At 37.3% G+C, this 72,089-nt stretch overlaps 1 protein-coding gene and 1 long non-coding RNA gene across 6 annotated transcripts; one reads left to right on the top strand and one right to left on the bottom strand.

Annotated features, from left to right (window-relative positions):
- Positions 1 to 41,019: 41,019 nt before the first annotated feature.
- LOC110683666 lies at positions 41,020 to 45,856 on the bottom strand. Of its 2 annotated transcripts, none has more exons than XR_002503650.1 (3): positions 43,729 to 45,856; positions 43,037 to 43,602; positions 41,020 to 41,473 (listed from the first exon to the last, which is right to left on the bottom strand). It is a non-coding gene; the product is annotated as an uncharacterized LOC110683666 (long non-coding RNA). The 2 variants fall into 2 exon arrangements; XR_002503649.1 differs by having other exon boundaries at positions 41,023 to 41,473; positions 43,037 to 43,328; positions 43,479 to 45,854.
- Positions 45,857 to 52,834: 6,978 nt separating this feature from the next.
- On the top strand, positions 52,835 to 68,110 carry LOC110683665 (probable E3 ubiquitin-protein ligase ZFP1). 4 transcript variants are annotated; one of them, XM_021860062.1, is made up of 9 exons: positions 52,835 to 53,199; positions 54,812 to 55,013; positions 55,114 to 57,002; positions 63,141 to 63,290; positions 63,864 to 64,990; positions 66,628 to 66,726; positions 66,807 to 66,906; positions 66,993 to 67,030; positions 67,724 to 68,110. In XM_021860062.1, exons 4-9 carry the CDS (start codon positions 63,197 to 63,199, stop codon positions 67,871 to 67,873), a joined length of 1,608 nt encoding a protein of 535 aa, XP_021715754.1. In that variant the 5' UTR covers positions 52,835 to 53,199; positions 54,812 to 55,013; positions 55,114 to 57,002; positions 63,141 to 63,196; the 3' UTR covers positions 67,874 to 68,110. The 4 variants fall into 4 exon arrangements, with proteins under 4 accessions (XP_021715754.1, XP_021715755.1, XP_021715752.1 ...); XM_021860063.1 differs by lacking the exons at positions 54,812 to 55,013; positions 55,114 to 57,002 and adding an exon at positions 59,726 to 59,807; XM_021860060.1 differs by lacking the exon at positions 66,993 to 67,030 and having other exon boundaries at positions 54,812 to 57,002; positions 66,807 to 66,944.
- Positions 68,111 to 72,089: the final 3,979 nt, after the last annotated feature.

The following is a 72,089-nucleotide window of genomic DNA, read 5'->3' as shown; positions in this document are numbered from 1 at the left end:
ATTTTCCCAAAGTGGATTGTAGGTCGACTCTTTTTTTTTGCAAATGTTCCAAGAAGCAGATTGTCAATTGTGGCAATATTTTCCTAAAAGGATTGTCGCATAGCGTTGGCAAATTTCCAAGATGGATTGGTTTCAAGAGTTATATTCCAAGATGTGGATTATCTATTGTAGCAAAATTTTTATGAAAGATTGTTACGAAGCATTGACAACTTTCCCTAAATCGGATTGTCATACATCATACAAGAGTTGTGTTGGCAACTATTCCCAAAGAAAAAAGGATTGTCATCACAGCAAAAGCACCGACATACTGGTTTACAAGCAATAAAGCGCCGACGTACTGGCATAACAGCATTAAGGATCAACAAGAAGTTATCTTTTCGAAGACTATCACAGCGGAAATTGGAGGCAATTATAGGCGTAGCAGTCTTCAGGCGACATTCTCTAGCTTGCGAAAGATCGTCACAAAAAATTGGTTACCTTCAGAGACGTATACTCGACGGTGTAACTCGTTTCTTAACTCTTTTATCTGTTTAATTAATGCTAGTTTTGCAGGTATCGACGTTACAAAAATGGTTTAGGATCGCAGAACGTTCTGAATCATTCTCCGTCCCTATCGATACTTTGACTTTTGTTTTTGAAACTTGCGTTTCTCTAAACTCAGTCTAAGTGGGGGCATCTGTAGACACCCAAATGTGTCTCCCCAAAACCAAACCCAGTGATGAATACCTTTCATGTCATTTGATTATCGAACAAAGCAAAAGTGTGAAAATTCTAGTGATGAGAATGTTTTTATTAAAATATCTTTTCTTTCTGTTTTTGAAAATATTTCTTTTCTTACCCTCTTTATGAAAACATGCATTACAGTTTATTTTGGTCCATGATATGGGTCCAATAAGGGTGTAGTTGGATGGGGCTTGAAAAGACCTTTCCAACGATATATTATAAGTCCAATTCCGATGAATAATGAGGAAGTTACGGCCAAAATACTAAACTGGGCCCAAACCGAATTTTACCTACGACCTAATGATCATGTGGAGGGTCCAAAGGTTTAATCCTATTTCTAAACAAATTAGGATTAATTAGAAGCTACTATAATTTTCTAAAAGATCTTAATTATCCTTTTTGAAAAGATAAGAATAAAGAATTTGAGTTAAATAAAAACTTTCCTTTTATAAAAACTATTCTTTTTTTTATATCCTAACCCTATTAGAATTTAATGATGTTCAAAGAAAGTTAGATATTATTTTCGTGCCTCATAATATTTATTCAAATTTTATATGGATGGATAGATCTTGAAATTATCTTTCCAATGATATATGATAATATTAAATCCGAGCTATAACGAGAAAGATATTAATGAGATATGAAACTCTATCCAAAACTAACACCCTTCAAGAATTGTAATCTGATCCTAATTGAATTGGAAAGTAGACTTCAAGAGCTTTCCAATGACATATTATATTCCTTATTTGGATTTCTGGATCAAAAGATATGAAAAAAACAAAAAACGCGTGAAACTAATTATAAGCGCCTCACGACAAGCATTAGCTTCTGGCGCTAACCTTCAACGCCTGGCACTAATGACCAGCATCTGGCGCTAATCGTGTTTTATTCTCGTTGAAACTCTGAATCGTTTTTTATCCATCCGACTGATTTTCTCTATAAATAGCCTCCTAAAACCTCCGTTTTCAATCATCATTTTTCGTCAATTATCATCAATTCTTCTCACAACTCTCATCAAGAAATTCTTGATTCTCTCTCTCTTTCTAACCATCCCTCTTTTACAACCAAAATTCCTCATACATTAGCACTAGATACACCTAGCCAAGTTCGAAGTTGCCTTCCCCTAGACGTGAAAGGTTTAATTTCTGAGGGTTTGGTCCCAAATCTCTCTTTCAATTATTTAATTTAATTGTTTTGTTTACTATTTTCCTTGAAGTTACTAACGTGTGTATTTTGTTATTAGAAAGAGATAAGAGGCATCCAAGTAAGTGCTTTTAATTTATTTATTCTTATTATGATATAGAAATCATGTCTAGGGTTCCTATTTTTATTCCTAGTATCATGTTAGGATGCTTGATGTTTTGAATGACAACAATGATTCTTAGTATTATGTTTAGGGAAAAGGTTATAATATCAAATATGACAATTGTGATTCATGTGATGCTTCCTACTTTCTTTCCTAATATCATGTTAGGATCATGTTAGGGCTATATATTTGATATTTATTGGTTAGTGACATGCTAGGGTTTGTTATTAATCTTGTTAGTATCATGCCTAGGATCTTGCTATTATTATGCTTTGACATAAATATTATGATTATAATTGTTATGATGATGATTCATGATTATTTTTATAATTGTCATAATTATCATTATTTTTTATGATTATTAGTTTGTTGCTTGATATTATATTTTTGTTATTGCTTGATCACACCTTTTATGCATGTTTAAAGGGAATTTGTACTTGTAATTATGCTTAATAAGATAATTAATAATCTTGTTTTGGGTTAATTTGATTATAATTCAAGTGATCGCCAATAATAGATTTATTTGTGCATTAATATTCAACCAACATAGATAAATAGGTTTAGGGTTAATTTTATTGATTGCATGTTAGTCAAAAAGCGCACATGAATACAATCAGAAAAAAGTAGAGGCCTATTATTAGGGCAGGTTCAATCTCTTTTAGGTTGGATTTGTACCTTCATCCCCGAACTACCAGTCATGGTTCCAGACCTATTAGATTTGACGATCTCTTGGATTGTTAAGGGGTGTAACCTTACCCTGTGAACGGTTTACAAGTTCCTAAAACTTGCTGGCGACTCTTTTGCTCTGTCTTCTTTCCCTTTCGACGCCACCATACTTTAGTGTATGATCACAGTGGGGTTCAAGCTTGGGGTGATGCTTGAAATATTCCCTACAAGTAGGGTAATAGGTTGAGCATTTGCATTGTCGTTTTGACTTTGCACATTGTCGATTTGACTTTTACCAATTTAAACAGATACTTCTAAGGTACTTTTATTGTCAGTTTGACTAATAGTTAAGAGTTTGGATGCGCTAGCAAGGATATCTCCCTTAGCTTGAGGGTGTATGCCAACAAGCAGTTCCGCGAGTTAATGATGACATCGAACTCAACTCCATGGTTTAGGTTGAATTAAAAATTCGGATTAACTCTTATTGCCATGAGCGTTTTCGAGCTTAAATCCCTCGGGCTAGCCACATACGTAGAAGACATACTATTGTGGCAAAATAGATAAGATAAATGCATATGCATATGTGATAATGCCAATTAAATTGCAGGTTTACAATTCAAGAATCTCTCAAGTCTCATCCTCTCATCTCAATTAAATACCGATCACTCAAATCGTTAAATAACCAAGAATCCTCCCCAGTGGAGTCGCCAAATTGTAGGCATCGTTCGAAGCGCGCCTACGTTAAGAATTTTGTGAATATGATTGGCACACATAGGAAGTGGGAATTGACATAGAACTAGGGACAAAGCAAAGTAGGGAGCTACCAACAAGTTTATAAGGATTTTGTAAACCGTTCTCGGATTATTGTAAAGCAACCACGATCAAGGGACAACGAAAGGCAACAAAGATTAATCCTTGAAGGTTACACCCCATTCATAACCCATGAGATTACTAACTCCATATGGTTCGGAACTACAAAAGGAGGATCGGGGATGATGGTACAAACTGAGTCATGGAGTCACATTCGCCCGTATTAGCTTCAACTCGATTCTTATTGCGAAAAAGTATTCCATGTGATCTCAAAGGCATGCAAAAAAAGATTTAATTTACTCCAATCTATTGTTATGCAAAATTGGTAGAATATTAGTGCAACACATAATTGTAAAATATTGGGGACCACTTTATTAAATAACAAAGATTAAAAAAGGAACCTAAAACGATAGCGCAAATTATCTTATTCCTCGTGAATTTCAATAAAATATTCCCCTTAAACATTGAATATAGTGATTAACAATAAACAATAGAATAAACATCAACATTGGAAGCAATTTAACCATAATATCGTGAGTCAAATCAAATCATAATAATAACCCTAATCAGGATACTAGCAATAAAGAATACAAATAAGAGTAATTAAGTGATTAATTACTCACTTTCCGCGGTTCCTTGAATTGCTACATCATAAATAAATTGTTAGTTACATCAATAAAAATATAAATCAAATTGAAACAATTAAATTAAATAAAAAGTTAAGTTGATTTGGTCTTAATGGAAGTATTATGAGAAAATAGGGAGGATAGTATTTAGGTTAAAGAGGGAGAAGAGAATGATTTTTGGTGTAGGGAATGACGAGGGGAAAATTAGGTCGTTATCTAATCTTCCCTCTGTCAAACTAAATTTATAAACACTTAACAAACCTAAATACGAGTATAGAGGCAAGTTAAGGGTCGAATCCAAAGGAACGGTAATGTTCAACTGCTTTCGATTTAGGTGCCTAAGCTACGTTGAAGCCAAAGATAAAGAGAAAATACTAACAACTAAAAAAACAAGTAACCAAGGAGATAAAACACTAGGAACGGGGATCAACAAGTAATCATGACAATTGCAACAACTTGCGAAGATCATGCCAACCAAAGGTTGTGAAGACTAATGATAAAAGCAATCAATTGGAATCAAAGATCTATCTCCTAATTGTTAAGATAAAATTCACTATGAATAACAAACTAAGAGAATCACAATCCAAACAAATCAATAGTTGCAATTCCTAAATCAATTGGTCGTGTCATTAGCAATTACAATTCAATCTAGCATAATTCTCAAGGCCGAATCGAATTACACACATACAAACCTTCAGTAATCACTTTAATCACAACAATCAATCAACACAATTCCCAAATTAATCACAATGAATCAATCATACAAGTTTCACCCAATTCCTAGCCAAACAACTATTCTAGAATCATCATTTATCAACTAACAACTAAGGAAATCAAGAATCAGAAATATATGTAGAACAATTACACTAATTAAGGGGGTCGGGTAGTCGTGCTATTTCAGCGGTTTTATTTTCAGAGGTGCGGTTAGAGAGTGCCTAACGGTTATTTAATGCTAAAAAATGAAAATAAATAAATTACCTCGTTAATCAACCTCACCTACGCACGTGGCCAATCAACGAAGCTACCTACATCTTGACAAAGCTTTGTTATCTCAACCTCCTCTATCAGTACAGGTAGTGGGATGTCTTCGAACCCATCAACCATCAAAGCGATCCCAACTGAGTAATGATGTGGCCCTGTCGTACCACCGGTCGTCGATTGTGCACTACCATACGCCACGAATTTAATTCTACACTATTTGCAAGCCCCGGGACTAGAAGTGCACACCAGGTGTGTAGACACCCATTTGTGTCTCCCCAAAACCAAACCCGGTGATGAGTACCTTTCACGTCGAATCATAATCGAATGAAGTGAAAGTGTGGAAAGTTTAGTGTTACAGATAGTTTTAATTTCTTTTCTCTTCTCTCTGTTTTTGAAAACTTATTTTAAGAAAACAGCCAATCCTGTTTAGTTGGTCCATGATATGGGTCCAATAATAGTATAGTTGGATGGGGTTTGAAAAGAGCTTTCCAACGATATATTATAAGCCCAATTCCGATGAATATTGAGGAAGTTATGGCCAATTTACTAAACTGGGCCCGGTTTGAGCCTTATATGTGGCCTAATGATCTATGGGAGGGCCTAATATAGATTTATCATTCCTAATGCAATTAGGAATGGTTTTAGTCTTCTAGATTCTTCTAGAAGGTTCTTTTCATTCCTAATTCAATTAGCATTGATAAGTTGACTTTTGTTGACTTTTCAGAGTTTTAATTAAAATCAGAGAACATTTTTTGAGGGAAATACGATTTTATCCTCCTGTACGGTAATTTTTATCTGATTTTAAGAAAACGCGTGAATTTTTGAATCAGCGCCAAACGCCAGCTGTAGCGCTTGGCGCCTGGCGCTAGCATTGGCGCCTGGCGCTAATGTTGGCGTCTGGCGCCAATAGCCAGCATTGGCGCTAATCCAATTTTATTTGCGTCAGAACTCTATTTTGATATTTTAATTTTTGGCTGATTTTCTCTATAAATAACGTCGTAAAAACTCCGTTTTGAATCATCAATTTTCATCAGTTTTTCATCAACAATCATCAATTCTTATTCTTTCTAATTTTTACCAATTCATCCACAATCACCTACAATCACCGATTCTCTCTATTTTCACCAACTCTCATCAAGTTTTCTTGAACACTCTCTCTCTCTCTCTCTCTCTCTCTCTCTCTCTCTCTCCCTCTCTCAAATACAAAATTCGCATACATTAGCACTAGATACACCTAGCCAAATTCGAATTTGCCTTCGCCCTAGACGTGAAAGGTTTAATTTCTGAGGGTTTGGTCCCAAATCTCTCTTTCAATTATTTAATTTAATTGTTGTTTATTATTCTCCTTGAAGTTACTAACGTGTGTATTTTGTTATTAGAAAGAGGTACGAGGCATCAAAGTAAGTATTTTGATGGTTTTTATTGATGTTATGATGTAGAAATCATGTTTAGGTTGTTATTATGATATTCCTAGTATCATGTCTAGGGTAATTTTAATATCAAGTATGATTGTTATGATGCCTTTTATGTTCTTCCTAATACTTATGATTGTTAGTATCATGTTAGGGTTAAATATTTGATTTTTAATGTTTAATGACATGCTAGGGTTTGTTATTAATCTTGTTAGTATCATGCCTAGGATCTTGTTAATATTATGCTTTAACATTATTATGATTATGATTATCATGATTGTTATTATGATTATAATTATTATTTTTATTATTATGTTGCTTGATATTTATTGTTATTGCTTGATTACGCCTTTTATGCATGTTTAAAGGGAATTTGTAATTGTAATCAAGCTTAATAGGATAATTAATAATCTTGTTTAGGGTTAATATGATTATAATTCAAGTGATCGCCAATAATAGATTTATTTGTGCATTAATATTCAACTAACATAGATAAACAGGTTTAGGGTTAATCCTATTGATTGTATGTTAGTCAAAAAGCGCACATGAATACGATCTGAATAAAGTAGAGGCCTATTATTAGGGCAGGTTCAATCTCTTTTAGGTTGGATTTGTACCTTCATCCCCGAACCCTATTTGGTTTAAGACCTTATGGAGTTGACGATCTCCTGGATCGTTAAGGGGTGTAACCTTCACCCTGTGAACGGTTTACAAGTTCCTAAAACTTGTTGGCGACTCTTTTGCTCTATCTTCTTTCCCTTTGGACGCCACCGTACTTTAGTGTATGATCACATTGGGGTTCAAGCTAAGGGATTAACGCTTGAAATATTCCCTACAGTTTTTTAGCGACTTCACTGGGGAAGATTTCTATTTTAATTCCTGAATTTGTTTCGGCAATGATTTAGAATGAGTGGATGAGACTCGAAACGTTCTAAGTATTTCATGTGCGTAATTTTGATTAACAATATTTTCATATGCATAAAAAAGATCTCATTGGAAAGACCATTCGTAATGAGTTAAAAACATAGGATTTTACACGTACTAAATTTGAGAAATATCTTTCACAACTAGGACTGAAATAACACTGCACGAAACTGAAAAATTTTATCGAGCACAGAAAGCTGCTGAGGCATGTAGGAATTAGCGTCAGTGAACAGAAGCTGGCGCCAGACATTTAATCGTAGCACCTGACGACAGCCATGTCGCCAGGCGCTACAGCTAAATCCTGGCACCAACCTCTGTTTGCTTGCGCCAAATTCTTCCAATACCGAGCCAGAAATATGCGTTCTAATTTCGACCAGTTTTTCGTAATGTTTGCTCGATCCTACTTCCTGATTGAGTTTTTCTCACTTTTCTGAAACCCATATGTGTTCTACATATGGACATTATCCTCTGGAAATTCATGCTCCATCTACCTGATTAAACGCTCTGAGCAACAAAGGATACATCCGAGAATGTTGAATTCACCAAACCATGGAAGCGAGTTTTTCTAAAACTCGCGGTGTCCCATCCACTCGCGCCAACCCTTCACGGTTAGGCTTCCGCGCGGTGCATCCGGACAATTAACCATGGACCCTCTATTGACTAAACCATATCCCGAACTTTAGAGAACTAGAGCCATGGTTAGGTTGCAAACTCATTGCATCATATTGTGCCTACTTGACTAATTGTGCATTATTTGTTGTGCATATATATGTTTTCTTAACCGTTTCTTTGACTTGTGTTGAGATTTAATAAATTAATAACTTAAAGAACTTTTCCTAATTAATTAATTAATTTGAGTAAATAAAGTCTAATATTTTAATCAGAATTGACCTAGTACGACTTTAGGCATACCCCTGTTGATTAATAACACCGAAAACAGTTCCAGATTGAAGCTCCAGCAATGGCGCCAAAGTCTAGACTGTAGCACCACTCTGTGGAGTGTGGCGCCTGGTGACATCTCTGTCGTCTGGCACTACACTACAAAGAGAGGCGCCAGTCCTGTCATTTTGACGACAGTTTGGATTATTGATCTAGTCATCACCTAGTGTCTAATTAACCGGTTTACTAATTAATTCGGTTAAATTTTACTGTCACTAATACCTTGTTAAGTCGTTAATTGAGTCTAGTCACATAGTCTTGCCACACGGTCATGACACGAGTCTTATCATGTTACCTACACTTACTAGTCTTAGCACACACTTCGAGTATATGTCACCATGACCATGTCTTAGGTTCATGCATGAGTCGGTTTTTTCCGTCATTTGAGTTGGGGGTACATTCTATTCCTAATTCTTCATATCCCTCCATATACATCATTTTTCTTCACATTCTATTCCAATCTATCTTCACTTCCTTTATCCATTGCATGTTGAATAAAGTTTGAGTCAAATAATTAACAATGAATATCCCCAAATTCCTTTTCCACAGTACTTGGTCGAGGAGAGAAGGGCGATTAATCAAGGACAACACCTTTGTTCAGGTCTCGCTTTTTGATAAACCGATTCGTCAAAATAGGAAGGCTAAAAAGATAATGGCAAGTCAAGAAGAGGTCAATGAACTTAGGAATCAATTGAATGACGTGACTGAGGTGTTAAAGGCTTTAACCCTCAAAATTGATGACCCAGTGAAGCAACAACAAATGAACCTCATGCAAGAAAGTTTGAGAAAGCTATCTAGTGACTATAAATTTTAGGGCATGAGTTCACAAGGGATCTCGCTGGACAAGGAACTTCTTCCGCATAAGTTCAACGCCACTGACATCCCTAAATTCAATGCAACAGATAACCCTTACTTCCATCTAAGAGCTTTTGAAACTATAATGAACATTAAGGGTATCGATAAGAAGGTTTTCCCCTCTCTGTTCTCACGATCTCTTGAGACCGTTTGCAAGCAATGGTTCTTTTCTCTCGAGAAAGAAAAAACCTCTTCTTGGGAGTCCATAGCAAACGCTTTCATAGATAGATATAAGTGCAACATCCAAGACGAAACAGACCACAGACAACTTGAGATGTTAAAACAAAAAGAAAACGAAGGGTTCACTTCTTTCTTCAACAAATGGAGGGAAACTTCTGCTAATATGGTCAAAACTCCCACTGAAAAAGAATCTGTGAGGATGTTTATCAAGAATCTCCAAGGAAGTATTCAAAGCACTTAAAATACCAACACAACTTGAATACTTTCAAGGTTGTCTATTATATAGGCATTGACATTGAAGATGACCTTCTGAAGGATAATAGTGCGAGAGCAAAGAAGAACGACCATCCTTCTTCTTCCTCTCCCATTAATGAGGTACATGCCACGAACGCCTCTAAATCACGAATCCAAAGGTCAAAAAGGGTGTTCACTCCACTTGGTATGAGTTATGAAACATCTTTCAAGAAGCTACACTAAAAAGGACTGGTCATGCCCATAGCGCCTATCAAAGATCCAGTTCCAAAAGCCAGGCCACCCAAGTGGGATCCTAATAAGCACTGCAAATATCACCAAGGGAAGGGTCACGACACTGAGGAATGTTGGAAACTCAAAGAAGCTATTCAAGATTTGATCGATAACAATGAAACTTCTGAAATTGTAGCCATCGAAGAAGATCAAACATCCTTCAATCCATCACTTCTATCACACCTATAGGAGAACCCATGATCAAGACAACTTATATAACCTCTCTTGATGAAGTGTCCATGATTGAGGAGGATGAAATTCTTTTATTAGATAATACCAAGGAAGACTCGTCAAATCTGAAAGAGGACGTTCGAAAACTGCAAGATATCATTGCCATGCTCTTGAATGTGGTAGAAGGACTAGCAAATCAGGTGATGATCATCGAACAAAATTCTCGCCAAGGGTTTAATGAAGAACTCGATGCTCCTAAGCCACAGGCAAAACGGGCCATTGAAGAATACACACCAATAGGAATTACTAACAATGAAGCTTTTGACTGCCTTCGTGATCAAGGTCATATTCACTCCATTGGTCCCAGTCAAGACCCTCCATCTGAAAAACGTTTTCCCAATTGGGATCCAAATTCCTATTGTCGATACCATAGAGGTCGCGGTAACACTACCGAAAAGTGTCTCGCCCACAAGGATCGTGTTCAAGACTTCATTGATTCAAATCTCCTTCATGTTCCTCCGCGCGAGAAGAGGGCCAAGATTAGTAATGATAGTAACAGTGGCTGTAAAGGGAAGAAGAACGACTATCCTTCTTCTTCCGAAAACACCTACTCTAGTAACAGTGTTGGTACTTTCGACCTTAATGAGATCTTAGCCATGGATAACCAAGGATTTTGAAAGCAACAAAAAAGGGATTTTACCCCTATTGGAATTAGCTACGATGATGCTTTCGATCGACTCCATGCCAAGGGAATCATTACTCCTATTGGACCTCTTCAAGATCCCCCACTTGAGAAGAGAGTGCCTAGTTGGAATCCAAATGTGCGCTGCAAGTACCATGAAGGTAGGGGTCATGCTACTGAAAGCTGTTGGAAGCTAAAGGAGGCTATCCAACATTTGATTGATAATAACAAACTTCCCATACCTCCAGTTAACAAGAAGAGCGAGTGATGATAAATCAAACAATACAAGACATAAGGCGAGCTTCAAACGACGAGATTTCATGACATCTTTTTTCTTTTTCTTTATTTATCCTTTCCCCAATAAGTCTAGCATAGGCACCTTTCTTCTCCCTTAGATTAATTTTGTAGATTATTTCTTTTTCCCTTTTTAATAAAATGAGTATTTATTCTCTTACATATGATCATTTCATTATATTGCAAAAAAAAAAAAAACAAAAAAAAAATCCATGTCGAACTAAACACAAGGTATACCAATGATTTGAGGCACCTCTTGTAGCCACATCATATTGCCTTTCACCTTTATAATTTACAATCCTTTCTTCATAAACCACTTTGAGCCTTGTCTAATGATAGACCTTTCATTTTCCAACCCATATCTGCCTATCATTGGGATGGGACAGTGTGCAACTTATGCAATTCTAAAAGCTTGAGTGATTTCAAAAAATCAAAATAAATAGAAAGCAATAGCAAAGAATAAAATAAAATAAAAGTGTACAAAAGGGTAAGTGTTCCAATGTCTTTGACATGAAAATGTCTTCGATATGAACACGTCTCAAATTGCGTCTCTTATCGAGTACTCGGTACCGTGCCTGATAAACATGAATGCCAAGTGAGTGATAGACCGCATGATCGGGATTTCCCACACTCATAAAAATAAAAATAAATGCTAAATAAAAAAAAGAAGAGAGCTAAAAAAGAGAAGCAAGCCTCAAGCATAAAAATATAAAGACTCAAAAGCAAGGTAGCACACCTTGGGGGCTTATCTAGGGTCTTGAGCCTTTATCCCTTTCTTCTATAACCTTTAGCCTAACCACGTTACAACCCTTAAAAAGATCTTTTTAAGGTATACACACACTTGTGCGAGGTTCGGCTAGAGCTACGTTCGGCCTGATTCCTAACAGATACGTAGGCAACCTCACATTGAGGTGCGGCCGTAATAAAAATGCATTCATATTCACATTCACAATTTATCATATCAAGGGATCTCCTATGCTCATCCCTATTTATTTAGAGCTAGACTTGGGGGCTTGATCCCTACATCATTAGCCTACCTAGCCTAAGAGCCACCATCATTTGACTCTTATAAAATTAATATTTTCTCCACACACTTACCTCTTGCGGCCTAACTTTAGTGTCACTTTCACACACATCACAAATACATGACCAAATATACTTCCCTTAGGAACCCTTTGTCATGGAATCTTAACATAAAGTTGAAGTATTCCTTGTCATATCAACATCACTCATCAATCATAATTGTCATTGCATCACGAAGTATGAAGTGCTTAGCCTCCGTGCCTAAGTTGCCCATATACTTTCATCATTGAGTCAACCATTGAGATAGCCTAGGATGGGTTAATCCTTTCACCTTGAGAGATAGTATCAAACAACATTTGGCTAAGCTCATTCAACATGCACCTTCAAAAACTTCGCTTCTTTCTTTTTTGCGTCTTTCTTTTTCGAGGAAAGTCGGTACCCTCCACAAAAATGACGGACAATTTTTGCTTTTTTGCATTTTTGAGTCGCACGATCACATTACGATGCACACACGAGTCATGTACACATTTAGTCATGTCGTGTCATATCACCTTGATTTGAGTCTAACATATGTGTCAAAAACACTTTGAGTAGAGTCAACCTCGAATCAATTGCACTGAATCAAGTTTATACCTTGAGTTGTGTCAAGTCAATGAGTTGAGTCAATTCTAAACCTTAGGTCAACCCTAAGATGATTAAAGAAAATATCAAAGTTCTATAGTCAAAAATAAATACAGGTGCAGCAGAATAGGGAAGACCCTACCCCAGCGCCAGACGAAAACATCTAGCGTCTGGCAACAGTTTTTAGCGTCTGGCGCTAGATCCCAGTGTCTGGCGACAGAGTCAATTCTTGGCGCCAGAGATATTTCAGCAGCGACAGAGCTCGAAGCCTCTCAAAAAGGTGATTTCGACCTCATATAGCAGTTTCGGGTTCCTTGGTACGCCAGTTAGCCCCTATAAGCAATTTGACATGATTTAGTAGTTGTTTGATTACAGTCGCAATAAGTGATCGACCTGATGAAAGATCATCTCACTTAGCTTAAAGCGCCTAAGCGTTGTCTTATCACGGACATAATGGTTCACAAGCAGCAAACCGCCGACGTACTGGCATAGCGGAAGCAAAGTTCAAGCGAGCTTTAGAGATCGGCAAGTGTTGGTCTTCGGAAATTTTCTTCAGAATATTATCGCAACAAACGTTCAAGTATTGAAGCTCTTTTGTTCAGAGACGCGTGGGCATATTATTCGAAGCTCTTTTGTTCAGAGACGCGTGGACATATTATTCGAAGCTCTTTTGTTCAGAGACGCGTGGACATATTATTCGAAGCTCTTTTGTTCAGAGACGCGTGGACATATTATTCAAGATCTTTTGTTTAGAGACGCGTGGACATATTTATCAAGCTCTATCGTCTAGAGACGCGTGGACATATTATCGAAGCTCTTTGCTCCAAAGATACGTGGGCATCCTATTTTCAAGCTCTTTTGTTCAGAGACGCGTGAACATTTCCATCAAGCTCTTTTGCTCTGGAGACGCGTGGGCATATCATCAAAGCTCTTTTGTTCAGAGAAGCGTGGACATTTCTTTCAAGCTCTTTTGCTCAAAGACGCGTGGGCATCCTATTATCAAGCTCTTCAGAAGTTCATATTAAAAAAAATAAAGAAGCTCTATTGTTCAGAGACGCGTGGACATATCCAAAAAAAAAGAAGCTCTTTGTTCAGAGGCGCGTGAACACATCCAAAAGAAGCTCTTTGTTCAGAGATGGGTGAACATCAAAACAGCAGGATGGCGTTCCCTAGATTGTGGAGAATTGTCAAAAAACAACTGAGGATTGTTTCAAGCGAAGAAATCTTCGATAGTATTCCCTGGGACGTGGAATATTATCAAATCGGGAAAGGATTGTTTCGAGCGAAGCAATCTTCGATGGTATTCCCTTGGACGTGGAATATTATCAAAGCGGAGGAGGATCGTTTCAAGCGAAGCAGTCTTCAATATTGGAAGCAGTTACAAGTGTAGCGGTTTTTAAGCGGGATGGCATTCTCTTGGCATGAGGTCATCAAAACAACAGTAAAGCAGCAGCAGCAAATCGGTTACTTTCAGAGACGTGTGCTCGACGGTGCAAGATACACGTTTCTTAACTCTTTTATCTGTTTAACTAACGCTAGTTTGCAGGTATCGGCGTTACAAGAATGATTTAGGATCGCAGAACGTTCTGAATCATTCTCCGTCCCTATCGATACTTTGACTTTTGTTTTCGAAACTTGCGTTTCTCCAAACTCAGTCAAAGTGGGGGCTTCTGTAGACCCATTTGTGTCTCCCCAAAACCAAACCCGGTGATGATTACCTTTCACGTCGAATCATAATCGAATGAAGTGAAAGTGTGGAAAGTTTAGTTTTGCGGATAGTTTTAATTTCTTTTCTCTTCTCTCTGTTTTTGAAAACTTATTTTAAGAAAACAGCCAATACAGTTTGGTTGGTCCATGATATGGGCCCGATAGTAGTGTAGTTGGATGGGGCTTGAAAAGAGCTTTCCAACGATATATTATAAGCCCAATTCCGATGAATATTGAGGAAGTTATGGCCAATTTACTGAACTGGGCCCGGTTTGAGACTTATATGCGGCCCAATGATCTAGGGGAGGGCTTAATATAGATTTATCATTCCTAATGCAATTAGGAATGGTTTTAGTGTTCTAGATTCTTCTAGAAGGTTCTTTTCATTCCTAATTCAATTAGCATTGATAAATTGACTTTTGTTGACTTTTCAGAGTTTTAATTAAAATCAGAGAACATTTTTTTAGGGAAATACGATTTTATCCTCATGTACGGCAATTTTTATCTGATATTAAGAAAACGCGTGAATTTCTGAATCAGCGCCAAACGCCAGCTGTAGGGCCTGGCGCTACGCTTGGCGCCTGGCGGTAGCATTGGCGCCTGACACTAATGTTGGCGTCTGGCGCCAATAGCCAGCGTTGGCGCTAATCCAATTTTATTTGCGTCAGAACTCTGTTTTGATATTTTATCTTTTGGATGATTTTCTCTATGAATAACGTCGTAAAAACACCGTTTTGAATCATCAATTTTCATCAGTTTTTCATCAACAATCATCAATTTTTATTCTTTCTAATTTTTACCGATTCATCCACAATCACTTACAATCACCGATTCTCTATATTTTCACCAACTCTCATCAAGTTTTTCTTGATCACTCTCTCTCTTTTTCTCTATTTCTAAACTAGTTTCTCTCAAATACAAAATTCCGCATACATTAGCACTATATACACCTAGCCATATTCGAAGTTGCTTTCGCCCTAGACGTGAAAGGTTTAATTTATGAGGGTTTGGTCCCAAATCTCTCTTTCAATTATTTAATTTAATTTTTTTATTATTTTCCTTGAAGTTTTTAACGCGTGTATTTTGTAATTAGAAAGAGGTACGAGTCATCAAAGTGAGTATTTTGATGGTTTTTATTGATGTTATGATGTAGAAATCATGTTTAGGTTGTTATTATGATATTCCTAATATCATTTCTAGGGTAATTTTAATATCAAGTATGATTGTTATGATGCCTTTTATGTTCTTCCTAATATTTATGATTGTTAGTATCATGTTAGGGTTAAATATTTGATTTTTAATGTTTAGTGACATGCTAGGGTTTGTTATTAATCTTGTTAGTATCATGCCAGGATCTTGCTAATATTATGCTTTAACATTATTAAGATTATGATTATCATGATTGTTATTATGATTATAATTATTATTTTTATTATTATGTTGCTTGATATTTATTGTTATTGCTTGATCACGCCTTTTATGCATGTTTAAAGGGAATTTGTACTTGTAATCACGCTTAATAAGATAATTAATAATTTTTTTCAGGGTTAATATGATTATAATTCAAGTGATCGCCAATAATATATTTATTTGTGCATTAATATTCAACCAACATAGATAAACAGGTTTAGGGTTAATCCTATTGTAGACACCTAAAAATGTCTCCCCAAAACCAAACCCGATGATGAACAACCTTTCACCGCCACTATTGGTCGGGTTTAGTATTTAATCCCGAGAGTGCTTAAAAAATCGTATTTTATTAAATTCATATTTTTGAACAGTCCATGGATTAGCCTTGATGTTTGGTAAAAGCCTAGTTTTAATTTCAGCCCAAACTTATTTTTAGCCCAAGCCTTTTTATTTTATTGTTTTATTGTTTATTTTTGGCCCAAACCCTTTATTTATTTTTATTTAATTATTTTCTTATTTTAGCCCGAATAATAAAAAGTCAGAAAAGGCCCGAAATTATCAATCGGCACTTAAAATGCCGAAGGAAATTAGGGTTAAAAATGTATTGAGACGGAAAAACAGGCTGGAGTTTCCCGCGCCACGGCAGGTACCTACCATGTCACGGGAATCCTACCCGTCTGACGGTGGGATTTCCCGTGACATGGGAAGTCTGCCGTGACAAGAGACATTCCGTGTCTTTTCCGCGTAAACCTTTAACGCGTTTTTTATCCTGTTTTCTGAAAATTTCCCACGTCACACCAAAAATGTACCGTGTCACGGGAAAGTGTACCGTCTGACGGTGGAGCTTCCCATGTCACGGTGCAGTTTGACCGTGTCACGCGATACTTTTTTAGGGTTTTTATCATTTTAGGGTTCCGTGTGCTCCCTCATCACATTTTTCCTATAAATACCCCCTCATTTCTGATGAACGGGGCACCGAGTAATTCTCTGATTTATTCTCCTCTCTTCTATGCTTTAGCCTAAACACTAGCCTACCCTTTTCTACTTCAAAATTCCTTCTTCAAGTACTCAAAGGAGTCCATACTTTACTCGTGGTTCTATCCTTAAGCCAAGGCGTGAAAGGTAGAATTGTATGAGGGTTTGGCCCCAAAATCAACTTTACTTTATCAATTTAATCATCGTTTTATTATTTCCTTGAAGTTACTAACTCGTTTATTATTTTGTAGTTGCAAACAAACAGAATCAAAGTAAGGATCATGCTCCTTTTACTTTTATTATTTTTCTAACGATTTTATGTTGTTGGAATTGTGATTAATTTGGTTTTAATATTAATGTTATTCTATTATTGATCACCATATTGCATGTTTAAAGGGAATATGTAATTGAAAATCACGCCTAATAAGATAATTTGGACAACCGGTTTAAGATCCTTTTAATCTTATTATTAATTGAAGTGATCACCAATATTTTAGAATTATGTTTGCATTATTATTAAACCAATTTAGTTAAATAATAGTTTGGAGCGAATTGAATTATTGTTTGTATGCCTTTGAGATCACAGGAATGCTTTTCAATATAAGAATCGAGTAGAGGCCAATACGGGCGAATGTGACTCCATGACTCACTTCGTACCATCATCCCCGATCCTCCTTTCGTGGTTCCGAACCATATGGAATTAGTAATCTCATGGATTATGAATGGGGTGTAACCTTCACGGGTCAATCGTTGTTGCCTTTGTTGTCCCTTTATCGTGGTTGCCTTTTATGATCTATGAACGGTTTACAAGTTCCTTAAAAACTTGTTGGCGGCTCCCTACTTTCCTTGTCCCAAATCGTATTATGTCAATTCCCACTTCCTATGAGTGCCAAGCATATTCACAACTGCTTTTAACGTAGGCGCACTTCAAACGACGCCTACAATTTGGCGACTCCATTGGGACCTGCAAAAAAAAAAAAAATCTCGTGCCACGTCAGCATCCACCGTGGCACGGGAATGGTTGCCGCGACACGGGACTGTCCATCGTGTCACGGTGGACCTGCAAAAAAAAAAATTTCCCGTGCCACGTCAGCATCCATCGTGGCAAGGGAATGGTTGCCTCGACACGGGACTGTCCACCGTGTCACGGCACGGTCCACCGTGGCGCGGTGGACCTGCAATAGAAATAAAAAAAAGGGGCCGCCGCGCCACGGGAAACTCTACCGTGTCACGGAAAATTTCCACCGTGACACCGTGGAATTTCCAAAAAAAAAAAAAAAAAAGCGTCAGTCAAGTCTTCTTTGTTAATTTGGTCCTCGCGTCAGTCATTTTGGTTATTGTTCACATGTCTAGCCATACGATCATACCACGAGTCTTATAACATCACTTAGTCACTCACGAGTCAAGTATAGTCCACACACTTTCTTTATGTTCCGACTCGAGTCGTGCACCAGGTCGTTTATGATCGTATATTAGGTTCATGCACCCTTTTTCGTCATAATAAAAAATGAGTGGAGTTTTCTCACCTGTTTTCAAATGTCTATTTTTTTCCTTCCTTTCCTATCTTGAGCAATGAGTCAAACAATTAAGTGAATTATTTTATTTCACAGTACTTGGTCAAGGAACAGGGATAGATCAATACGGTTCGAGCCATTACCGCAACAATCTCTCAGATCTAATAGGCGTTCAAAGAGAACTTTTCCATCTCTGTTACTCATCACCTTTCAATGGCCACTAAAGAAGACATTGAGAACATCAACAAATCCATTGAGGCACTGTCTTCCATGATGCAAACCCTTACCACTAGGGTCACTACCATGGAACAAAACAAGGTCACTTTTTCCACCCTCGACAAATTGAAGGAACAAATGAGTAAGATCTCTGAGGATTTCACTTATGTGGAACGGCCTCCCACTCCTTTGAATGTGAAGGATAGACTCCCTGAAAAGTTCTCCACTGCTGATATTCCAAAGTTCAAGCCTACTGACAATCCAATATTCCATTTGAAGGCGTTCTCTGCAACCATGGCTCTTAAGGGATTGGACGTAACACTTTTCCCTACGGTGTTTCCTCTCTCCTTAGAACATGCTTGCCAACAATGGTTTTATTCCTTAGATGCCAAGCATACTACGACTTGGCAAGATGTCACCGAAAGTTTCATGAATCATTACAAGTGTAAAATTCAAACTAAAACTTCTAAACATGAACTCTCCATTCTCAAAAAGAAAGAGAATGAAGGCTTCACCGCTTACCTGAACAGGTGAAGGGAAACAGCTTCACTCTTGGTAGATCCCCCCAAAGAAAGAGAGATGGTTCGCCTCTTTATTCAAAATCTGACACATAAATATAGGGAACATCTCAAATTTCTTCCACTGAACACTTTCGAAGCTGTATACGACATCGGCATCAATATCGAGGATGAGCTAATAAAGACTGCTGGTAGTAACAATAATAACACTAGGAAAAACAAGAAGAACGACCATCCTTATTCTTCGTCTTCTAAGCACGAAAATACTACCAAAAATATAAGCCAAGTTGATCTCAATGAAGTGTTAGCTCTTGATACTCCATTGCCCAAGAAGAAAAGAACTTACACTCCTTTAGGAATGACTTATGATGCGGCCTTAGATCGCCTTTACAGTCAAGGCTTGATCACACCTATTGGGCCATTTCCAAAGCCAAAACCTGAAGAAAGGAGCGCCAAATGGAATCTCAATGCCCATTGCAAGTACCATCAAGGAAGGGGCCACACCATGGAGCAATGTTGGAATTTGAAGGACGTCATTCAAGACTTGATGGATGCAAACAAACTTCCTGTCCCTCCAGGCGGCAAGAAGTAATGAATACAAGGCACACAGATCCTTCATGCAAGATTTCATGATTTCTTTCTTTATCATTCTTCTCCATTCCCCCATTCATGTCTAGCATAGGTTTTCCACTTTGAATTTTTTGTATGTTTCATGTGTTTCGTTCACCTTTTCCATTAATAAAATGAGCAATTTTCCTTTACATCTCGATCGTAGAATTTTTCATTCATTCATTCTCATAAAAAAAATTAAAAAAAATAAAAAAAATAAAAAAAAAAATTAATTACCGAACTAAACCCAAGGTACACCAATGACTTGAGGCACCTTTGCAACCATGTCATTCCCTGTTAACCGTTCAATCACATTCCATTTCTTCATCAACCATTTTGAGCCTCGTCTAACGTTTGGCCTTCATTTCTTCAACCCACATTCACTTAACCCTGGGATTGGAAGATGTGTAATTGTATAACATTCAAAAATCAAGTAAAAAAAAAAAAGCAGCAAAGCAACAATAAAACAATGTCTAAAGGCAAGTGTTCCAATGTCTTTGATATGAACACGTTTCAAATTGCGTCTCTCATCGAGTGCTTGGTACCGTGCCTGAGAAACATGAATGCTAAGTGAGTGATGGACCGCATGATCTGAGATTGTCTACATTGATTCAAAAGAATAAAAAAAAAGAAAAAAGAAATTCAAAACAAAAAAAAAATTCAAAATAAACTTGTAAAATTCAAAATTTTCAAATTCACAATTACACATCTTGGGGATTCTCTCGGGTCTTGAGCCTTTTACCCCTTTCTTCCTTAAACCATCAACTTAACCACATTACAACCCTTGAAAGACCTCTTTGAGGTGTACATACACTTGTGCAAAGTTCGTTTAGAGCTACGTTCGGCCTGATTCCTAACGGATACGTAGGCAACCTCACATCGAGGTGCGGCCACATTCATATTCATATCCATGCATGATCGAGTCAAAGAATATCCAATGCTTATCCCTACCCATTTAGAGCTAGACTTGGGGGCTTGAACCCAAATCACATTAGCTTAACCAGCCTGAAGAGTCATCATCTTTAACTCTTCTCACATCTCTTTCCACCGCTATAACCCTTGTAGCCAGCCTTAGTATCACATTCACACACTTCACTCACACATCCATATCCATATCAATCATCCTTCCCTTTAAGAGCCCTTTATCATGAAATCTTGTTTCAACATTGTGCATGTTTCATCATATTTAAAGACAACATTCATTAGAAGAAACATTGTATACTTGCTTAGCTTCCTGACCTGAGCAATATTCATTGTTTCATGCATCGCATAATGTGCTAAGAAACATTTATATATCAATGATTTTTAATCATACAAAGCATATCGTGCTTAGCTCCTTGACCTAAGCAACGTTCATTATGCAATAATCACTTCATCTCTATACGGCTTAGCTTCCAGACCTAAGTGACGTTCAAAATCGCTTCTTTACACCATATATGATGCTTAGCTACATGACTTAAGTTCATTCATCTATCGTGTCACATGATGTAATTGTCCTTAGCCACCTGGCCTAAGAACATGCATCATGCATACATTATTTTCAATATAAGCAATTCAATCCATACGATTCATTTCGTCTTGCTCAAGGAGGAAGTTCAAAACTTCTTTCCTTTTTCATTATTTTATTTTGGGGAAGTTCAAAAATTTTTCCAAGTTTTCATCGAAGGAAGTTCGAAAATAAAAGTTCAGTTTTCACATCTTTCTTTTTCGGGAGAAAGACGGTACCCTCCACTCATGACAAAAATTAACGGAAAATTTTTGCTTTTGCATCTTCGTTTGCTTGTGTCTGCACACACACATATACACACACACACACACTCACAAGTCATACACATGTCATGTCACATCAAGTCAAACTTGGTCAAGTTAGTGGTCAAGTCAATCACAGTATATACGAGTCCATTGGCAAATTTATTTTTGCAAGTTTTATCTACAGCCCACGTCCGGGGACAAGCGGACCATCTACAGCCCACGTCCGGGGACAAGCGGACCACCATCATTTCATGACGCAAGGTTCTCGATACACAGAGACTTGCAATCTCATCATCTTTTGACTTTCCTCAAGCATGGAAAGTATTATCCGGTGAATTTTTCTTCAATTATAGAAAACCGCCAAATCGGCTTTCCTCAAGCATGGAAGGCATTATCGTTGGAATTCTTCAAGCATAGAATGACACCGTGTTCATCAGTCGGCTTTCCTCAGGCTTGGAAAGCGTTATCCGGTGGATTTTTCTTCAAGTATAGAAAACCGCCAAGTCGGCTTTCCTCAAGCTTGGAAAGCGTTATCGGTGGATTTTTCTTCAAGTATAGAAAATCGTCAAGTCGGCTTTCCTCAAGCATGGAAAGCATTATCGGTGGATTTCTTCAAGCATAGAAAAACGCCAAAATCATATGTCGACTTTCCTCAAGCATGGAAAGTGTCATCCAGTAGGTTTCTTCAGGCTTAGAAAGCTACCAAACTCATATGTCGGCTTTCCTCAAGCATGGAAAGCATTTCAACAAACGTCCCCTTCAAGCATAGGAAGCTGCCAAATTCATGTGTCACCGATACAGTGGTGTCAGATACGTATTCTATCCCTTTACTCTTTTATTTGTAGAACTAACATTTTTCTGCAAGTATCGGCGTATACAGAATGATTTAGGATCGCAGAACGTCTTAAATCGTTCTCCGTCCCTATCGGCTACTTTGACTATCGTTTTCAAAACTGACGTTTCTACAAACTCAGTCAAAGTGGGGGCTTATGTAGACACCTAAAAATGTCTCCCCAAAACCAAACCTAATGATGAACAACCTTTCACCGCCACTGTTGGTCGGATTTAGTATTTAATCCCGAGAGTGCTTTAAAAATCGTATTTTATTAAATTCATATTTTTGAACAGTCTATGGATTAGCCTTGATGTTGGGTAAAAGCATAGTTTTAATTTCAACCCAAACTTATTTTTAGCCCAAGCCTTTTTATTTTATTGTTTTATTATTTATTTTTGGACCAAACCCTTTATCTATTTTTATTTAATTATTTTCTTATTTTAGCCCGAATAATAAAAAGTCAGAAAAGGCCCGAAATTATCAATTGGCACTTAAAATGCCGAAGGAAATTAGGGTTAAAAATGTATTTAGACGGAAAAACAGGCTGGAACTTCCCGCGCCACGGTAGGTACCTACCGTGTCACGGGAATCCTTCCCTTCTGACGGTGGGATTTCCCGTGACACGGGAGGTCTGCCGTGACACGGGACATTCCGTGTCTTTTCCGCATAAACCCTTAACGCGTTTTTTATCCTGTTTTCTGAAAATTTCCCGCATCACACCAAAAATGTATCGTGTCACAGGAAAGTGTACCGTCTGACGGTGGAGCTTCCCGTGTCACGGTACAGTTTGACCGTGTCACGGGATACTTTTTTAGGGTTTTTATCATTTTAGGGTTCCGTGTGCTCCCTCAGCACATTTTTCCTATAAATACCCCTCATTTCTGATGAACGGGGCACCGAGTAATTCTCTGATTTATTCTCCTCTCTTCTATGCTTTAGCCTAAACACTAGCCTACCCTTTTCTACTTCAAAATTCCTTCTTCAAGTACTTAAAGGAGTCCATACTTTACTCATGGTTCTATCCTTAAGCCAAGGCGTGAAAGGTAGAATTGTTAGAGGGTTTGGCCCCAAAATCAACTTTACTTTATTTTAATTTAATCATCGTTTTATTATTTCCTTGAAGTTACTAACTCGTTTATTATTTTGTAGTTGCAAACAAACAGAATCAAAGTAAGGATCATGCTCCTTTTATTTTTATTATTTTTCTAACTATTTTATGTTGTTGGAATTGTGATTAATTTGGTTTTAATATTAATGTTATTCTATTATTGATCACCGTATTGCATGTTTAAAGGGAATATGTAATTGAAAATCACGCCTAATAAGAAAATTTGGACAACCGGTTTAGGATCCTTTTAATCTTATTATTAATTGAAGTGATCACCAATATTTTAAAATTATGTGTGCATTAATATTAAACCAATTTAGTTAAATAATAGTTTGGAGCGAATTGAATTATTGTTTGTATGCCTTTGAGATCACAGGAATGCTTTTCAATAAAAGAATCGAGTAGAGGCCAATAGGGGCGAATGTGACTCCATGACTCACTTCGTACCATCATCCCCGATCCTCCTTTCGTGGTTCCGAACCATATGGAGTTAGTAATCTCATGGATTATGAATGGGGTGTGACCTTCACGGGTCAATCGTTGTTGCCTTCGTTGTCCCTTTATCGTGGTTGCCTTTTATGATCCGTGAACGGTTTACAAGTTCCTTAAAAACTTGTTGACGGCTCCCTACTTTCCTTGTCCCTAATCGTATTATGTCAATTCCCACTTCCTATGAGTGCCAAGCATATTCACAGCTGCTTTTAACGTAGGCGCACTTCAAACGACACCTACACCTATTGATTGTATGTTAGTCAAAAAGCGCACATGAATACGATCTGAATAAAGTAGAGGTCTATTATTAGGTTAGGTTTAATCTCATTTAGGTTTGATTTGTACCTTCATCCCCGAACCCTATTTGGCTTAAAACCTTATGGAGTTGATGATCTTTTGGATCGTTAAGGGGTGTAACCTTTACCCTGTGAACGGTTTACAAGTTACTAAAACTAATTGGTGACTCTTTTGCTCTATCTTCTTTCCCTTTGGACGCCACCATACTTTAGTTTATGATCACATTGGGGTTCAAGCTAAGGAATTAACGTTTGAAATATTCCCTACAGGGTGTCTTCCTACACTTGTAAATAAGAAGTTATCAAAATAGGTCTTTTACTACAACATTGATAATATAACGAAATTCATTACGCTAGAGAATTACAAATCACCTGTAAATCTGGATATTCATGCGTTGTTGGATTATCAAGCTCCCTCGAGTCCGCATGTGTAGGAGTAGGAAGCTGTAATAGTTCATCAATCATGCCACCTCAAATCTCACGTAACTCAATATTTTAAAACTTTTAATACTATTGAAACTACCTCAGGTAGCACATCTTCTCCATGTATCTCATCTCCTCCATATCTATCACCTTCTCCTTGTCCTTGTGGGTCAGAACATGAGTCAACCGGTGTAATCGCGGGGAACGGCAAACCTGGTAAGTTCATCTGCTTTGCCCAAGCATTTATTTCACCTACTAACTCGTTGCGTACTTGTTTCTTAATTGATGCCACCTTGGCATCCAACTCATCCGGTGAGTTAACACTTGCTTGAGATCAACCCGATTTTGTGTATTCTGGACCCATCACTTTTTTCCATCCTAGCAATGACCCTCCCGAACATACTACTCGTCGTGGATGGTATGGATTTCCCAAAGCCAAGGTGAGAGGGTCATTCTCCACACTTGGGATCAATTTTCCCTCTACTACTTCTTGAGTGTACTCAAGCTGTAGCAAAAGGAAAAAGGATGTCAATAATACAGTTAATGGTTTGTATAGTGATTTTGATGCAAAAGCAACTTAAAATTCAACAGTTCATAGGTAACTTACAATTTTATCTGCCATTTTTTTTTGGTTTTCGGACCTGATGACCCATTTTCCAGTTTCCTTATCAAATGTATAGAGAGAACAAAAGAAATCACCGGCACGACTCACCAAAGTAGTGACCGTGGAACTAGAGGGTTCTTTTGATGGCACTAGAAGCGATTTAGGGTATAAACCTTTTTTGATCCACTCAGGTCTCTTTTCAGCAAATGTCTTAGCCCCCATACGATGGGTGTACTCCTTCTACAACACATTTTTTGTATTTTGCACTCAAAGTTCCTACATAAAAACAAATGTTAGTATCAGTACTATAAAAATAGTCAAGCTATTATTCAATTGGCATCAGATTTACACAAACTTACAATGGCTTTCTTTTGACTTCTTTGAATAACGAAATCTTCCCAGTCTTGTTTTGACACGCTCGGCCATTTTTGCCACGGGAGAAGGTCATCCTCAACAGCTTTCTTCTTCTTTTATTTCTTCTTCTTATAGATCCATCCATTAGTTAAGGTGGTCTTACAGCCTCTGAATCTTTCCGCTAATAAAGATTCAAACACCCTTCTCTTCTCGGCATCATTAGGAATAGGAAACAGTCTCTGCAAGCACAAATACAAACCGATTATTAGTTTCTATTTACTAACAACAATAAGGTGAAGGTTTCTTAAATTGTCTAAATGTGCCAAAAAAAACACTAACCCTTGTATCATCCTAAAAGGTTTGAATCAAACCCGGAGGTACTTGCCGCATTACAAGTGTAATGGGGATTTTGCGTGCACACATGCCAACATGATTAGCATATTGTTGACGCCATTCGCCCTCGGGTTGGCCGTTGTTGTCTTACTCCAAGACCATGGGATTGTTAGGTTTCTTAAAACTTGTCGTCGGACCCCTACCCTTTCTCTAAGTTGGTGCCTTTACCCCCCCTTCACCACCTGTGTTGTTTTAATTCTTTCCTTGGCCATGAGTTTTAGGAGTCAAGTTCTAACCAACAATCTCACATACTGTATTTTCAATAGGCAGCGCACGTTCAGTTGAAATTTCAAATTTTTCAATTCTACACTAAAACTCATCATAAGCCTGATCCTCTAGCTCACCCAAGTCAGCCTCCTTGTTCACATCATAAGGCTCATCCTCGTCCTCGTCCTCGTACTCATCATCATAGTCATCATCCTCAATGTCCTCTACATAATTAAGGTTATGATCATCCTCCATGAGATATAAGCACCTGTCAAAACAAACATAAAACAATATTACAGTATAGTAAAGTATTAGTGCAAATAAATACTCTTATGAAATTTCAAACATAAAAAAGTCAAATATAATGCATACGAATTGTTAGAATGATTTAATGTTAGTTCTTATGCAAAACAAAGGACTTGGGTTAAGTAGAAGCTCATTTAAGCCATTTTCACCTACTTATGGTCCTATGACCTTGTATATGCATGATAATGAGTACACTTAGGCAATTTCAAATTACAAACATGTTAAATATAATGAATATTAGTTGTTAGAATGATTAAATGTTAGTTTATATACAAAACAAAGGACTTGGGTTAAATAGAAGCTCATTTAAGTCATTTTCACCTACTTATGATGCTATAACCTTGTATATGCATGATAATGAGTACACTTAGGCAATTTCAAACTACAAAAATGTTAGTTTATATATAAAACAAAGGATTTCGGTCAAATACAAGCTCATTTATGTCATTTTCTCCTACTTATGCTCCTATATAAGTGATAACTAAACTATATTTGCAATGAAACCATTACTAACTTTTAATCATACTACCTCAATCTGAAATTCCTTCGTTGTAGTCTGATCGCATATAACCTTCTTCGTCGTCTATGTCATTTAGTACAACAGGTCTAGGAAAAGTGAAAGGTGCAGAATCATCAAACGCATCATATTCTTCCTCATCCTCAACATCTCTAATGCCTAAGATTCTTCTTTTGCCGGCTAGCACAATAAACCATTTTGAATCGATTGGGTCAGTTACGTAGAACACTTGCTTAGCTTGAGATGCAAGGATAAACGGTTCCGCACTATCATTCAAGTGGCCAAGATTTACAAGAATAAATTCATCATATTTGACGTTACGCCTGATATTATCAACCCACTAACACTTGAAAAGAGCAACCGTGAAGTTACAATAATCAAGCTCCCATATTTCTTGAATTCGACCATAGTATGACAACTTTGCATTGACAGGTGATTTATCCATAGCACTTGAAAACTCCCTTGACGATGCCACAAGCGTTACACCACTGTTTTGGGTGAAGGAAGATTACAAATCCCGACCCTTATTCCAAAAATTGTACCCATTCATGTCATATCCCTCAAATGAATGAACATCATCCCTAGGACCGTACGCAAGCCACCGTACTGTATCGGTTAAATTAATATCATCCAATCGACCCATTACTCGATCACGAAACCAACTGACAAACCTCTTATAAAGAAACTGCATAAGTGCCCTTTCACCTTTCGATGGAAATTCGTCACGCAAACTAGCCATTTGCTCGTCTAAATATGGGTGCACATCTGTAACATGGTGCAACACATAAAGGTGTGCTTGTAAGAACTGATCTCGGTCAAGTGACATTCGTTTCGACCCAATTGTGCCATGACCATCAAGTCTCCCTTCATGTCGAGAAGTAGGAAGACCAATAGGTTGAGCAAGGGCTATGTAGTCCGCCACAAAATTACCAATCTCCTCACCCACGGTCCCTTGCATTATACTTCCTTCAAGGTGATCCCGGTTCCGTACTTTATTTTGCAATGTACCCATGTGTCTTTCAAAAGGATAGCACCACCTCATGAACATTGGACCGCACAACTTAATCTCACCCACCAAATGAAGAATCAGATGAACCATTATGTCAAAAAAGGAGGGTGGGAAATCCATCTCAAATTTGCACAAAGTCACAACCACATCTGCTTGCAAAGCATCTAGTGTAAAAGGATCAAGCACTTTGCTGTAAATTGTGTTGAAAAACGAACAAAAGCTTGTAATCGCTTCCCTCACGTGCTTCGGTAGAATACCACGGATTGCAATTGGTAGGAATACTTCCATCATAATGTGACAATTATGGGATTTCGTAGTTGTCAGTTTCAATTCTCCATTCAAGGTTACAAATCTTTTCATGTTAGATGAGTACCCTGATGAAACCTTAATGTCGTACAGTCATGCATAAAACATACGTTTCTCTATCCTTGACAATGTATAGCAAACCAGAGGTAAATAAGTCTTTTCATCCTTCCCTTAACCCTCAACTTTCTTCTTTGACGTATCCGTGGCCTTTCTCTTTCCCTTTCCCTTGCTCTTCTCCTTCCCTTTTGTCGAAACATTTTCATCTTCTTTTCCCAGTTCCTTTCCCTTTCGATCTAACCTTTTCCTGAGCCCACAATTCTGGACGAATCCCCATCTCTTGCAAATCTAGCCGTGCACCCTTTACGTCCTTTGTTTTGCCTTGGATATTCATAAGTGTTCCCAAAAGAGCATCACACACATTCTCTCTATATGCATCACATCAAGACAGTGCCTAACGTCATGTTCTCTCCAGTACGGAAGCTTCCAAAAGATTGATTCTTTCTTAAACAGAGCAGCTGAGACCACAGTTTTTTTGGATTTTCAAAACACCGTCTGTATACCTTTCACCTGAGCACAAATCTCAGCACCAGTCAATGGTCTAGGCACAGTATCCTCTTCCACTGTCCCATCGAAAGCCTTTTTCTGCCTTTAGTACGGGTGATCACGCCTAAGGAACCTTCAAGTCCGCAAGTAGACATCTTTGTGAGAATTATTAAGGTATACGCTTGATGTGTCATGAATACATATGGGGCATGATTTTTTTCCTTTGACCTTGTACCCACACAAGTTGCCATATGCAGGGAAGTTATTCATGGTCCATATAAGGGCTGCACGCAATGTGAGCATCTCGCTCTGATGAGCATCAAAAACGGGAACCCCTTTGTACCACATCTTTGTCAAGTCGTCAATAAGCGGCGCAAGGTAAACATCTATGACGTTTCTAGGTTGACTAGGCCCAGTTATTAGCAATGAAAGCATTACATACTTACGCTTCATGCACAGCCAAGGAGGCAAATTATAAATCACTAAAAGTACCGGCCATGTGTTGTATTGGGTACTAAGAGTGCGAAATAGATTCATCCCGTCCGTGCACAACCCAAGCCTTAAATTTCTGACTTCATCGCCAAAATTCTCAAACTTCAAATCAATGTTCTTCCACTACGGGGAGTTAGCTAGATGCTTCAGCATTTTGTTTTTCTTTCTTCCCTCTGCATGCCACCTCAAGTTTTTAGCGTCTTTTGGTATTGAGAATAGACACTTAAACCTTGGAATAATGAGAAGATACCACAACACCTTAGCAGGAGGTCCCTCCGTACCAGAATTGCAACTCATGCGCTTGTAGCTCGACAGCTTGCATCATGGACACTCCTTCAATTGTTCATACTCATTTAGATAAAGAATACAATCATTAGGACATGCATGTATCTTCTTATACTCAAAACCAAAGGGACACATGAGCTTATTTGCATAATAGTAAGACTTAGGAATTTCATTCCCATCAGGCAACATATCACTTAATGCGGTCAACAAAGAAGTAAAACTAATGTCCTTCCACCCATGCTTTGACTTAATGTTGAAAAGTGTTAGTACGGCTGATAGTTTGGAGTATTTTTTGCACCCTGGATACAAAGGATTTTTATAACCCTCCGATAATAACTGAAACACGCCACCTTCAACACCATGCAACATCTCATCCACGTGTTCATCCTCGACCTCATCTGCTTGATCATCATCGGCTCCATCCTCACCATTATCAACAATATATTCATCATTCTCGTATTCCTCATCCACATGAATCTCGTTGCTTCTAATAAGCACATCATTCCAATCAAGATCCCCGTTGTACTCTCCACCTTCACCGTGCCAAATCCACAAATGGTATTTATGCCTAAACCCACGACATAATACATGATCTCTAATGATTTCAACACTATCGACCACATTCACATTATTACAATCAACACAGGGACAATAAAGGCCTTTGTCACCCAGTTTGCGTTGATAAGATAAAGCCCTCTCGCAAAACTCTTGAACCCCATTCCAAAATTCCAATGTATCCCGTCTACCATACATCCAACCACGATCCTTCTCCATTTAGTAAATTGTCTCTAAACATATATAGAAACATATATTGAATAATGTGCAATCGCTACATATTTTATGTAAATCAAATTCAAGTACACATCGTGAATATACCATTCATATAGTGAAAAAATGCATGTTTCCAAAGGGTCCTTATCACTCCAACTTAACCCATCCTTAAATGTCTACTTTCACTAGTGAATGTATGTCAACTTTCCAATTTTAAGGAATATCCGGCAGCATTTCCCCCTAGTTCTCCAAGTACACGATGTAGATAATAAATTAGCCACATATGTACCCAGAGAACATAGTGAGGAAATGGTAAGCCAAGATGTTCCTTAAAATCGAAAAGAAGACATACATTCACCACCTAAGTGAGAGTACACATTCAAGAACAGTCCCAAACGGGGACTATTCAAGACTTTCTCCTAATGAGAAAGCCTTGAACCGGTATCTAGGCATATGATAATGCAAGAATTCTTTAATTGTTGTATTTATTTGCAATTAAACAATACAGAAGTTGCAATATCATGAATAAACTTTTATTAAATGGATAAATAGAAAGAATTTACACTTATGAACTACCCACTTGAGCTCAATATGTAGTCCTCAAGCTAAACTCGTGCTTCACATATGAATCTATTAAAAAAAACAAAAAAAAATACTTGATTCATCAAAAATATCAACATTATTCCACTACATTATATTTTAAATAATCAATTCAATAAACAAACAAGGTATTTCACTTGTTTTCTATTTAATAACGTTTCTTTTTCAAAAAACAAACAAGGTATTTCACTTGTTTTCTATTTAATAAAATATCAAAAATATCAACATTATTCTCTTGTTTTCTATTTTATAAGGTATCTTTAAAGTTTGGTAATTTTGGCTTGTTTTAGTTTATTTGGTTTATTTATTAGTTTTTATGTTTATTTTGTTATTTTATTTAATTTTTATTTGCTTGTATAGTTTATTTGAAAATTTTCTTTGTCCCAATCCTTTCCTCGGTTTTGTGTGTAGGTGTGAGTTCGACTTTGGTTTTCAAGTCAAGTGAGTCCAGCTTCCGGGTTAGGGTCAAATGCCAATTTTCATAAAGTATGTTGTTGCCCTTGCCCTTCTCTAATCCTACACCACACACACTCTCTCTCTATTCACCTTATCCTCCACCACACCAAAACAGCAAACTCCCCTGCTCCCTCACTCAATCACTGCTATAGCTCACAACCAAACCAGCCACTAAATTCCAGCCACATTCACTCCCCTAATGCCACAACTTCAACCACCTGCCACCTTATTAATTACCACCTTATAAAACCAAAACCACCACCACCTGCCACCTTAATTATCACCTAATAACACCAAAACCACCACCACTTGCCACCTTAGTTACAACCTAATAACACCAAAACCACCACCACCTGCCACCTTAATTACCACCTAATAGCACCAAAACCACCACCACCTGCCACCTTAATTACCACCTAATAGCACCAAAACCACCACCACCTGCCACCTTAATTACCACCTAATAACATCAAAACCACCACCACTTGCCACCTTAATTACAACCTAATAACACCAAAACCACCACCACCTGCCACCTTAATTACCACCTAATAGCACCAAAACCACCACCACCTGCCACCTTAATTACCACCTAATAACACCAAAACCACCAGCTAAGGCATTTTAACAATAATGTTACTATATTTTTTTAGCTCAATTCACAATTTACAATTCAACCACCTAAAATTCCCAATTCAAAATACATTCAGCCACCTAAAATTCAAATTTTCCCAATAAACAACCAAAAATTAAGAAAAATTAGGGTAAAATTATATTCAACCCTTAACTTTAATTTGCTTAACAATAATTGTTCAAAATACTATTGAAAATAATATAAGTACATATTACTAAATAATTGTTCAATTTTTAACAAAAAAAATTAAAACTTACCCTAAGCTAGTTGGAGGTGGAAGAAGCTAAGGGGAGGAGAGTTTGAGGCCGGCCCTCAGTGATGGAGGAACAAGAGGCGGTGCAATGGCGCGGCGGTGGAATGGTGGTGGCGGTTGCGCAATGGTGGAGGCGGCTTTTGTTTTCGCCCTTTGAAATTGAAAGAGAAAGAAAGGGGAAAGATAAGGGCAGGGGAGAAAGAGAAGCGCACTGGTGGAGGCGGCAGTGTAGGTGGCCGGCGACGGTGGCGGCTCTGCTGGAGGGGAAATGGGGAGACTGCAGCTGAGGGTTTTCGGGAATGCAATAGTGGAGAAAGCTACAGAAGAAAGGCGAAAATGAAAATGAAAGAGAAAAAGAAAGAGAAGGAAGAAGAAAGAAGACACGGTTTTTTTTAAATAAGGCACCGATTCAAATCGGTGACCTATATATTTTGGCTACCGGTTTACACTGAACCGGTGCCACTGTGCTTGGTCTAAAACCCCGCCCATTTTTTAGCCGGTTTTTGCCACCGGTTGGGACTGAACCGGTGGCAATTAAGGGTTGCCTTTTTGTTTTTTTCTACTAGTGAGAGGTTTAACACTTATTGGAGTTCTAGGACTTTATGGGAAGTGGTTACCCAAAATGTTCCTCCTTCTTTGCCCAATGATGTGAAGAATTGGCTTCTTAATAAGCCTAAAAAGGACAAGAAGAAAGATCAAAGTAGAACCAATGTGAAGAATCGTCTGGGTGACAAGATAACTCCTATTAAGGAACGCTTAGGTGAAAGAGTTAAGTTCAAGACACCTATGATGCCGAAGAAGAAGGACATTGCTAAAGGCAAGGAAAAAAGAAAAGTTGACTCTACAGAAAAGAAAGTTTGGGTGGAAAAGAAACATGGTGTCCTAGCTAAAGGAGAAACTATTTACTCCAAGATTAAATGTAGATCCTCTAAAGGATGCCTACTAGCTAAAGTAATGGATGATGAGGAAGAAGCTGAAAAGAATTGGAAAAGAGCAAAGAAAGAGAAGAAAGATTAAAGAATTGCTTAACTTCCAATTGTTAAACAAGTTTAATTTTTATGTTAATTTATTTTATTAAGCTTTTATTTAAATTCCATCAATAATGTAATTTTACTTTATTTTATTAATGCAATTTTATCTTTTTAATTAAATTAACTTTTACATTTAATTTATTAAAGCAATGAAAACAACTTAAATTATTTTCCAGAAAATTTCTCGAGTACAGAAGTCGGAAATTTTCCGAAATACACCAAAATTTCCCCAGATATTCGCAGAAAATTGGCGCCGCAATTTTAAGTCTGTCTCCAGACGTTGCTTTTGTCGCCAGGCGCTGCACTTCGTCGCCTGGCACTACAGTCTGCCGTTTGGCGACAAACTTTTTACTTTACATTGATGCTGAGCGAATTTTTGTTGATGCTGGGATGCGAGATTTGTCGAGATTTGTGAAGATTAAAGTGGCTGCACCCTGTAAAGGGTTGCCTACGTATCCTTTCCTAAGGAATCAGGCCAAACGTAGCTCTCTTGAGTGTCCTACTCAAGTAATTATGGGTAGTACTTCTTAATTTGGTCAAGGTTCATCATGTTTGAGAACTCATTACCATCCATATCAATTAGTTTTGCTGCACCTCCTGAAATGATGGTTTTGACGATATACGGTCTGGACCAATTAGGCCTAAATTTACCTCTTGGATCCAAAACATTTTTCCTTAGCGCTTTAACCCCAAGTCTCCTACTTTGATGTTTCTTGTCTTGACCTTCTTATTAAAGTGTCTAGCCAGGTTTGATAGCATTGAGTATGATGTAGGCTTCTAGTCGCTTATCATCGAGTAGAATTAACTCTTCATATCTTTCCCTAGTCCATTCGACTTCATCGAGTTTACTTTCCAACGCAATGCGTAGAGAAGGTATCTCTAGCTCTACAGGTTGTACGGCATCCATTCCATAGACTAAGGAGAATGAAGTATTTCCCGTTAATGTACAAATTGATGTGCGATAACCCCAAAGTGCAAAATAGAGTTTGTCAGGCCAATCCTTGTAATTTTCTGTCGTTTTCTCGATAATAGTCTTTAAAATTTTGTTAGCTTCCTCAACTGCTCCATTTGCTTGAGGTCTATAAGGAGAAAAATGATGGTGTTTAATACCATACTTTTGTAGCAATTCTTCGCATTCTGCTTGAAAGTGAGTTCCATTGTCACTTATCATCTCATGTGGGACTCCATATCGACAAATTATGTTCCTTTTGATAAAGAGTGCTACATGTTTTGCGGTGAGTTTAGCATATGATTGTGCTTCAACCCACTTCCACTACTAAAATTCGGCCAAATTGGGACCGCCTCTAACGATCGTTGAAAATAGCAAAAACGGTCCCTAAACATAATTGCGACCGTCAACGGTCGTAACGTGGTGGTCGTTATTAACTTGGTCGCAAAAAAACAAATTACGACCGCTTGATGGTCGCAATTATTTTGCGACCGTTTTTAATATTTTCAACGATCGTTTCGTTAATGGTCGCAAATAAATATAATTGCGACCGGCATAGTCAGCGGTCGCAAAATTGGATTTAGTGACCGCCTAAACCCGTCGCTAAATTTTTTTATTTTAAAAAAAAAAATCACCCCTACCCCGTATCCAGCCTCACCAAACCACCACCACTACCAACCCTATTCACCACCACTGCGCACCCTAAATACTACCAGCCACCCTGAATCACCTTCAGCCACCCCGAAAACACCTTCAACCACCACGAAAACACCTCCAGCCACCCCGAATCACCTCGAAAACACCTCTAGCCTCCCCTAATCACCTTGGAAACAACTCCATCCACCATGAAAACTTCAGCCCACCCCGAATTCACACCCCATTCCCACGAAAACCAAAATCATCCACCACAATAGCCACCCGTAAACCATATTAACCAAAAATCAAACAAAATAACACGAAAACCCAAAAATTAGCGAAAATCAAATCCAAAAATAACAAAAATCAAACAATTTCACTTTAAATATCAAACCCTAAAATTAAAAATTAAGCCACAAAATTATCCAATTAAAAAGTACCCAAAAATCAAACCCAGCAAACCTCGGCTCAATGGTAAAGGATGAGGTAGCTTGCCTATTTTTTGCTGACAACCCTCAACGCGTAAAATTCCAATGCTCCTCCACCTTCATCCAAATGATTTTGGATAATCGGGACAACCGTCTTGGTGACGATATATTTATGGGGGGCATAATCACTATCATTTCCCTTTCCTTGAAGAATGGAGCTTACAAGGAACAAATAGAAATGCTCCCCTTTGTGCACCAAACCCGAGAGGAAGACACCGACGAGTTTCCTCCCTATTCTCTCTCCCTTAGTGCTCTCCGTCACAACCGCCTCATCAACTACACCACAAGCAAGCGCAAGTTTATCCTCTTAGTGGATAAAGAGGTAGAGTGGTGTGTCCTTCCGAACCCCTCTCTCACTACGGTGGACCACTCCACTCCTCTAAAATGGAAGATCCCCCGGCAGAACATCCTCGATGAATTGAGAAGAACCCGAGCCCGGGGTGCAATTCCTCATCCTCCACCGGTCCACCGCCCAGAGCAAACCGTTCCCCCCCCCCCCTTAGCGGAGGAGGTGAGGCATCTTCCTCTTCTTCCTTTCCTCCTTTTGATTTGAATGCCCTCCGTAGTACCCTTGAGGATATCTGCCGTGATAACCAAGCTTCCATTGAACAATGGGGGTAAAACGGGAGGATGAATTATGATAATCTTGTGCAAGCGGGCATCCAAGCGCCCTATGTAAACTATCCCTATCACCCTCCTCAAGAGGGTCCGGTTAACCATTGGGGGCCCTATGACCCCAACAACCCCACCCCCAATGACTACCCCTATTGGGAGGGTAACATCAACCCTACCCAACGTATTGGCACCCACCATACAACCCATATCGCTCGGGTGGGTGTGATCCGGCTTCCACATCAACCCCAAATCCTTTCGATGGTGGTTGGGGTGATCTGACCATGGGTGGCCCTATAAGCATTTAAACCAACCCTTCCACCCATTTATGCATACTCCCAGGTTTGATTTTGATAACCCCCCTCAACCTACAGAGCAAGGAGATAGGAATCCATGATGAGGGTTCCCTTCCTTCCCCCAGGAGCTTCTAACTTTTAACTTTTGCTCGAGACGTGCAGAAGACTAGTGTGGGGGAGGATGTTTCTTTTGGTTGGTTGAAATGTATATAGGAGGGTAGTGTGGTAGGGTAGTAGCTTGTACATGAGGAGGACTATTGAGGATAGTGGCCTTGTTGTAGTTGATGATGTTGTGATGATGATGATGATGGTGATGTGATGATGATGATGATGTGATTGTGATGATGGTGATGTTTTTATGATGTTTTTATGATGATTTTTGTTGTTTTTTTATGATTTTTTATGATTCTTGAGTTTTGTGTAGGCAAAGATGCTCCCAAGGAAAAATCCAAAATTCCCAACAATTCAAATTCCCTTAATCCAAACTTTGTAGATAACTTTCTATTTATTTTTCTTCTTTTTTTATTTATAACTTTAGTCTTTTTCTTTGATTTCTAACTTTTTCTTGTTTTGTCATAGTTTCTTTTGTTTTGGCTCACTTTTCTTGAAGCTTGAAAGTGGAGACAAAGGAAGTTAAGGAGCAACACGAGCTCCCTTGGTGAGATTGTATGAATTATCTTATCTTCCATTTCAAGAGGCGTTTGGTGAGACCTTTCCTGTCTTTTATTTTCTTTTTCTTTGAGTGTTTAGTCTAGGTTTAGCTTAGGAAGAAGTTGAATGGTTCGAGGATGTTTGCTTTTGGTTCTATGGAACCTGGGATCGTTGATGTTGTTATTGAACGATCACTTGTAAGACGATTGGGATTTAATTGGACTATATGCCTCGTGTGTGAACCTTTTTTATTTCTTCCTCTTTCTTTTGTTTTGTTTTTCCCTTTTTTTGTTACAAGCATAACTATGACAAGTTGAAATGATTTTTGATTTGGAATTTACTCATTCATTTGGATTTATGTGCCTTTCATGGTGACATGTCTTTGAATGCTTATCTTCTTAGTTGATGAGGGTTTGCACGGTTTTAGAATGCTTAGGGTTGAGTTAGACACATTGTAAGCTAAGGTAGCCCAGTTTAGAACTTTTGAGGACATTTGAACCCCTAGTTCACGGGAAAGTGGTAAGATGGAGTTGCTCTCTATAGTGGATAGGATTCCCTCTAGTTAGTATTTGCTTATTTCTTATCCCATGTGAGCGTCATTTGTTCTAGCCTTCATCATTCTTGTGAGTGGAATTTTGGATCCTTAACTATGCATGTCTTAATCTTTGTGTTGGTATCTAGCTCCCGAGATCGTGACCAAACAACTATAGAGGAGGAAGAGGGCATTACTTCTCATTTTTCTTTGTTTTCTTTGTGTTTTGTTACGAATTTGGTTTTCATTTTTGCATCCACCTACTTGCTAATTTAACCAATTTGAGCCTTTTTCCCTTTCTTGACTTAGCCATATTAAAAACCTATCGGCCTATGTTCTACGGACCCTTGTAGTTAGTGAAGCATTGGCTTGTGAGGTTCGAGTTTGAGAGTGTTGGTTTTGAGCAAGAAAGTTGTTTAAATCGGTTCAAGTAAGGTTATGAAAGTTGGTTATGAAAAGAATATAAAAAAAGTTTGTGAAGAAGGTTGCAACACATGAAAACCAAGTGAAGTTGAAAAAGAAAAAAAAGAAAAAAAAAAAAAGAAAAAAAAATGATGAAAAAATGAAATGAAAAGAAAAAAAAATGATGAAAAAAAAAGATGAAAGAAATGAAAAGGGATGAAGTAATGTTGTCAGGTTTGTATTGAAGATTGTAATTTGAGGTTAGGTTCAATCCTTAGGTTGTTCTTGAGAGATGGCCACTCTTTTGCTTCATTTAGGATTTGCCACCAAAATTTTCAAATTGATTCCCAACCTTAACCCCTAGCCATGACATTACAACCCTATTTAAGACCCTTGGACTTGGAGGAGCGCGGTCAAAGACCGGTGGAGGGAGATAGATTTCAACCCTATGGAGAGAGTATGCATAGTTGAGAAGTCGGGATGACCTTATGATTCCACATAAAAATATCTTTTTCCGGTTCCCTCGAGGAATCATGAGGAGCTAGCTAGGGGATGACTTTAAACTAGTGGAGAGAACGTGGACCGTCTTGGTTGGGGCTAGGGCGGAAAGTGAAGTCATTAGTTCTCTATGCTTAGCTTAGGTTTGTCTCTTTCAACAGCGAGCATCTTATAACGTGTTTTCCCTCATTGAATTGAGAAAGGTGAGTATTCTTTGGTGCATGTCTTTTCGTTCGAGTTCAAATGGAGCATTTTCTACCTAAGTGCTTAAGTGGTTTTTCTTAACCCTTGTCATGTTATGTTTGTTGTGGCTTTCTCATTGTTTTGGTATCCCTTGCTCGAGGACTAGCAAGAGGCAAGTGTGGGGGAAGTTGATGAGTGACATTTATGCCACGGTTAAGGTTCATTTTGATGGTCATTTTCCCACGTTTGCGGCTTGTTTGCATCCTTTTCTTTGCACTTAGTTCCATTTCCCTTTATGCATCTTCTTTACTAGATTTTGCCCTTTTTCCTACTCTTTACTTTGATTTCCATGCTTATTCTTTGTAGGAATCGGGGTCTTCAAAAGGAGAAAGCTAAAGTTCAAGGAAAGCTGAAGATAAGCAAGGTTAAGGAGAGGTTCGGCCGAACCCCCTGAAGGTGCGGTCGAATCAGGGTGTGGCCGAACCTGCTCCATTGTCCGGCCGAACGTCGAGGCAGAGTCAAGTTGCATTTTGGTGATTTTGCAGGAGTGGTCGAACCTCAGAAGTTCGACCAGACCAGGATCAGGGGAGTTCTACCGAACCTACCCATGGTTCGGCCGAACCTACCCTGTAGTCCGGCCGAACCTACCCTGTAGTCCGGCCGAACCTTCCCAGTGTTCGGTCGGACCACTCCCCTACTTCAACTAGCTGTGTACGGACTATATAAGCCCCATTTTGAGAACGTTTTAATGTAATTAGATTAACTTAGTTTTAATTTTCTGCATTTTTTTAGCTTAATCTAGAGAGAGAAACATTATTAGTCTTCATTTGGTAGAGAGAGAAAGTGTGGATTTCTTCATTGATGAACTTGGATTTTGAAGAAGAAGCTTATTTAATCTTTTGTAGATCTTCAACTTCAATTAATGAGCAATCTCTTACTCTTTCTCTTTACCTTTGCATTTAATTTTGTTTGTTTACTTTGATTTTCCTTATTTGCTTATTAATCATGTTAATGCTTATTGATTTGGTGATTGATATTGTTTTCAACATGATTTGTGAGTAGTCACTTAGCCAAGGGTGTGGGGATGGTGTAGTTGCTAATTGTTCATGCTTATAATATTGGGGTTAAGTTAATTGTGATTAAAATCTTTGCATGCTTGATATTATTTGATCTTCTTGCAGGTGCACATTGTTGGTTGATTAAAGGTGAATCTTTGCTAACAAGGAACGAAAGTTGACTTAGTTAAGGTTCATTACTATCGATTGTTCTTTGATTGCACCTCCCAATGTATGGTTCTAGTGTGGAAACATAGAGACTATGTTAGGAGAAACCGATTAATTTTTTGCGGTTAGATTGGACTTTATTTCGATATTCATGCATGTTTAGTTCACTATTGATTTGCTTTTATGTTATTGCATGATCAAGTGGCATCTACATCTACCCATTTCCCTTGGTGTTTAGTTATATTGATTTTAACTCGTTTTACCTTTAGTTTAATCTCTTAGTCATTCCTGTTCTTTGTCCCGAGATAGCTTAAAGTCTAATGATGAATGCGGTGTTTATGTGCTTCTCCCTGTGGTTCGATCCCTCTTCTTGCCATATACTTGTATTAGGATAAGTCGAGTGTTATAAATTGTATTTGATTTAGGTGTAGTTGTCTAACGACGCGATTATTCTTCTATCAGCTGCGCGAAACTGAAAAACTTTATCGAGCATAGAAAGCTGCTGAGGCATGTAGGAACTAGCATCAGAAAACATAGTCTAGCGCCGAGGATTTGACTCTGGCGCCAGGCGACACTCCTGTCTCCAGGCGCCAGAGCCAAATTGCGGCGCCGGCCTCTATTCGCTGGCGTGAAGTTCTTCCAATACTGAGCCAAAAATATGCGTTCTAATTTTGACCAGTTTTTAGCATTGTTTGCTCAATCCTACTTCCTGATTGAGTTTTTCTCACTTTTCTAAAACCCATATGTGTTCTACATATGGACATAACCCTCTGGGAATTCATGCTCCATCTACTTGATTGAACGCTCTGTGCAACAAAGGGTCACTAGTAGAAAAAGTGTTATTTGTAACCGGCAAAATTGACTTTTTGTAACTGGCATTGTTGGTTGCGAATGCCACCATTACAACTAGTGAAAAGTATTCGTAACCGGCTAATGTTAGTTACAAATAATGTAATATTCGTAACTGACTTAACCTAACGCTAGTTACAAAAAGTCTATTTTCCAAGTTAGAAAGCATACTATTAATAACTGGCATTAAGTTACGCCGGTTACAATTAGGGTATTATTAGTAACTGGCAAATCTTAACGCCGGTTATAGCATTTTATTTTATTTAAAATAAAATGGCAGTAGTAGTCGATGCCCCTACTGCCATTACCTTCGCTACATTTTTTTTAATGTGAAGCACCATAAATTATTAACCCAGCTTTTATACAGTAATAAATACAATGATTATTATAATTTAAACCACGTAAGGTCCAATTTATTAATCAACATCGATCTACATCACCACTTATAACATATAGAAAATGATGTACTTGTAATTACAAATATGTCACCAACTTTCAACTACAAAGGACACGTATGTCATCCTAAAAGAACAGAGTGATAAGAGTGCCATTATCACGGAAAGTAACATGGTCTACTTGAAAGAATTAATTATAAGTTAGTGAAGGGTGCAAAATACTGTAAGTACCACAGGTGTCCTCATTGAATCGAAAAGGCCAAGAATAGCTCTGATTTGCTCGATCTATACTTGATTGTTTTTTCTTCCTCCGGAGACTCTTTCCACCCCTTTTATAAGAGCAACTGCCCTCATGGCTATAAATTCATCCGGTTTGACACCCAATTCTTCCATGTCAGCGAAGACCTGGGTTTTGCAAAGAGACATAAAATCTGATGCAATTGATAAATAGTAACCATACGAGTGTTAACAATTAACATATGCAAATTATGGATGTGTTTAAATGAACACATTAAACTCTATCTTTCAGTTTGTACTTGGATTAAACCAGACGGGAAAATATACCGTTGAGCACCCAAAAAAAAAACACAAGGATGCGTTCAAGTCTCAACAGTAAATCAAAGAATTCTAAATAGCACAGAAGTGAGGCAACACATACAAATAAAAACACATAACAAAGAAGCACATTGGCATGCATTCATTTTAAAGACGTTATGTAGAAACATTTCTCTTTTTTTATTTTAATCTTTTTTTTGGGGGGGTGAGGTGGAAGAGTTGTGCACAACTGCATATTGAAGCAACAATGTGATATTTGTTTAGCAGATGCAGTGGAGCAAAATGCCATTGCAGCACATACAAGTTAAGTTTTCTAGAGCAAAATGCCAATTTGGAGTGTACGCTCCCGTAGATGTTGGCCCTTACAGATCTGATGACGACAAACAAACCTTACTAATGACTATTTAAGCTCCTGGGCAAAGATGAAATGGGAGTTTTGGAGTAGGAATCACATAACTTCAAAGAATTATAAACTTGATGCAAACACCAAGTTCCTTAGTAGGAACACAACATGAAGCTGCTGGATTGAAACTTTGTAAAACTTTGGCATAAAGACTATATATACAAAGTTTATTTGTATGATTTAAGTCAGTAATCAGTATCTTTGGAAACATGTAGTACTCTGAAGCAATAGGAACTACTATGTGACTTTTGTCCATAAGGCCCACAAGGCCTTACGTCTTAGGCATGGTGGCAGGGGTGTTAAGTGTCAGAGTGTTAGCTCCACAATTGCTACACAAGCCATACCCTTATAATTGCAACACAAGCCATACCCTTACAATTACAAAGAAGCTATTATCTTTAAGATCCTTGCTTGCAAAGGTAGACATTTTATAGAGCCATTTTAATACAAAAATTGAAATTTTATCCTTTCGAGACATTTTCAAAGCAGATGAGCAGAGAATAACCAGACAACTACTCATGCACCTAACTCTAGTGGTATATCAATAGATTGTGGTACATGAACTACCATATTTTCCAACAAGACCAAAACTAGATTTAATTAAACTAGAAAAGATATACTTATTTCCAAGCTATACTTATTTCCAAGCTAGCTACCAAGATATACTTATTTCCAAGCTACCAAGATATATATATACCAATTGGAAAAAAATCATGAGAAAGAGGTCAGAACTACCTAACTAATTGTGGTGGATTTAAAGGCCTTTTTTGTATCTCAATCTAGTACAGAAGCATTAAAATATTAATATCCACAACCATTACTCATAATTAATTCAATGCAAACACCAGAATATGATCGTATACAATGTACCCGTACTAGTTTCATTGCAGACAATCTAATCTTCCCAGCATAATTTCCCAATGCCAGCAACATTTTAGTAGTATATTTTGTTTCTTTATTGTTCATTCTCCAAAACAAATCATAATTACAAGGGATACACTAAACCATACCTTATTCAACTTCTGAGAGGAATCGACTCCCCGCGACAACCACCCTCCGATAGCCTCCCTTACAACGGCAACAAGCCAAATAGGCTTGTTACAAAGATCTATCTTGAGCAGCTGGTCTCATTAACCTGAGGCGCTGCAACTTGTGGTGGGTATACGAGTTTTCTCATGGCGGACTGATACAATGGAAAGTATTAAAAGGGATACAGACTTCCCAGAGATCGGCACAGGTTGGGTAGCCTCTGATGGAATGCTGTAGACTCTGAACTGCCTCAAACCACTTGTTTTGATGCACCTGAATATATGTATGTATATGCCAACATATAAGGACAATGCATTTCAATATAAACACAAATACAAAATCTTCTCTTTCAAGTTTGATTGTTTTTCCCTTCAAGGATGCATGCGAAAGGAGCAACTATAACGAAAAAAAAAAAAAAATTACCATCAGCAAACCTAGTCTAGAAAATGCCCAAAAAGGCACGGGGTGACTTCCCGAACGCCTCCCTGCACAAAGCAATCTCTAAGCTCTCCTTTCCACTTTTGTCCAGTAAATCACACAATGCTTCCTTATAAAACCAAACAAAATGCACCTTAAATTCTATTCTAGAAAGCAGTAACAAAACAGAAAGCATAACTGCTAATCAAGGCATAATTGATAAATTGAATTGGCATTGAAAGCTAAGAGAACAAACCCCGGATTGCGAATCATCAGGATTAAGCTTAACAGCACACTGGTAGCATTTGAGAATTCTCTGAGTATCTAAACAAACACAACTATAGTAATGACCTAAAAATCTAAATGCTTCCCCATTTTGGGGGTTCAATTTAGCTACCTTGAGAAAATGCTCTGCGGCTTTTTTTTTCTCCATTCTTCTCCTCTTTCCCAAATCAATTTCCCTTGAAACCACCCCTATACAATCAGCAATTCAAGCTAATTTCGGCGAAACTATAATTATTTAAATCCAACAAAATTAACAATTGCAATCAAAACCCTAAAAAAGAGAGAAAATTTACAAGATTAAATTCAACATTTTTACGACATTGCAGCATCAAAATTGAGAAATTAATAAGGCCATATAAAATGATAACAAACAGAAATAAATTAAATTGAGAAACAAAAACTACTAGATTTTCGGTGAGTGACGCCACCAGAGATGAAATCATGGCTGAATGTTGCAAAGACCTTTCAACTTTTTCTTTACAAAGATCCAACCTTTTGATTATTCCTCAAAAATCCAACCTTTCAACTTTTTCTTTACAAAGATCCAACCTTTTGATTATTCCTCAAAAATCCAACCTTTATACCCCTCCTTCCCCAACAGGTCCATTTTACTTGTGACCTGATAAACAGGTTAAAAAAGTATTTTATTTTATTTTTTTTTATTATTTTTGCATTTTCTCTTCTCACTCCTATTCTTTCTCACTCCTCTCCTCTCCTCTCACCTCAACCACCAACCCCACCTCCGTCACCACACTCAACACTTCTGCCGATTTCCACCAACCCTCAACGGCAACAAAGACGGCGATGTAAATAGCCCGAATATCAATGGATATCATGATCCGAATGACACGGTTGATCAACACAGCAGCATAAACAACGACCATGATTACTCTACAACTGAGAATGGGGTGAGAGCGCTGAATCTGATTGAAGATGAGGTGGAGAGAGAAATTGATGCTGAAATTGAAGAAGATCGAGGATGAACAGAGGATGGCGGTGGACTTGGATAGTGCGATGAGCAGAGCAATTGAGGAAGATGAGAGCCGGCGAAATGCCCCGTTGTCGCGTCGGAGAATGCAGTGAGAGTGATGGAAACTGGTGGCTGTGCGTTAAGAGTAGCGGGGTTGTGCGTTTGGATATGCGGGGCTGGGCGTTTTGGAGTTGCGAGGCTGTGCGTTTGGAGTTCCGGGGCTGGGCGTTTTGGAGTTGCAGGGTTTGGATTTGGACGGAGGTGGGGTTGGTGGCTGGGCGTGAGTGTTGGTGGCTGGGCAGTGGGGTTGGTGGCTGGGCGTGAGTGTTAGTGGCTGGGCGGTGGAGTTGGTGGCTGGGCAGTGGAGTTGGTGGCTGGGCGTGAGTGTTGGTGGCTGTGCTGGGTTCCGGTGGGCGGTGGGTTGGGGTGGTCAGGGAAGGGAGAGGGTGGAGCTGGTTTTCTGAATTTTTTTTTCTTTTTCTTTTAATTTTTTTTTGTTTTTTAATAATTAAAAAAATAATTAACCTATTAATAGCTGACACGTGGAATATGACTTACAAAAATCGGTCATCAACAGGTAATGGACCTATTGAAGAAGGAGGGGTATAAAGGTTGGATTTTTGACGAATAATCATAAGGTTGGATTTTTGTAAAGAAAAAGTTGAAAGGTTGGGCAAATGATTTAACTTATGGACAATTGAAGCGGTTAATAAGAACGGAGAGAATCACACTTACTAAAACCCTTTAGCGAATCAAAGTAATATCGTCATTACATAAAAAAAAATCGATACAAGTTGGGATTTTTTTTCTTGGAAGAACCCTAAATTGAGAAATCAGAATTCGAAAAAATGGGGAAAATAACAGATTTGCAAATTGGAAGAAAAATCAATGAATCATATTGTAGAGGAAGCTAAGAAATTGCAATTAAGTGATTAAGTTAGGGCTTGAATGAAAGAAGCAGAGAGAGAAAATTGGGCAAGTTTACTGAGATACGAGGAAATGAAAAAGGAAGTTAGGTCCCCTCAAAAGAAAATAAAGAATTTTTTCAATAAAAAAATTAAAAAAAAAAGAAGAGAGAAGTTAGGCGTAAGGTAAGGAAGGTTATTGGTAAGAGTGGTAACTGGCCTTGCTATAGCGCCTTACAACTAATAAGGTCAATAAGGATTGACTATAAATTTGTAACCGACCTTAATTATGTCGGTTACTAATTTACCAGAGATTCAATACAAGATTTACACATACACAGTTACACACACACGTACACAAAGCAGTAACACAAACAATAATCGTTTCTTAATTTTTTTTTTGTTTGAAATTATTCATCAAAACCTAATTTTCTTGGTTTTTAATAATCTAATTTCATTAAAAAAATTAATCAAGTAATTAAATAATACTAGCTACCTTAATTTTTTTTTAACCTTTAATCAAAATTTAAATGAATATTACTTTCCAAAAAAAAATAATGAAAATTAAATAAAATTAATAGAAAGTTGAAAACTAGAAACTTAATATTTGTTGCTTTTAAAAAAACAAAAATTTATTGTTAAACTTATTATTTATAACTAGCATTTGTAAGCTAGTTACAAAATTTTTGGTCAAATCACTACCAAAAAAATGAGAATAGGCAACACTTAAGATTGCAACACTTACAGAAATTTTCCTCTTAATAATCTAACGCAACAACATTTATTTGTTACCTTGAACTAAAGTAACGGAAAAAAAAAAAGTGTTACTCTAGACTATAGAGGATAAAATCGTATCTTTTCCTCGAAAATGCTTTTTGATTTTAATTAAAACTCTGAAAAGTCAACAAAAGTCAATTTATCAATGCTAATTGAATTAGGAATGGAAAGAATCTTCTAAAAGAATCTAGAAGACTAAAACCATTCCTAATTGCATTAGGAATGATAAATTATATTAGGCCCTCCCCTAGATCATTGGGCCGTATATAAGGTTCAAATTGGGCCCAGTTCGATAAATTGGTCATAACTTCCTCAATATTCATCGGAATTGGGCTTATAATATATCGTTGGAAAGCTCTTGTCAAGCCCCATCCAACTACTCTATTATTGGACCCATATCATGGACCAACCAAACTGGATTGGCTATTTTTTTAAAATAAGTTTTCAAAAACAGAGAGAAGAGAAAAGAAATTAAAAATATCCGCAACACTAAACTTTCCACACTTTGGCTTCATTCGATTATGATTCGACGTGAAAGATACTCATCACTGGATTTGGTTTTTGGGAGACACAAATGGGTGTCTACACATAGGCACCTTTCTTTTCCCTTAGATTAATTTTATAGATTCTTTCTTTTTCCCTTTTAATAAAATGAGCATTTATTTTCTTGCATATGATCATTTCATTACATTGCATTAAAAAAATAAATAAATAAAAATCAATGTCGAACTAAGCACAAGGTATACCAATGATTTGAGGCACCCCTTGTAGCCATATCATATCATATTCACCCCTTCAAATATGCAATCCTTTCTTGATAAACCACTTTGAGCCTCGTCTAACGATAGACCTTTCTTTCTTCAACCCACATCCACCTAACCTTGGGATGGTATGGTGTGTAACTTATGCAATTTTTCAAAGATCAAAAGCTTGAGTGTATCAAAATTAAAATAGCAAAAACAATAATAAATAAAAGTGTACAAAAGGGCAAGTGTTCCAATGTCTTTGACATAAACATGTCTTTGCTATGAACACGTCTCAAATTGCCTCTCTTATCGAGTGCTCGGTACCGTGCCTGAGAAACATGAATGCCAAGTGAGTGATAGACCGCATGATCGGGATTTCCCACACTTATAAAAATAAGATAAATGCTAAAGGAAAAGAAAAAGCTAAAAAAGAGTAGAAAGCCTCAAGCATAAAAATACAAAGATTCAAGAGCAAGGTTGCACACCTTGGGGGCTTATCGAGGGTCCTGAGCCTTTTATCCCCTTCTTCTATAACCTTTATCCTAACCACGTTACAACCCTTAAAAAGACCTTTTTGAGGTATACACACTTGTGCGAGGTTCGGCTAGAGCTACGTTCGGCCTGATTCCTAACGGATACGTAGGCAACATCGAGGTGCAACCATAATAAAAATTCATTCATTCATATCTACTTTCATAAATGATCATATCAAGGAATCTTCTATGCTCATCCCTATTCACTTAGAGCTAGACTTGGGGGCTTGATCCCTACATCATTAGCTTACCTAGCCCAAGAGTCACCATCATTTGATGACTCTTCTAAAAATAATATCTTTCCACACACTTAGCCCTTGCGGCCTAACATTAGTATCATTTTCACACATATCACAGATACATGACCAAATATACTTCCCTTAGGAACCCTTTGTCATGAAATCTTAACAAGACATTGAAGCATGCCTTGTCATATCAAAATAACTCATCACTTGTAATCGTTATCGCATCACGAAGTATAAAGTGCTTAGCCTCCGTGCCTAAGTTACCTACATACTTTCATTATTGAGTCAACTAGGATAGCCTAGGATGAATTAACCTTTGCACCTTGAGAGACAACATCAAATGCATATACACGCACCTTAAAAAAACTTTGCTTCTTTCTTTTTTTGCGTCTTTCTTTTTCGGGAGAAAGTCGGTACCCTCCACAAAAATGACGGAATTTTTTTGCTTTTTCACATTTTGAGTCAAGCACATCACAATATAATGCACACACAGGTCATGAGTCACACGTGTCAATTCACCTTGGGTCAACCTCAAGTCAGTCAGTCACGTTGGGTCAACCTCAAGTCAGTCCAATCAAGCCTTAGGTCAACCCTAAGAAAAAACATCAAGCCTTAGGTCAACCCTAAGAAAAAGGCTAGCAAAGTCTTTTGGCAATCTTTTGATTTTTAAAGGATACAACCATTCAACAAAGCTCCTGTTCGCAGCCAACCGAACGATCGCAACAAACATTCAAGAATCAAAGCTCTATTATTCAGAGATGCGTGGACAATCCGTTCAAGCTCTATTGTTCAGAGACGCGTGGACAATCCTTTAAAGCTCTTTTGTTCAGAGACGCGTGGACATATCAAAAAGCTCTTTTGTTCAGAGACGCGTGGGCACATTATTCAAGCTCTTCTGTTCAGAGATGCGTGGACATATTATCAAAGCTCTTTTGTTCAGAGACGCGTGGACATATCATCAAAGATCTTTTGTTCAGAGACACGTGGACATTTCTTTCAAGCTCTTTTGCTTAGAGACGCGTGGGCATCCTATTATTAAAGCTCTTTTGCTCAGAGACGCGTGGGCATATCATTCAAAAGCTCTTTGTTCAGAGACGCGTGGACACATCATTAAAAAGCTCTTTGTTCAGAGACGCGTGAACATAACCAAAAAAGCTCTATTGTTCAGAGACGAGTAAACATCAAAACAGCAAGATGGTGTTCCATAGATTATGGAAGGTTGTCACAACAACACAAGAACAACAACAAATCGGTTACCAGCGGAGACATGTGCTCAACGGTGCAAGATACGCGTTTCTTAACTCTTTTATCTGTTTTAAGTAATGCTAGTTTGCAGGTATCGGCGTTACAAGAGTGATTTAGGATTGCAGGACGTTCTGAATCATTCTCCGTCCCTGTCGATACTTTGACTTTTGTTTTTGAAACTTGTGTTTCTCCAAACTCAATCAAAGCGGGGGCTTCTGTAGACACCCATTTGTGTCTCCCCAAAACCAAACCCAGTGATGAATACCTTTCACGTCATTTGATTATCGAACAAAGCGAAAGTGTGAAGTCTAGTGATGAGGATGTTTTTATTAAAATATCTCTTCATGTGTTTTTGAAAATATTTCTTTTCTTACCTTATTTATGAAAAACGTGCATTCCAGTTTAGTTTGGTCATTGACAAGGGTTCAATAATAGTGTAGTTGGGTCGGGTTCAAAAAGAGCTTTCCAACGATATATTATAAGCCCAATTCCAATGAATAATGAGGAAGTTATGGCCAAATTACCAAACTGGATCCGGTTTGATCTTTATATGCGGCCCAATGATCTAGAGGAGGGCCTAATATTGATTTATCATTCCTAATGCAATTAGAATTGATTATAGTCTTCTAGATTCCTCTAGAAGATTCTTTTCATTCCTAATTTAATTAGCATTGATAAATTGACTTTGGTTGACTTTTTAGAGTTTTAATCAGAATAATTTAGGGAAAATACAATTTTGCCCTTCTGTACGGCCAAATTTTATAAAAATTAAGAAAATACGTGAAGCTGATTTCTAGCGCCTAACGACAGGATTAGCAACTGGCGCTAAGGCTTGGCGTCTGGCGCTAGCCTTAGCGTCTGGCGCTAATGTCCAGCGTTTGGCGCTAAGCTATTTTATTCTCGTCGAAACTCTGATTCGTTTTTCTATCTGTCCGGCTGATTATATCTATAAACAGCCTCCTAAAACCTCCGTTTTCCATGATCAAAAATCATCAATCATCATAAAAAATCATCAATTCTCATCAACAACAATTAGTTTTCTTATTCTCTCTAGTTTTCAAGAATCTCTTCTCTCTCTCAAGCTTTTGCATACAAAATTCCGCGTTCACAAGATCTAGAAATTCCTAGCATAGTTCGAAGTTGCCTTCGCCCTAGACGTGAAAGGTTTTAATTTATGAGGGTTTGGTCCCAAATCTAGTCTAAACTTTCCAAATCTCTCTTTCAATTATTTAATTTAATTGTTTGATTATTATTTTCCTTGAAGTTACGAACGTGTGTATTTTGTTATTAGAAAGAGATACGAGGCATCCATGTAATTGCTTTAATTGGTTTTATTGATATTATGATTTAGAAATCATGTCTAGATTGTTATTTTGATTCCTAGTATCATGTTAGGATGTTTTGATCTTCCTAGTATCATGTTTAGGGTAACAACCATAATTTCTAATATCAAATATGATAATTGTGATTCATGTGATGCTTGCTATTCCTTTCCTAATATTCATGTTAGTATCATGTTAGGGCTATATATTTGATCTTTATTGTTTAGTGACATGCTAGGGTTTGTTATTAATCTTTTTAGTATCATGCCTAGGATCTTGCTATTAATATTATGCTTTAACATGATTATTATTATTATTATTATGATTATTATGATCATGATTATGATTATAATTATTATTGTTATGATTTATGATTATTTTTATAATTATTATGATTATTATTATGTTCCTTATTTATATTATTGTTATTGCTTGATCACGCTTTTTATGCATGTTTAAAGGGAATCGGTACTTGTAATCACGCTTAATAAGATAATTAATAATCTTGTTTAGAGTTAATATGATTATAATTCAAGTGATCGCCAATAATTATTTTGTTTGTGCATTAATATTCAACAAACATAGATAAACAGGTTTAGGGTAATCCTATTGATTGCATGTTAGTCAGAAAGCGCATATGAATATGATCAGAATAAAGTAGAGGCCTAGTATTAGGGCAGGTTCAATCTCTTTTAGGTTGGATTTGTACCTTCATCCTCGAACTACCAGTCATGGTTCTAGACCTATTGGAGTTGACGATCTCCTGGATCGTTAAGGGGTGTAACCTTCACCTCGTGAACGGTTTACAAGTTCCTAAAACTTGTTGACGACTCTTTTGCTCTTTCTTCTTTCCCTTTGGACGCTACCGTACTTAAGTGTATGGTCACAGTGGGGTTCAAGTTTGGGATAATGCTTGAAATTTTCCCTACAGGACCCATTTTCGATTCTTGATAAAAACAATCAATGCCTTTTAATAGATAGAAATTATATAGATTTTAAGAGTCAAGTATTCCGTAAATTTATAAATTTCCAATTACTAATTTAATAAATCAATCCCCTAGTAAATAAAATAAAAAAAATTTCTAATTAAAACAAGATTATATTCTTCATTTATCAATCTACTCATCTATAAATCAATAATAATTACGTAATTAATTCCTAAATATATCCCTATAACTCTAATTGTTTCACTCATTTGATGTATAAAAATATATACCCACCTACTCTTTCGACACTCACACTATTCACGAATTCTTTATATTCTTCTGTTATGTATAACCATGTGCTATATCCAAGGGCTGGGGTAGGCCATGGCCCCCTCTTGGCTCAAAATAAATATTAAATTTTGCATACAATTAAAATAAGATTTAGTGTAGAGAAGTTGATTTTTGCCATGTGATAGTGAACAAGAGGTAAAGAGTTCAAATCTTCAACTAACAATTTGGTTTTTAATAGTAAATGTAATCAATGAACTCAATAATAGTTGCGAAATTACACATATATAGATATGATCTTGGCCCCCCTCGCTTAAAAATTTTGGTTTCGCCATTGGCAACATCTATTTGATCACAAATTGAGCCAACATTATTGTTGGTTATCTTGATTGGATAGTTGTTAACTACTCCTTTCGTTTCATAATAATCGCAACAGTATGACTTTTGCACTATTCTTATGGTTACTTTGACTATACTTTTTTCAATATACAAAAAACATATGTTGCGATCTAAACTATCTTTGGATAATCTTATGTATATTTTCATTATATTAACCTTTTACACTTCTTAATAATATATAATAACAATTATTAATGGTCAAAGTTGTACATGTGTTGCGATTGTTATTAAACGAAGGGAGTAGAAAGCTTCGATCTTGTAATTTCAACGCTATAAGGTGAATTCCTCACTAACTACACCAAATCTTGCCTAGTAGTCTAACACATAATTGGCAAATGACTAGAGGTGTCAAAATCTAAACCTATTCGAAACCAACCTGAATAAAACTCGATTAATACTTCAACTTGTATAGATTTAATATTATAGCATCATTCAAACGTGAAATAGACCTGAATTCACCTGACCTTACTGAACCTGACCTAGACACCCGAATTGATAGCTCTACAAATGATCCATACATCCCATATGCTTAAATTCCTAACCGTACTGAACCCAACCCAAATATCCGAATTGACAACTCTACAAATAACCCATATCCCATATGTATAATTCTTATAAACACCATACACATAGACATTAAAAAATAAAAAGATAGCGGCGTGGAGCATAATCTTTTTGCTTGTGGATCATGGCAAAGACGAAGTAACGATTACATAATTACGCACCCTCCCTACCTCTCTCTCTCTTTACAACAATAGAAAACTTGTACAACTTCCGAAGGCAACTACTTACAATTCATTCAAATCAAAATCCTCTTTCCTCTTTCCTCTTGCCTTTGGTCTTTCTCTTCTATATTCGTGTGAATCAACCACCTAACCCCACAACACCACCCCACAACACATTGAACACAACATAACATTTCCTTTCTTTTTATTTCTTTGACAACTCTTTCTTTCTTTATTTCCATCGCCTCTTTCATTCATTCATTCATTCTTCTTACCAACAATTTTTTACTCTCCTTCCCCTAATCTCTCTCCTCTTTTCAACCGCATGCTAACCGTTTGATTCGTTCATCGCTCTACTAAGGTTTGATTCTTTGATGATCTTCATCAATCTGATCGTTTTTCTTTTTTTTTGATTTTATGTACTCAATTTTGTTTATTTATGTTTGGATTTTAGTGGTTGTTGATTGTTTGTTGTCCGATCATGGATTTTTTGATGTTGTTTGATCTTAATTTGGTTAGTGATTGGTTTTATTTGATTGAATTTAGTGTATTTTTTTTGTTCAATTTTATGGTTTGATTTGTGCTTGGATTGATTGATTGTTTTGTTTGCCAATTTCATGATTTTTCTTTTGGGTGTTTTGATGATTATGGTTCTTTTTCATTGGCTTTTTAAGCTTAATTTTGTGCTTAAATCAGGAAGAATTTATACCTAACAAAAAGGAACTGTAGAAAGGAATTTATTCTTTGGTGATTCTGTATTTCAGGTATCGGTCAGCTGTAAATACTGATTTTCTGTAGTTTGATCAGGTTAATTAGTAATTTAGCGGGTGATTTTTCGTGGGCTATGATTTGTATGAGGAGATTCTGTAAACTTCTTGGTAGTACATAGTTAACTCGGCTTCTACTGGCGCAAGATTGATGGTTGAGTGATTTTTGAGAGGTTTTGCAGCTCTTAGATAGTGGGGATAGTAGCAGGATTAGTATTGGGTGATTGTTTTGAATTGTGTAGTAGTTTTATTGTTGTGGAGGATGTATAGTGGAGAGTTTCTATTGGGAGGTGGGATTCGCGTGTATATGTTAGGGAGAGAAAGAGGTGAAATTTTTTTGATGGGTAGGAGTGGACAAGAGATGTAGTTTAATTTTGACATTTGATTACTATTGAGTAGATCAAATCATTAGCTATCTTGGGCTAATGTTCATCCAATGAAGTGCTTATGTGAAATTAGCTTTTACTTCAATTTGATCCCTCTTGCGGTCTTACCCATCCAAGGTAAGATCTGCCACAGAGGTACAAAATTAGCACTAAGTAGCTACAGAAGGTGTTTAGTTTGCTATTTTTGAGCATTAGATAACTATTAACTAGGCTGGGCCACTTCTTAGCAATGAGTAGTAGGTTTGCTAGTGTTCTATTTATCAAGATATCCTTCACGTACATATCTTTTTTGCTTCTGTCCTGTAGTCTTGTCCACCCAAGGTGCTATTCACCATAGAGGGAGAGATTAGTATTCACAAAAGGTGTTTAGTTGATAACTTCTAATTTAGTTTGTTTGGGGTTGAGGATGTGATTGAATTAACATGCATTGTATATCCTTAATTATTAGGTGTAACATTTTTTTAGTTGCTATTAGAATATATAGTATGTATTGTGGGTATGGATTATTTTGTTTAATATTTTTTTTTGTAATATCTAGAACCTGGCTGGTTTAATGTGTTGGAAAGACAAAATTTTGTTTTGTAATAGTGTTATATTAATATATTAGATATAATATGTGCCTCCAAATTTCTGTAATTAAGTAAATAGGAGATGAGGTTTGTAATTTGAAGACTTTCTTGACTTGTCATAGCTTACACAGACATACCTATTTAGTTGATTTAAGAGGGGTAGCAGAAATTTGAAATTGTCTACGATAAGTTTGGATCGCAAAATAGTAAGTCTGACTACTATGTGCTAATTATCTATTATCTTATTGCAGAGAAGCTATTCCAAATGGACCTTTTACCAATGTTCTAAACATTGGACCCTTACCCCCCAATTCTCATATGATATCCTGAAATCATCTCCTTCATTTGAGGGATGGGAGATGGTTCAAATTGAAGTTGACACATTCTTAGTGTTGGGGGAAAGAGAGGGTTTTCCAAAGAATGGCCTCAGGTAGTTGCCGACATCTGTATTAGGTTGGTGGAGTTTAATCTTTACTTTGGTATGAATCGGAGAGACTTCATTAGTTTGCAGTGGGAGGTATTTTTCTGACTGTAGCAATTTCGTTACTGCCAGGGCTATATGTGCATTATGCAGATCCTATAGCAAATTTATTTTCCAGTTGTCCTTAGGTTATGGTGGTATCTGACTCAGAAGAACCTACACATTGAGCCTTGAGTTGGTGGGATTCTGTATGCCAAGGCCTGTGCACTTAGCATCTAAGATGAGCAATGCATCATTGTCCTGAGAGAAGGAAAACTAACAACCAGTGTGGAATAAGCAGGAAATTATTCTACTTGTGGTTGCCAAAATTGTGGTGCCCTGTTTGCCGTTTCCCATACATTATTATTCTCCTATTGAGATTATTTCTCTTGTAGCTATAGGCTTCATGCCTTTATGCTGTACAGCATTACGTCTCTGTTATTTGTTTAGATTATTGCTCTTATAGATGTTGGGCACTCCCATTTGCTGTACAGAATGACTTATTAATTTGAAAATTAATAAATTGGAGTATTGTAATGCTTTTCCATGAATAATACCTTCTTTTCTGTATATGTTTCTTTTTGCAATTTTGACTTCTTGTTCCTTTCTGTTAGTGAGATAATTACACAGTGATTAGTATTCTTGTCAGATTTCTTATCCATGACAGATTAATGTAAAAGTCATAAGTGACATGGATAGTTATTGTTCTAAATTTTTTGGTTTAATCTTTTGTTATGAAGCCCCAATTGTAAACAGAAAACCTAAAGTAAAATTATGTCAAGATGTCCAATCTATTAAGACCTCTTCTTTTGGACCTTATGTTTTTAAGTTAAATTTGCATGTATTACCTGTAAACATATTAAATGCTGCTGGTATAGGACAATGCATATTTACTTGGTGGTTATAATTTTATTTTTCTTAAATTGACATAAGTTAGATTGCATGTCTAGTAAAGAAAGATATGGGATTACTGTCCCCCCCCACCCCCCCAAAAAAAAAAAAAAAATGAAAAAAAAAGGGGGAATAAAAAGTGAAGAAGTTTCTTCTTTTCTTTGAGAAAATTCTATTGGGGTGGGGAGGTGTCAAATAAGGTGAAAGAGAACTTGCTACGTGCTTGAGAGGAATAATTGGTTGTTAAATATGGGGCTGTTGAAAGTGAAGAAGTTGAGACGTATATCTTGAAACTGAAAAATGAAACTTCGGTTGTTGATTGACGTCTTAACATACTAGTACTGTAGTTAATTATTGCAAAAGCACCTTATGAATCATCCTTGTGCAAGAGTGTAAGACTATGAGGTAAGAGAAACAACATTGTTGGTTTTGGTTATTGGGAATCTTGTGCACAACTTATGATGGAATTGATACTTGCATAATAATTCATATCTGTAAAAGAAATCATTGATCTATCTCTGTTTGCATGAGCACATGTGGTATGCCAAGTTTGAAGGGCTCTGATTTTAGAGATTGCTGCATAACGTCTGTGTATCTGCTATGGAGATCATTTCACATTACTTCCCTTAGAATTTAGACAGATACGGGCACGTTTAATCTAAATATGATTTGCATGAAAGCCATCAATCTATATAGAAACCAACAGAATGTGTGAATTAAGAAAGAAAGAAAGCTGATGGTCAATGTCAGAGTTAGTTATGCTCCAGTGGTGAATGTACACAATACTGTTTAGTTTAGAAAGGAGATGAAACTTGTAGAAGTGACTCCAGCAAAATAACAAATGTCACTCTCTCAAGTGAATCGTCTGGCCTTTCTAGGGAAAGGGGAAAGAGGGAAGAGGGAAGAGGGAAGAGGGAAGAGGGAAGGAGGAGTTAGAAGCATATAGTCTTATATAAACTAATGAATTGTCTTATAAAAGTTCATAATAGCTCAACAAATACAAAATAGCAATGATTATATAAATATCGTAGATATATATGTTTTCTGCAGCTAGTTTGGATTTGGAAGAGCATGAGGAATTATTAGAGCAGGTGAGTTCTTTTCTCTTTGTTTAACATCGAATTTTCTGTTAATAAAGCCATATAATTCTTCTGAAAGTTGGGTGTGATAATATATTGTTATTATGTATATATATGTATTTTATATCATAATTTTACACGTAAAGAGTATGTATGTTTTTGTTTGGTGAATCTTATTATGATTATTTCTTGTCCATGAATTAAATTTATGAAAATACAGCACCATCATGGGTAATTAATTTTTGGTTGAGCTTCAGAGTATTTCTAAGTTCTGTGTAAGTTCAAAAGAAAGCTTTTAAGTTTTTCATTGACCTTATTTTTTGGTGAGTGAAGTTCATTTCCAAGAATTTTAGTTGCTTCAATTTTAGTGACTTAGTATTTCTTCATTCATTTCCATGATCAAAAGTGTTTATTTATTATTTTTTTATGAGGTTGGTTGATTTCTTGATAATTTGTGTGATACAATAGACTATCACTAAAAGTTTAAAGCGTATTTTGCAGAGTTTGAAAAATCTTTCACTAATATCCGAAGAGGTTATTCTTCTTATTGGCTTGCTGAATGTTTAGTGGACAAAAAAAAATATCAAAATAGAATTTCTACATTTTCCCAATGAAATCTTTCTTATAGTGTTATTAACTCTGATTCGAGTTAAGAATTTTTCTTTAGTATCCTAATTTTAAGTCAGGTAATCTGTAGTCAGGAATACTTGCTGACAACTGTCTGAATATGCTGCTTTCAAATGATATTCAAATCAAACAGAAAATCAACTGTCATTTAATTTAATTGCAGCACAAGGTATAATTGCTTCATAGGGTGTTGCACCTATATATCCGCAGCAAAGATGGAAAAAATTGACTAGTTATGTATATGTATAGTTTGTGAATAAAAGAAATTCTAGCACCAATATTTAGGTTTTATGAATAAATCTTGCCAACAAATAAGTCATTGGTCTCACTTGTGCAAGAATTTTAATGGTTTGGATTGTGGTTATTAGATGTATTATTAGATTGTTGGTTGGAGTTGCACTCTCTTAAAAACGAGATTGCGGTTCAAGCATTAGGTTTCTTATTATAAGAAGACAATGCCAAGATGTTGTGTATGATGTGCCAATTCATTTGGAAAGTAAATGGATGTTATGAGTTTTATGTGGCAAGTTTTTACCAAGAACAATGTCTTTTGATGTATTAGCATCTCTTATCAATTTTCTCAGTTTTTTTTTTTTTAAAATTTTTTTTTTAAATTTTTTTTTATGTTGACCCTTTTTTAATTATTTTACTATTTTATTTTGTTCAAATTTGTCTCTCTATCCGTTAGTCATCGATATTTGACATCTATATTGCCAAAATTTCAGGTTAGCAGATCCATTTTTCAAATTATCTTGTGCATTATATGTCCCTCTTTTATGTTTCTCATCTTTAACTTAGCTTGTTATTGTGATTGTACTAGCATTTATGACAGCTTTTCCTCAACTTTTTCATGTTGTTTGTCTTTTTAGATCTTTAATGAAATTACCCAGAGTCGGTTCCACAATCTTTTTATTAATTATTTTCTTCTTATTATTTATATATATTCCTATCCCTAAAATTCTTCTAAGAGGGTCTTAGTTCTGTGGCTTTTGCGTCGCTATTGGCTCTTTTGAGTTGACTAGGAATCAGTCCTGACTGCATTAAGGTTCAACCTGGCTGCCACCATGGTACTGTTTACTGGATATGCAGCTTTTTATGACAGTACGCATCTAATTATCCTAGATTTAATTATTAAACTTGGACTGTTGTGAACTCTTATAGGATTTCATTGAAGAGATGGGATCAGGAGAGAGATGGACAGAAAGGTGGAGTTAAGGGACATACAATGACGAGTAGCCCAAGGGAAGAGAGAGCAAAAATTAAAAGATGAGAAGATTTTTTATAATCCTTTTGCCTTAATTATTTTATCCCATAGCCATTTGTTAAGGATTTTATACAAGTGAAAAAGTAAAGAGATAAAACTTGGTGGGTGAGTGTGGGTCACAACTCAAGAAAAAAAGTAGAGAGAGAATATTTCTTAAAAGGAAATGAGACAAGTAAATCAGGAATTCAGGATACACCAATTAGGTAATTGGTGCAAGTAGTTTGAAAAGGAGGTAGTAGTTTTTTTTTTTTTCTTCCCATATTTTAATTCAAAATAAAAATTTTAAGCATCATAATTAGAGAATTGAATATGTGGGATTCACTGATAATGTTCTTGAGATCTTTTTATTTTTATATTTTAAAGAGCATCTACTTAATACTTAATAGTAGCTGAAACACCTGAAACTATTTGAAACTTTAGGATCTATGGTAAATCATTTGAACTGTATCACTTAGAAAGCTAAATGTAGAGGTAGAGGTAGAGGTAGAGATAATAATGTAGAGTTGTAATAAAAATAATTGCAAATATATGGGCAAAAATGACTCGAAAGCATAACCTTTAGCAAAAGTATATGTTTACATTAAAACCTATTTTATATGAGTGACAAAGTATAAAAATAGGATTTTATGCGAGTCTTTTCAAGTTAAAAAAAAAAATAAAATAAAAACTTTAGAAGGCTCTTCTCATGAGAAGATTTTCTTAATTCGTATTATTTTCAATAATTGCTTTTTTTTTGGATTGATGGGTGTGACCTCACACTGTAGTCTTTTGAAGTAATTGGTCTTATCCTACTGTTTTGTGCTGAAATATCCTGAGAAAAGATTATTATACTGTATGCCTGCAGATTTTGATCCTTTTTGGAGATATGCCTGAAAGCTGGTCTAGCATTTCTTGATAGAAATTCTTCTGTTCTGTTATGCTTCCAGGTGATTGGGAAAATTTTAAATGTTCAATTTTAATGAGGAATTAGCTGCAGCGTAATGTCTGCATTTCTTTAACGATTATGAAGTAGATGAATTGCTGAGTGTGATGCCTTGACAACTGTATTCAAATAGCCTTGTGTAATTTTGGAGCATTGTGTTTCTGCTCAATTACATGTTATTATATGTCTATGCTTTGAGGACATGTTTTTTATTGTTGGATCATCTGTGTGATCTTAGAGGAATACACAAGGTGGCCTTTTCAGAAGCAAGAGAGTTATCCTGGTGGCCCTATTGTTGGGGTTGACAGCAAACATTGTTTTGCTGAATGTTGTTTTATAGGAGGCCCAGGTGTTTGAACTAATTTTTTTCAGGGTATTGAATTATTGGATTTTTTTTTTCTTTTTTTTTTTTGGTTAAATATATGGGGTTGGTCCTTCATATATCTACTAATAATGAGCAATAGCATGACAAACTTACATGTGGCATTATTAGATTTAGCACAATACTAGGTTAGATCCCGTGCCATGCACAGTAACTTCAATATTTATCATTAGTTTAATACAATTATTTTACTATAAAAAATAATATTAAATTGCAAAATAGGATGAAAGTTTTGTAATTATAATTTTTTTGAATCTTTAAAGAAAACAGAGGAAGAAATGCATGCACAACTAATAAAAGTAAATATGGATTACATTACAAAGTTATAGATAATATTACATTATTGTTTTACATGACTTTGTTCCCGTCATAAAATAAATAAATTTATAAATCTTTGCTGAATGTGTAAAAACGAATATACTTGCCAAATAGAAAAGAAATATTATTGTAAAGTAAGTATTAAATTAAATACTTCTCTAAGAAGCTTTGGCAAAAAAAAAAAAAAAAAAAAACCTTTTGGAGGGAAATTTTTTAACTAGGTTATGACAAGTGTCATTTCTAGTTTCGCCTTTAGTATACGTATATTGATTTTGTTAGAAAGCATTTAGGAAGCTGATTGTTCCAATCATTCTTTTCTTAACGTTAATTTAATTTTTACTCATCATCTTATATAACATACAACAAACAAGCTGAAGACACTCTCTTTTTTACGAAATTATATAAAAATATTTGCAACCAAGATGATGATGCCTTTTTTGTGTAATTGTATTAAGAACTCATATAACCCATCATATTTCTGATTGTTTGCCATTTATCTTTTTTACTTCTGTTTCGATGCTGCTATCCTTTTTCTTCCTTTGTTGATGCATGGGTTTGTTTGTAAGGCTGAATTACTTGGTGTTGTAGTCAAGTTACAAGCAACTTGTGGGTACTGAGATTTTATGTAAAATTGCTTGTAGAATCTCTTGGGGTTGAATTTAATATGAATTTAGTAGTGTGCATCTACTTTCTGGTCCTAAGTGTACAGTTTTGTTTATGTAGATCGACTTGGTGAATTTGCAATATCGTACTATTTTTTTAAATGTAATGTTGCTTCACATTAATGACTTAGTTGTCTCATATTTTTCTTGTAAATTATTGGACTTTGTTGCTTTAACTTTCTTGCACATTTAGTCTTATGAAACTGCGTTAAAGCAAGTTTTAGCTTGTGAAAGTATAAAACTACTGAAACTGTTCTTGATTCTTCTTGCATGACTACATGTATTCAAATCCTTTCTGAAAGCTGACATTATGTGTGTATGTACCTCTTGCAACCCCCCCCCTCTCTGGTCATTGCTATTCTTATATTACAAGGTCTTCATTTTTTGAATTGGCTTATTTCTTATACATATAAGAATGCATTGTCTCTGGACCTTTTCTCTAGATCTTTTAGTTAGCATGTTTATCTTCTATTTTCCTTCATAAAATTATATATAATCATGAAAGGGTAGGTCTATGTTGTGCTGGTTATAGTCAATACTAACACATAATTGCTGGATGTAGGCGATCGAACTTTGCTCCTTGACATGTGTGGGGAATTATAAATGACTATTGGTGATTTAATGATCCTCTAATCCTCTGCCATGCTATTAGTTTGAGCTGTACAGTTCCTTAGTGGGCATGTAATAGTTGGGATTTTTCTTTTGTCTGAATGATTTCTGACTTACATTTAAAAAAAATAAAAAACCATTTCTGACTTGGATATGCTTCCCTGACTCATGAAATTGCTAACATCCCAAAAAAATAAAAAAAATTCCTTGTTTAAAGTGTTAATTCTTAGGTTGGCAGAGATCAGCATTGATTTTTCAGTTACATATTCTAGTCTTCTTTTTTACTTAAGGTTTGCCCCTTCCCTGCCATTCTCTAATGTTCTCAAGTCACCCTGTGTATATATTCTTCAATGTTAGTCTGATTGCACTAGCTGATTACATGTACACTGTAAAGACAGTGCTGACTGCTAAGTGTTTGAATGACTGAACAAGTCATCTGATACATTGTAAAAGGTAAACCAAAGTAGAAGTACAAACCTATTTTTCTGTTAATATTATAGGTCTAGTACTTGTTTAACTGTTGTGAGTTATAATAATACCGTCTTTTCTACTATTTGTAAATGCTTTTGGTCAGGCTTGTTAAATGCTTACTGCTCCCTTCAACTCTAAATTGGTCAATGGAATCTCCACAACTTACTTGCCTATATGTGTATCAGTCTGCATATATATAATGGTACATTGTACTTACGTACTGGCATCAAAAGGGTAGCTTTAGTTGCCAAATACTTCCATAGAGGTAAACTATGCAAGGGTATAGTTTCCTCTGGAAAAATAAAAATTAAGACTTTTATTAGTGTTTTTGTTTAAGAATGGAGTGTGGAGATGAATAGTGTTGCATTGTCTGTAGTACACAGCCTCGTTGTTCACTTATCATTTGGCGGAAAAAATTAACATCCTCAGACCTCTACATGATTTGTGTGTACCTTATGAAGACTCATTTCCTTCTATTTTATTTATTTACACACTTGAACTATGGCAATTCTTTGTTCTTTCTCTTTTTCTATTACACATTATGATCATGGATATTATATCAGTTGATCTAAGTTTATAGAGTTGCTGAACTTGTTGTCCATTCCCTTTACCTGAATCTATGCAACCTCTTTGGGTTATAATTGGCTAGTTGATTTGGTTGGGTAATGATTCCACTTTTCAGATTTGAGATTCAGAATGAATTCATTTTTGTGTAATTTAGTATTCTTTGATTGCTAGAATATGTCAATGCTGATCTTTTAGCAATATGAAAACAACAATGTTGTCCAAAATATCCGAAGCTGGGTTCATCTCAATATATATACTTATATCATGTAGCTTAATGTGCATTTGAATGATCAGATTCCTAATATTCGGGATCTTTCTTCTGGTGCAGGCTGTATTTTTTCTGATTGGGTCTTGGGCTAAATCCCTGCTGTGCTGGATGTGATTATGGCACACAGACACATATACAATACATCACAAATATTTGAGGCTGATACTGATCAACCCTGGAATCTTACTGAAGATCCGTATCTTCACTTTGGTAATCAGATATAATTTTGTTCACATTTTCATATATTGTGTTTTTATTAGATTATATTTTTCCAGCTACATATGCTATTTGCATTATTGGTAGATGTATTAATTAATTTTACCGTTTAAGTTATGGGTAAAATTTTATTGAGCCATCTGGTTAGGATGGTTATTGTTGCGAGTTTTCTGGCATCGTAATTTGTAATGCATTTACTGTGAGCATGAATTAGTTCTTTTTATAATATTTCCATTATATTCTACTAGTTTCACGTTCAAAGTCGGTGGTATACTTCAAGAGATGACCTGATCGTATTTCTGTTCTAATTGCCTTCGGACTAAAGATTGATGATTTTATCATTGTTTTTTCAAAGATCATGCACACTTATTCTGGTGGGGTTATTTATCTTTATTTTTTGTCAATTTGAAATTTTGGTGCAAAATGGAGATTTGCGGGGGGCAGTAGTGGTTGTATGTTCTTTGTGTCTAACTATGTTTTTTGCTCTTGTTTTCAGCCTTTTCTCATCCTGTCAAAAGTTGCATTCTGTACTGATATCAACTAAATACCATTTACATTTTATTGCAGCTAGAACTAGTTCTGCAGAAAATGCCCCAATATTTCATCCCATGGAGAATGGACCTGTAGACCGAGTTCATTATGTTTCTCCGTGGAATCCTGCTACAAGATTAAGTGGATACTCTTCATCAAGCCAGATGGTGAATGCACCCCATTATCAACCTGATTCTTCTGACCCTTCTCGTGATTCTATGCATCCATCTGCTGGTGGAAATGCCTTCATGGTTCCTGAAAATCATGTTCATCATGCATCTTCCTCAAATTATGGAGTTGAAAACAACTTTTTTGATCTTTCATTGAGCAATGGAAGGGGTCCATACAAAAGGAAAAGCCCTGGGATCCCTGCTATGGCTGAAAGGGGAAGCGCAAGCAGATATTATTGTGCTGGAAGTTCATCTGATGTGTCATCATCATCAGATTTGCATCAGGAAAAATCAACTGTGGATGCTCAACATAATCACTGGGAATCACTGGCTGTTCCTACCATTTACAGAACCAATCAACTTTCAATTGGAAATGAAACCTCTATGAGGAATGTGAGAAGCCGATCCACATTGGACTCGGAGTCGGATAATTATAGGACCCATCTCCCAACTAATTATCCTCACCATCCCAGTTCTAGTAGACTTCCAATTGACCACCCTGGAATAGTTGATGTAAATCCAAACCCTGGTGTTCCTTTACCAGAATGGACGCCTATTCATGTATCTGGTGCTCCTCATGGAAGGACTATAAGTAGTTTGAGTCATGAGGGTAATCACTTCTTTCCTGGAAGCAGCATAGCAAACTCTTCTGGAGATATGCCTGGATATCACCATGAACATATTGCCAGCAGAAATTCTCTATCACAAAATTTGCATCCTACTCCATCGCATACAAGGGGAGTTCGAAGTAGCTATTCACACAGGTCCACTCCTAATGGCAGAGTTTCAATGGGCAATATGCGTGTGACCCATGTGGCTCCTCCCGATGAAGGTCTTCATTTGATGGGAGAGGCTCACTCTGCAAGACATCCAAGACAATTTGGTCCTGTAGGATGGCGCAATGGTGACAGGAGTGGTAGATCTAGGCTTTCTTCAGAGAGATACCGTTTGCTTTCTGAGGATGCTGGCGTCCATGATCGCCTGACACCTGAGGTATACAAACTTTTTAATTTTGTTGTCAGCTTTTTATGTTATGTTATTTTATTGTGTGTGTGTGTGTGTGTGTGTGTACAGTTTCATTTCATTGGTAAGATCTATTGTTCATTTTTAAGGCCAGTCTAAGCCCATAACTCACCTTTCCTCAACTTTAATGGGCTGAATCCCTCAGATTGGGTTTAGCCGCTTGCACTAAAACTCAGACCTGTTGTACACCCTTCTCACTCAGCTGGCTGGCTGCTTCTCTATCATCATTGTGCTTATTTGCATTAGAGCACAAGATCTATATTTGCTACATGGAATAATCACTTTTGGTTCATGTACCCAACCCCACTTACGGGATTACGACTTTGATTGATGGTAGGTGTAAGTGGAAGCAATTGCTGATGCTCACTTAAAATTGTCATTTGGCTTAATCTAAAACATTCAATATTTCTGAAGTAAATATTTGCCTGTTCTCACATATATAGTTACGCCCTCTGTTTTTAATTACTTGCTCCATTTTCCATTTCCGGCCGTTTTTAAATACTTGTTCTATTTTCCTTATTTTGGGAGATTTTACAATATTTAATTCACTTCTCTCAACTAGTGGGCCCGACATAAATTATATTTTATTAATTTCATATTCTTATTCCTCCAATTATCTCAACTACTTTTGCTTTTTACAATTTTTTTATTCTTCCACCAACCCCACTACCTCCATATTTTATTACTTCTCCAATTTCCACTAAAACTCCGCAGATGGAGAAATGAAGCAAGTAATTAAAAAACGGGGGGAGTGTAAAGGTGACCAAATAGCCCTGCGCTCCCTCTTCACCTGGTCATGCAACAGTGCAACCTGGTTGCAGCAACTGCCTCTGCACCAGAAGTGTCTACCTATTTCTTATGGTCCTTTGGGTGTATTTCTTGGCCATTTTGAGTAACCTAGATGAGGTTCCAGTGCACCCTTTCTCCATTGTTCTACTCGACTAAGATAGAACATAGAGAAGTGAGATCATGATCTTTGTCAATAAGATGATCCGTCATTTCTGTTTTGTCCCTTCTCTTTGATTTTTGCTAGAACAGTTGCATCAATTCAAATCGAAACCAAAGTCGAACTAGCATCACACAACCTCGTCCATCTTATAGTTTATGCAGTACTATAATTCAAAAGTCATAAAATGTGAGTGATGAAATGTAATCCTACCAGAGTGAAGAAGTAACAGGAGAGTATGAAGAAAGTTCATTAAAGTACAGTCATATTCTCTAAAATTGATCTTTCATTAGAAAGAGATACTCATTTTCATTTTGTTACGGTTGTGATGTGAGCAAAATCATTTGCTCATTACATTGAGGCAAATAACCTAGACTGGCTGATCATGTTGGGGACTTGGAGTTATATAAATACACGCTCGTTCCAGCATCCTCTCGGGGTGCTTAATTATGCTCAATCCCCATGTGTGTCTTTAGTGCTCGTGTGCATGGGTTGTGACCGTTTTGTGTGATAAAGGGGGGCACTCTGTAGACATATCTTCTTAAGTCCGTGAATTTCTATTGTAATGATTATAATAATGTTATGTGATTGATTTTTTTATATCTTTATGCTTGTAATTTTCTGATTGACTCTGCTGTTTTGGATTTAATTTATTTTTTAGGGTCTGATGGCTGTTGACCGTTCTTCGCTTTATGGTTCAAGGAGTTTCATGGATCAACATCGAGACATGAGATTAGATGTAGACAACATGAGCTATGAGGTTTGTGTAATTAAATTCAATTTATGTATATCTCTCTGGCTTTTATTAATTGTATTTCTCTAACATTTAATGATGAACAGGAATTGCTTGCACTTGGAGAGAGGATTGGAAGTGTCAACACTGGGTTACGTGAAGATCAATTGCCCAAGTGTGTGACAGAAACTGTATACTGTTCATCAGATCAGGTGCAGGAAGAAGGAAGATGTGTAATATGCCTGGTATTGTTCTATCCAAGTGTGTGACAGAAACTGTATACTGTTCATCAGATCAGGTGCAGGAAGAAGGAAGATGTGTAATATGCCTGGTATTGTTCTATCCCACGAACCTTTCGCTTTTTGTGAAATGCTGACATGCCATTGTGTGCTATATTACTAGGGTGTATTTATGATGGTCTTTTAGAGACTGAAATAGAGCCTTAAGCTGCAATATTTAAAGATGGACATGACTACATGAGAATAAAAACAGATTTAGTTGCTGCTAAATTCGAACTATAAAGTATTTGCCTTTGGTATATCCCTTTGCTTCCACCATTGAAGGGTTGTAAAGAATCTTGACCATATAGATAACATTGTCAGACAGAATCTTTGGCGATTGAAATCAGTAAGAGAGGATGATCATGGACAAGTTCAACCACTTATTCTTCAGGAATAAAATATATTTTGAAACTAAGCATGTCTTTGGCGATTGGAATTCAAGTGAGAGGAAGATTCTTGGGGGAAAGAAAAAAAATAAAAAACAATTTAGCACGTTCTGGCCTAAGTTCGAAAACAGTGCAAGCTTTGGCCCTCCTGTGGTCCTGAACAAGCATTTCACCCAGAATAGATATCTCAGTGGAAAACAACAAAAGCAAACATAAGGCAAAGTTTGGAGATGTGACAGTTATTATAGATGGAATTGTATAGTTGGAACCCTTGCTGTTTTTTTTTACCCTGTCCAGCCCATTTTTGTTTTTGAAATTCTTACTGTTGTTAACAAAGCAGTTACCTTGTTTTGGCAGGAGGAATACAGGCATATGGACGATGTTGGAACCCTTAAAGCTTGCGGACACGATTATCATGTCAGCTGCATCAAGAAATGGTTATCTATGAAGAACGCATGTCCAATTTGCAAGGGCCCAGCTTTGCCAGAAAATGCAGCAGATAAATAAGATCAAGCTGCATGGTAGAGTTTGACATTACTCCATTCTTTGTAAATATTTTACACATGTAACAGTGGTAAATTTCCTCAAATGAAGGAATTTCATGTAGGTATATTAAGGTTATTCTTAGTGGATTGATCAAGAACAGAAAAAAGTACGTTTATTTTAGTGTCTAATGTTCAATCTTTTCTGTTGGGACTAATCTATATTTGCTGATAATAATAGTCATTCTGTTTATAAATCCAATACTAGCATTCTAGGGCTGCTTTTGTTTTTCTTTCTCAGCCATACTTTGTTCGAGGAATCAGTCTGTGGTAATGGCTATCGACAAATGTATCTATGACGTAATGTGTTTAGGCGGGGCACACCGAAGGCAACTAGTTTGGAATAATTCCCATATCCTTATCTACCATTTTGCACAATATAATTGATACATGTTTTAGCAATAAGTGTGTAAAATAATAATAATAATACTAATAATAATAATTACTATCGGTGGTTGATACAAGTTTTAGCAAGTTTGTCGGTGGTTGATGATGAAGACATTGATTTGAAAGAGCGTAATATTAAGCAGTGCTGTAGGAAGATTTGTGATGGCCATTACACAGCTGCAATTCAGGTTCTTTCTTTTTCAGGCGTTGCTCCTTATAATGACGCCACTCTTGCGGATTTACAGTCAAAGTATCCTTCGTCTCCAGCTCCATCCTTGCCTGATATACTTGTTGATAACCTTCATCTCGATACGACTTCTACTGTTGTTTAGGATCGGATTAAGAGTTTCTCTCGTGGCACATCATGTGGTAGGGATGGTTTGCGTGCTCAACATCTTATGGATTGCTTGAGTGGTGCAGCTGTGGCAGTCTCAGATGAGTTAGTTGACTCTATTACCGGGGTGGTTTAATCTCTTTCTAGCTGGAAGATGTCCTATCCAATTAGGAGAGTATATTGCTAGTGCTCCTCTTACACCACTTGTCAAGCCCAGTGGTGGTATTCGTCCTATTGTTGTGGGTACGATTTGGCGGCGTCTAGTTTCAAAGGTGGGTGATGTTATAATTTGTCGGTCTTTAGGTTGTTACTTTGATGGTCTTCAATTTGGTGTTGGGGTTTCTTCAGGTGGTGAGACAATTCTTCATACAGTGAATCGGTTGATTGAGGACCGTGGTTCTAAGTTGGTCTTTCTATGTTGTTGGTGGATTTTCAAAACGCTTTCAATCTAGTTGATCATTCGATTATGTTACGTGAAGTACGTTGCTGTTGTCCGGGCTTTTCGCGATGGGTAGAATTCTGCTATTCTAATCCAGCCAGATTATATTATGGGACCAACCCTTATGGTCGTCTCAAAGGGTGCAACAGGGTGATCCACTTGGTCCTTTGCTTTTTGCTTTGGTTTACAACCCCTGGTGTGTAAAATCCGAGAGACTTTTGATGTTTGCCTTCAGGCTTGGTATTTGAATGACGACACTATTATTGGTGACACATTGGTGACGGGGAAGGTTCTGCAATTGATTATGGAGGAAGGGCCTCGTTCTGGGTTACGACTTAACGTGGAAAAAAACAGAAGTTTTCTGGCCTACAACAGATCCTCGAAGCAGGCTTGTGGGTGTCTTTCCACCTAATATTTCTCGACCTTTGTGGTGTTAAGTTGCTTGGTGGTCTCGCTAGTTTTGATTCTGGTTTTAGTGGTGAGCTTGTGATGCAGAGGGTGACCAAGACCATTGCCCTTATGGATAAGGTTACTATGATGGATGACCCTCAGTGTGATTTGTTGTAATTTAGGGCATGTACCAGAGTTTCTAAACTCTACTTTGCATTGCGTACTTGTCCTCTTGGTACTTTTGAGGCGGCTCAACGCACTTTCGATGGGGCTCTTCGATCTTCCTTAGAGCGGATTGTTACTGCTCCAGGGTCTGGGTTTGGCCATTGGCAGTGGCGGCTTGCCACCTTACCTTTTGCGTTTGGAGGACTTGATGTTTATTCAGCAGGTGATGTTCGTCATTATGGTTTTCTTGCTTCTCGGTTACAGTCTACTGGGTTGCAAACACAACTTCTACGACATGCTGGCATTGTTGGTCTTGGAGAAGCCTTAGAGTCTGACGTTTTGAGTAACCCAGTGAGGTTGCTGCCCCTAGACTCATGAACAAATTGGAAGATATATATTTCACAAAGGTTACCGCTTCTGCAGAATCTGTTTATTCCTTAACTCCTCGACAATCAGTGTTCCGGGGGTTTTTGTCCCGTGGGAGAGTTACAACACTAAGACTGGATTCAGCAAAGGGCGCCTGTACCTGCAAAGCAAACGGACCGCCGGATGGTCGGTGGTCCTCCTCCGAAGATTAAGTTAGTAAGTATTCGGAGTAAAACGTGCGGAAATAAAGTTATCTGCTCGGATTCCAAGCTCAGGTAAGGTGCTGTTTGTTTCTTGAAAACGACAGCTCTGTAATAAATGTGAAAGTGACGTGTTGTCCTGTATTCCGTGTATTATCCCATAAATGAAGAACTGTCCCTATTTATAGGGTCTTTTGGAAAAGTGTGCCCTCCCTAGGATCTGGTGACCTAGGGATTAGGTCACACCGCAAAACGGCGCCTCAAGGTTCGGGCCCTTGAAGGCCGCCATTCCAAAAGCAATGTCTGAGTGACACGTGTCACTGAGCCCAAAAGGCTTTTGGGCATCTCTTAGGGTGACACGTGTTGCCCTCTTAATGGTCCATGCTGGATCATCAATCATCCCAGAACGGAGGAATATCTGCCTACCACGTGTCACCATCTCAAAGGTCCAGGTGGCACCTCTACCAATGACACGTGGCGGCTTCCGATTGGGCCACTTGGCTGGGTATAAAAATACCCAAATCATTTGGCCCTCACAAGGGTCACGTGCATTGCACATGACACCTGTGACATGTGTCATCATCCGACTAGCCGGATTTTCAAATTATATTTTGGGGGGAAAAATTAGGGTTTACCCTTTCTATAAATAGAAGGGTTTGACTTCCTTTTGGATTCACATTTGCGTGAATCTTCAAGGAATCTTGAATCTTCTGACTTTCAAGGACTTTGACTTTCCAGAGAATCCGACAGCCAGCCCTCTTAGTTCGCCTGACTCATCAAGCGCCCAAGACCGACGTCTCTCGTTACCTTCTTCTAAGGTAACCGCCTGATCCCTTTTCACTTATTTTTTGCATTTTTCTTTATCAAAATGGTTTCCCAAACGCACCCGGCACGACCTAGGTTAGCGATCAGCCGGTCACCGGGGACGGCTGAATCTAGAACTAGGAGTGCCGAATGCTCGTTCGAGAACTTTGCTTTAAGTACATCTCCAAATCCGACAGTGTCTGTGCCTCTGCAGGACACGATGGCCTGAACAAAGCAAACGACAAGGAGATATAGAGCGGATGGTACCTTTTACCATTAGGACAGTGAGACTATCTATTCCGATGGCTCCATTAGGGTGCATATCTCTAAGGTTAGCAGAGACCCGCCTAGCACCGTCAGCACTCCAAATGACTCGTTTTTGGAGGAGTGCGACGAGGAATTTGAGAGCCCCGGGCCGAGTGGATCAGTGCCGGATGATGAGCTGGGGGAGGACACTGCCGGCAACAGCCGACAGTCCCCTAGCTCCGATGAGAGTTCTGATGACTTGGCGTCATCGTCTTCCAACTGTGTCCCCCTTGACTCAGAGGAGGCACAATCAAACTTAAAGGCTGCCAGAGAGTCCCTCTCCGTTGAGAAGGGAGAGGGTTGGGCAGAGCTGTCTGCTTCCAGGCGGCATGAACGTGCGCCCTACTATCTGCACGTTCCGGAAGACAGGTGGAAGATCATGGCGGATGATCTTCCCAAATTTTTTCTCTACCCATGTCATGGGACATGAATTTCTTCTGTCCCTGCCGGATGCTGAGGACACGGTCACCTAGCCTGAGATTGCTGTTTATGGTGACCAGTGTTTTGGCTGCTATGAGGCGGCCATCCAGGCAGGACTTCGCTTTCCTCTCCATTCGGCTATGGAGAGGATCTTGGACGGATACCAGCTGGCAACTAGCCCCCAACTCTTGGGTAAATATCTTGGGCTACGTTGCCGCCTGCGAGATGCTGGAGGTGGATCCCAGCTTTGAGGCGTTCTCTCATATGCACTATCTGAGCAAAACGCCCAATCTAAGTGGTATCGGCTGGTTTACGTTGACCATCCATACCCGGTACATGATGACATTGGGGAAAGAGAACAAATGGAAGG

Source organism: Chenopodium quinoa, unplaced genomic scaffold (genome assembly GCF_001683475.1).
Source record: "Chenopodium quinoa cultivar QQ74 unplaced genomic scaffold, ASM168347v1, whole genome shotgun sequence".
Classification (NCBI taxonomy): domain Eukaryota; kingdom Viridiplantae; phylum Streptophyta; class Magnoliopsida; order Caryophyllales; family Amaranthaceae; genus Chenopodium; species Chenopodium quinoa.
The sequence above is the reverse complement of the archived record's forward strand: the minus strand, read 5'-3'. Positions and strand labels throughout refer to the sequence as shown.

Bases quoted from the DNA above. Each gene is read 5' to 3' on its own strand.
- LOC110683665 (XM_021860063.1), top strand. From the start codon at position 63,197: ATGGCACACAGACACATATACAATACATCACAAATATTTGAGGCTGAT. The intron at 64,991-66,627 runs GTATACAAACTT...TTTATTTTTTAG, and splicing joins ATGATCGCCTGACACCTGAG to GGTCTGATGGCTGTTGACCG. The intron at 66,907-66,992 runs ATCAGGTGCAGG...ACTGTTCATCAG, and splicing joins AACTGTATACTGTTCATCAG to ATCAGGTGCAGGAAGAAGGA.